This window comes from Nyctereutes procyonoides, unplaced genomic scaffold (genome assembly GCF_905146905.1).
Source record: "Nyctereutes procyonoides isolate TBG_1078 unplaced genomic scaffold, NYPRO_anot_genome, whole genome shotgun sequence".
Taxonomy (NCBI): Eukaryota; Metazoa; Chordata; class Mammalia; order Carnivora; family Canidae; genus Nyctereutes; species Nyctereutes procyonoides.
Genome location: NW_026575049.1, coordinates 67,640,994 through 67,713,082, shown reverse-complemented (window position 1 = coordinate 67,713,082; position 72,089 = coordinate 67,640,994). Strand labels below are relative to the sequence as shown.

The 72,089-nt window shown below is 37.1% G+C and overlaps 1 protein-coding gene and 1 long non-coding RNA gene across 4 annotated transcripts; one reads left to right on the top strand and one right to left on the bottom strand.

Annotated features, from left to right (window-relative positions):
• Positions 1–31,774: 31,774 nt before the first annotated feature.
• LOC129511848 (uncharacterized) lies at positions 31,775–70,115 on the top strand. The gene is made up of 4 exons (XR_008664925.1): positions 31,775–31,832; positions 49,813–49,883; positions 62,862–63,062; positions 70,044–70,115. It is a non-coding gene; the product is annotated as an uncharacterized LOC129511848 (long non-coding RNA).
• On the bottom strand, positions 44,547–57,900 carry ETAA1 (ETAA1 activator of ATR kinase). 3 transcript variants are annotated; one of them, XR_008664924.1, is made up of 7 exons: positions 57,583–57,900; positions 56,174–56,302; positions 55,826–55,902; positions 52,663–52,775; positions 50,337–52,405; positions 48,095–48,328; positions 45,507–45,615 (listed from the first exon to the last, which is right to left on the bottom strand). XR_008664924.1 is itself a non-coding variant. In XM_055328944.1 (6 exons), the coding sequence occupies exons 1-6, from the start codon at positions 57,776–57,778 to the stop codon at positions 45,497–45,499; spliced, it is 2,703 nt and encodes a 900-aa protein (XP_055184919.1). In that variant the 5' UTR covers positions 57,779–57,900; the 3' UTR covers positions 44,547–45,496. The 3 variants fall into 3 exon arrangements, 2 of the variants coding, with proteins under 2 accessions (XP_055184919.1, XP_055184920.1); XM_055328944.1 differs by lacking the exon at positions 48,095–48,328 and having other exon boundaries at positions 44,547–45,615; XM_055328945.1 differs by lacking the exon at positions 48,095–48,328 and having other exon boundaries at positions 44,547–45,615; positions 56,174–57,183; positions 57,583–57,712.
• Positions 70,116–72,089: the final 1,974 nt, after the last annotated feature.

Sequence of the window (72,089 nt, the reverse complement as noted above, 5' to 3'; positions counted from 1 at the left end):
CTGCTTCTCCCTCTGCCTGGGTCTCTGCCTCCCTCTCTGTGTGTGTCTGTCATGAATAAATAAATAAAATCTTTAAAAAAACAAAACAAAACGCCAGCACCACCACCAAATGGCATTGCTCCCGCGGCTCTCGTGGCTCACTAAGCTCACCTGCGACGGCTCTTAGTGCAGAACCAGGTTGGCTCCTGTAGGTAGAAGGGTCAGATCTACTCAAGCTTTGTTGGTTGGTTTTGGGGAGTCTCTTCCCCCACCCCAGGTAAATAGATGTCATTTGGACTGCGGCTTTCCTTTCGGATTGTGGCCTGCCACGCACGTCTTTGGATGTGCCACAGAGAAGGCGTCAACCTACAGACTCTGGTCCGCTCAGATGCGATTCCCTTTTACGTGCATTTACCCCATTATCCACGTTATCGCTCCTGAAAATACGCAAAACTGCGTGAGGACGTTTTGCTCTCTTACAATCCCTTCAGATTGCTCGGATGCTTTTCTTTACGTGTTTCCGACTTACCTACCGGCAAGCCTCGCTTCATTCTGCTCTAGTCTAATTGATTTGACAGGCCTGGGAGCTTGGTGTTGCGTTCGCACTGCCTAGTCATGTCTTCGGATTGCCCTGTAGGGAGGGCGAAGCGCGTCGAGGCGTGGGTAGCCCACGGAGGGCTGGAGAGGGTCTGACGTAGGGCAGCCTAACAAAAATGACATTTTCTAGAACGTCGTCTATTTCAACGGCTCTCGAAGAAGAAAACTATACCCATTCCCCACCCCCCTTAGGTTTTACAGTGGGCTCTGGGGACTGCGATTCACCCTAACTGTCCCTGAAGTCTTTGCTAAAGAAATGACAGGGGCACCGCATCTTGCCAAGCTAAGCCCTCCGTCCGCAGCGGCAAACGCGGGGATGGCCCAGGTCGGTAAAGGCCTGCAAACATAACCGGGAACGTCCCAGATATTTTGCGAAGGGCCGGGTTGACCTGCGGGGCTGATAAATGCAACCGGGGAGAAAGGCTTTTCCTTTTTGGTTAACTTTGAAAATCTCCTCAGACAGCAAACTCTTGATAGGGGGCAAAGATTCCTACAAGGTTGGTACAGGTGGGTAATTAAAAAAAATAGGAGTGAATTTATCTGCATACATTATTTAAATACCTAAAGCATTTCTCCGCTTTAATGATAAATTACGATCAGGAAAATCTGTTGGCTGCCTTCAAGCTAACTAATGGATCACTAATCAGCAACAGTCCAATCATCCTAACTAAGGTGGAATAAATATCTTCAAGGAAGCTGCAGCTGATTTTTTCAGTCTAAACCTATAAAGATGCTTCCGTAGACGTGTCTGTATCCTTGAGCTACATATGCATGCATGAATATGTGCATACCTGTGTTCAAATTGCACATGTTAAAAACCTGTTCTTTGACACCTTCCTGTTCACCCACCACCGCTCTATTGTGGGGGAAAGATTGCCCCTGCAACTAATTAATCCTTAAAGAGATTGGCTGCTACATCTCGTTGTTAGCGATACATTTTTAATTGTTCATTTTACTCAAGCACCATTTGAACACAAGTCAATTTGCAATTTCATTAGAGAACAGAAAAGGCCTGGGGTCTATTCCTGGTTTTAAAAAAATAAAATAAAATAAAAGGATGAAAAGCAGGCAAAATTTCATGATGTTAATCCTCTAATTAATCGAGCAAGAATTAATGTGTCCTGCTACTTGAGCATAAGTCGGCTTGCCAGGAAGTGTACTTTGTCATACCTACCCTCCGGAGAAACCTCTTTACAGGCTTTGTGGCCAAATACCCCGGCAACTAATGATGAGCTTTGAAGCAACATTCACAGACCATTTGCTTTGATGACATTTGGAGGCTTTTCTCCCCTCGTTCCCATTCTGTTGTAAGGAGAGTACACATGCCATACAGCCTTTGAAAACTAATCAATACAGTAAGATTTGTCAGGTCGCAGCTGACTAGTATTACGTCTTTAAACTCTTTTCTTAGCTGACTTGTCCTACACATTTTTAAGTCAAACCTTATGAAGGGGGTTGGGTGGATTATCCTCAACCCTACTCACAGGCACGCTGGTGTGACACGGCTCTTTCTTCCATATTTTAACATCAAAAGCCCATAATCTGTGTAAGTTAACCTTCCATAAAACTAAAATTATATGGTCATCATACATAATCTGATGATTGATTACAGCTGTCAGAAAGGTCACAAATTGTAAATGTTTACTGCAGTTGCACCAGGAAAATTATTACATACTTTTAAAAAATCCATCTAGAGAAAAATAGACAGCTTACATTCATAGGTTGCAGCACGGAGGCGTATATGTTTTCTTTGTGACTTTTAGCTCTCTTAAAATCAATGTTAAAACCCTTAGGTCTGATTTTTCATTTCAATGTCTTTGTGTAATGTGCCTCAACCATACCTCATCTAATTTAATAAGATGCAAGCTAAGGAAGTACTTAAGTTACTTATCAAGGGTTTCAGATGACACATTATTATTGTATTCAAAAGTCAATATTTGCTAATCATGTTAGTACAGGAACTGTTCCAGGCCTACAATTCTTAAATTGCAGAGATATTTAAGATTAATTAAACCTATCTCCCATGGTCCTCTCTCTTCACCTCCGTGGAAGGAGTAAATCAATGACATCCTCTGCAAGCCCAGAGGGCCGCAGCTTCCAGTCTGAGAGCCGCGAACATCCCTAAGCCTCCCGGGTTGAGCTTGGCCATTTCTCCACAGTTTAAGGAACCTTGGCATGTCCTGAGGGCAAAGTTCACCGATTTGCTTGACGTCGTGAGAGGGGTGTGGCCGTTCCTGAACCCTAGAACACGGTCTCCGAAGTATTTTCCAGCCAACGAGAATGCTGAAATATCAGCCTGTTGTCTGACTTCTTGTTTCTTTTCATATGAAAGCTCGTGGATAAACTTGCAGCAAAGTGGAAGGGGCCCTCGCGCCTTTCCAAGCCGGGCACAAGGAGAACGAGGGCCTGGGTCCATGCCCCGAAGGGGTTATGCTCCAAGGACACGGTTCCAGCGAACCCCTGGCCTCGTGCTTATACCCGGGAGCAGAGACAGCTGGCTGTTAAAGGCCAAGGCTCCCTAACTTTTAGACGGTAAACTCCTCACACAAGAGCCATTTCTAACCTAATGTCACGTACGGAGCCTAGGACCTGGCTGAGACTAAGTGATAAATAAAACATTGAAGTCTTATGAACATGTATGGAGCAGGAGAGAACTGGAAAACGTAGCACTTCAGTGATGACTTAGGGTAGCTGCTAGGTCAGGTCCCTCGAGGGCAGACGAGGGCATTAACCCGACGTGCCACCCCCATATATTTACAGGTAGTTAGTGAAAACAGTGATGCTGCGCAAACTGAGTATCTGGAACGTGAATCAATAGAGACCAGCTAATTAGGTTATAAATGCATTGATCTTATTTTTAATACGTCCTCAAATAGAGTCTGTGAGTAAGCATTCTGAAATGGGGCTCTTAAAAGGAGAGAAGCGACAATCAGATTATTCTCTGCCACTCTCCAATCAATCCAGAAGAGGTAGGTAAAATACTCTGATGCATATTCTATATAATCAGAATGACACATCCTATTAATATTCCAATTACTGTTGGACTATTAGCAGTGCCTGAGTCTGGTGTCTTAGAGCCTCATACCAGTAATCCGGGAACTTCATGTCTTTTGTATTCATTCAATTTAAAATGAGACAATTTTCCCTTTAAAGCACTTTTATTAAACATTATTTTATGCATGGATTTAACATCCTAATTGATTTAGGTGGACTCTCAGAATGAGTTGCTAACTCCTTTTGTTCTTTTCTCCACTGAAAGAGGCCAGCAGCCGTGATCTTATTTATAAATTTAAATGCCAAATTTTAGCATAGTGAGTTACTATTAAAATAATAGTTATTCGTGTTCATAAAAAAATCTCTATTCATACTGTAAAAACCAGGAATCCAATAATTTAATAAGCTAGTCTAGATTAAGAATGGGCCAAAATTGTCAGTCTCATCTTACAACACATAAAAATCATGAAATCATAGACATGAAAGTTACTTTGTAAAAAGCACTGAGATGTTTCCCATCTTCTAAATATTGTCCCAACCTAAAATTTGTTTTTCCGAAACTCATCTAGGAATATAGTCAGTACCATAGATAAAATATAGTTTCATAAGCTAATTACCAAACTACTAGTTGAAAAAGTCAAACTTGCCATCATTTTGTCAACATTTTAGGATGTTTGCTTTACCTTAAAATTGATTGTGATTAAATAAGCTTGTGTGATGATATAGTGTAGATCCACCTCTGCTTTCTTATATTATGCGGCTGCTGCTGGCCATAAATATCACGTGGCACTCACTGTCGGTGCCTTGGCACAGCCTGAGAGGAGTGGAGATAGAAAAAGCTGGATGGATTTGAGAGATATTTTGGGGTAAAGCCTAAAAGATTAATAGTCGAACTAGGGAGATAAGTAAAATGGAGGAATCAAGGAGGATATTAGACTTAGGGCTTGAGAAATTGAGTAGCTAGCTATTTCCAAAGATGGAAAATGCTAGGGAGATGGGCTTGAATTTTGAGGCTGTATTTCTCTTTGGACATGGTAAGTTCCAGATACACAGATGGAGATGTCAAGGGTGCAGTTGGATATTTAAATCTGAAGCTCAGAAGTAAGGTCTTAACTAAACAAGTCAACTTAAGCATTGTCAGCACATAGATGGCATTTAAAGCTATGAGAATGGATAGGCTAGGGGCACTGGTTGGCTCAGTTGGTTAGGTATCCGACTCTTGATTTCAGGTCAGGTCATGATCCGAGGGTCGTGGGATTGAGTGCCCAGCGTCAGGCTCCATGCTCAAGCAGAGAGTCCGCTGGAGATTGTTTCCCTCTCCCTGCCCCTCCCGTCACTCGTGTGCACTCGCACTGCCAGTCTCTCTCTAAAATAAATAAATAAATCTTAAGGAAAAAAAGAAAAAGAAAAAGAAAGTGGATGGGCTTACTCAATGCCTGAATACATAGGGAAAAGAGGGACTGAACCCAGAAGAATCAACATTAAAAAGATAGGCCGTGAGTAGCCTCTGTGTAGGGGTCGAGACCACATTCCAGAAGATTTGATCGAATAATCCAGCATGAGATGTGAAAGTCACTCCTTTCCTCATACCCTAATAAAAAACTGTGCCGAATTAAGATATTTGCTTGTGAAGGATCACTTCATTGTTCTTGTTTTTTTTTAATCAAAATTTCAATATAGAAAGCTAAGTAACTGATTTGATAATGAGTATAATAAGAGGATTGAAAGAAAAAAAAGAGGCCGAGGGACATGCTAGCCATATTCCTGAATCAGACCCTTTGCAGCTACTGTTCTTTGTGCTCCTAGGACACGTCCCCTTTAGAAATTTATATGCCTCACTCCCCGCACCTCTGGGTGTTTATGCAAATGTCATCCATTCAGTGAGGACTCCATTGATTTATTTAAAATAGCAACACCAATCCCATTCCTATCACTATCTATCTTCCTTCTGTTTTCTTTTTTTTTTTTTAATTTATTTATGATAGTCACACAGAATGAGAGAGAGAGGCAGAGACACAGGCAGAGGGAGAAGCAGGCTCCATGCACCGGGAGCCCGATGTGGGATTTGATCCTGGGTCTCCAGGATCGCGCCCTGGGCCAAAGGCAGGCGCCAAACCGCTGCGCCACCCAGGGATCCCTGTTTTTCTGCATAGAATTTATCACCATATGGTAGAGATTTACTTGTTTATTTGCTTATTTTCTGTCTCTTCTCAATAGACTATAAGCCCTAGGAAGTCAAGAATTTTGTTTCCCTGCTGTGAACACAACACCCGCTTGCCCCAATACTTGACACATAGTAGGTTCTCACTATTTATTTATGTATTTGTTTATTTATTTATTTATTTATTTATTTATTTATCATTTTTATTTTTTTAATGAATGCATGAAAGAACAAACCAGCAAAAGAGAATAAAGGGACTGGCCAAAGAAGTAGGAGGAAAACCTGGAGGTATCTTAGAAACTAAAAGAAAAAAAAAAGTTTGGAAATGGAATATGTCAGTTATGTTAAATGCTGCGGAAGGGTAAAGGAAGATGGTACAGCAATACATACGTGACACTTGGCGTCATGAGAGTAACGGATGTTGAGCAGTTTCAGTACAGTGGTGAGGGCAGGAGTCAGAACGATTAGGGTGGAGGAGATAATAGGAGATAAGGAAGCAGAAATGGAATATTAGGTTACCGATTTGAGAAGTTTTGCTGTGAAGAAAAGTATTGGGATAAGGCAGTTTAACGAAGAAGCATATGAGATGAAGGAAGGATGCGTTATTAATTTTTGCTCTGGAATTTTAGTGGTGTATGGATCATCTCCTGCCACAATATTGCTGCTTAACAAACAACCATAAAGCCTTAGTGGCATTCGACAACACACATTTTTTTTTTTTTACTTTGCTGGACTACTTAATTAGCGAAGTGGCCTTGCTTTATGTCTGGATTTTGGCTGGTTGTTGGCTGACGTAGGCTGGCTTCAGCTGGGATTACTCAAGTATGTTCCCCGTGTCTCTCATTCTTAGAAAGCAGATGACCCTCCTATTGGTTACCAGCCTAGTCTAGGTATGTCCTCAAAGTGACAGCTGAGGCACAACACATACATGGACATAGGCAAGTCCACTTGAGCCCTGGGCTCCGAACTGGCACACTGTCACTTTGTCTTCATTCTGTTGACCACAGCAAGTCAAGAGGCCAGCTAGATTCAAAGGGGAGGTATTCCAATTACTATTGCTATGAAACAAACCACCCCAAAACTTAGCAACATAAAATAACTATTTTATTATCCTTAATAATTTCATTGGGTCAGGAATTCAGACAGGGCACAGTGGGGTTGGCTTCTGCTCCATGATACCTGGAGCCCCAGTTGGTAAGATACAAAGACTAGGGGCTGGAATCGTCTGGAGGCAACTTTGCTTGTGTTTGATAGTGATGTTGCTTGTCAACTAGGACTGCAGCTGGAGCTGTTGGCTGGAACACTGGCGTGTGGCTTCTCCATGTGGGCTGGGCTTTCTCACAGCTTAGTAGACTAATTGATTCTCACATGGCAGCTTAGGACTCTGAAGGCTGATGTCCCAGTGTACAAGGCATAAAGCATGTCTTCTTTTATTACCTAGTCTCAGAAGTCATGCAGTGTCGCTCACTTCTGACACATTCCATTGGCTACAAATGAATTCTCAGGCCTTCTCCAGGTTCAAGTAGAGGGGAATTATAACTCTACCACTTTATGGGGAAGTGGTAAATTTAGGAGATGGGTACAGGCACATTTATGAGTGTGGGAGGAGGAAGAAGAAAGATGCAGTAGTTTACTTCCTAATATTAGTTGTACTTTGTTTGGTTTGGCTTGGCCCTGTTTACTCATTCTATCTAAGAGCAGCCAACACAGATTAGAAGATTCTTCACCCTACAAGAAAAGAAAATGTATTTTTAATGTAAAACTGGAAACTTCAGGATAAAAAATTTGTCCAAATTGAGTCCACGCATTTGATTTTGAGGTTTAAGTCCCTGAACATTCTTAGGCATAGCTGCTGAGAAAGCTTCTTTACATGTAAAAGCCACAACACAGAGAGTATAAATCCAAGTGTCACCAAGCATGTATTATATGGGTTGGTTCTCAACGTTTGGCTCGGTGATGCCCAGGGCCTTCTCCTGAGATATTTCTAGGGTGGCTTTGGTGTCCAGAAACTTCAGTATAGCAATACCTTACAGATCATGCTGATTGCCAATTAGTTTGCAAAAGCCTATATTTCAAGTCTTCGAGTTATTTGATTATTCAAATTAATTTCAGCCACAGACATTTATTTATACAGGATTTCTCTTATTATTTCATTTGTTATATTTAGTTATAACATGCCATTATTTCAACAAATCCCCTCTTGAATATGCTAAACCTAAGCACCTAGCAAATACATTAAACTTTTAAAAGTAGATTTTGCTTTCCCTGGTGGGTTTTCCGGGCTAAAGCATTGAAAATAAGCTGGCATCTGTTGTAAATGTATGCTACATATTTATGGTCTCTAAAACCAAATACAACTTTATACCATACAGTAAATACAGTACAATGACTTATATATCCAGTCATCCCTTCCCCCCCTTCATCTGTAGGGGGATACATTCCAAGACACCACAGTGGATGCTTGAAACCATAGATTATACCAAACCCCATATATACTATGATTTTCCCTATACATACATACTTATGATAACATTTAACTTATGAATTAGGCACAGTAAGAGATTAACAATAACTAATAAAACAGAACATTTATAATAACACACGACAATAAAAGTTATGTGACTGTGGTGTGTCTCTCTCTCAAAATATTGTACTATGCTCACCTTTCTTTTTGTGATGATGTGAGATAACATACATCTAAAAACAATTTGCTGATTTTTGAAAAAGAAAAGAGTTTCAATTCTTTTGTGTTACATATTGGACGTAAATGAAAAAACAGATGCTAAATTATTGACAAAATACACTATTCGAATAAAGGTGGGATTTTTTTCATGAATAGCGAGAGGAGTGTTTGAGTAAATATCATCAAATATTATTAATATTTATGAAGCATTTTGTAGTTCAAAAAAAGTTTTTGGATGATTCTCTGTATAGTCTTCTGTTGTGTGTAAGGCAGGCATTATTGCTTTATATTCATTCTACAGATGTGGAAACAGGACCATGATATTTAAATGACTTTCACAAAGTCAGAAAATGGCAGAGCTATCATTTGAACCCTGCTTCTATTGCATCTCACTAAACAGATTATGTGTGTATATAAAGATATGCCTAAATTTATACATGTTTATGTCCATGTATCAGTAACATAGATCAATTTCATGTAATTCATAATCACACATCTAATGGTGTGTGTCTATAGAAATGAATATGCCAGGAGTTATTTAGATTTTAAGCAAAATCACTCACATTTTTATAGATAAAAATCTATACTTATTCCTACATTTTTCCATCTACCCATCAAGTTTTCATTTAATATCTAAAAATGTGTTTGCATCTGATACACATTTTGATGAAGAGATATTAAAAAAATTATAGCTGATAAAGATGCCTTTAGATTTTTGAAAGTCAAGCAATCATAGAACCTCAGTGTTCAAACCTGGCATTTTACCCACTTTGTTTTCAGAGCTAAACAGATTCAACAGTTAAAATTTCAAGAAAATTTATGAGGAGGAGCCACAACAGAGAAAATAGTGTTTATATATTAACCACCTTTGACCTGAACAAAGTCAATTTGCTAAAAGTCTAACATAGAAGACTCATCTGTAGACTCAAGGACAAAGAACTTAAGAAAAAACCCAACTGGGCAGGCATTTACCAGATGGCATGTGGGCATAGGTGGAAAGGAGCTGATTGATGTGGGTGAAGCAGAGTGGGTCTTCCCGATTAGCTACTTTCTAATATGGACCCAAGAGAAGGACAGGGCAAGGAGGAAAGAAAGTCAACAATACCAAACCATAAGAGCTGAGGCCTAAACTCACAAAAGGCAAAAATACTTTTTTTTTTTCTCCAAGAGAATCTTTTTTTTTTAAGATTTTATTTATTTATTCATAGAGACACACACACACACAGAGAGAGAGAGAGAGAGAGAGAGAGAGGCAGAGAGAGAAGCGGGCTCCATGCAGGGAGCCCAATGTGGGACTCAATCCCGGGTCTCCAGGATCATGCCCCAGGCTGCAGGCGGTGCTAAACCGCTGTGCCACTGGGGCTGCCTCCAAAAGAATCTTGATATCTGAGGAGTAAAATCCAAAAAGGACTTAGAGCAATTCATTAATGTCTTGAACCCATGGTTAACCTTTGGTTAACCAAAGGTTAATGTACCTTTGTCCTACCACACCCCTAGGATTCTAAGAAGCTACTCATTGTAAGACAAAAGAAGAATTTAGTAGCAGTCTTTTTGGAGAAAAACACTATATTAAACACACATGATGAATCTAGGACACAGTCCGGTTGCAGAAATGTGAAAATGGGTGTGTGTTGAGGGGATGGTACATTTTAAAACCAAGGAAATAAACGTTTGACGTGAACCACTTAGGTTAAGAGAAAGATGTAGTTAGTGAATAGTACTCAGACAATAACAAGGTTTAGCAGAGCGCAGACTCTCGGTGAGGAACAATTAAACAAACAGTTAAATAATCTCACATACAAGAGCTTAAACAAGCAAACAATCACAGACTGTCTTGATCACTGCTCAGTGCACAGAGCATGAGTCAGAAGAAATTATTTCAGCACCATTGAAGGAAGAAGCCGTGTTGTGCTCAATTCTGGTTGATTTATTGCAAATAAGGGTATCAGAGAAAATGAAGAGTTTATGGCAGAAGGCAGATAAAGTTATTCAGTGACTCAAGGAAATTAATTATAGAGGAAAAGCTCAAAACTAGGTGCATCTGAGATGACCTCATTGAGGGAAGCAAGGATGACAGGTGTTGTAAGGGTGGATACCCTGAAGGGATCGACATTTATAACAACTAGATAGGGAAGTACAAAATGCCCAAGAGAGACAAGCATGAGCAAAATTTAGTTGATACGTCTCATCCACTCGTTGATATTAGTTAATATTGGAAAAAAGGAGTTCTGAGGAGTTATCAAGATGAATACAAACTGTCCAAATAGGGACCTGATTAAGACTTCTGAGGGAGAAAAATAAATTCTTAGGAAGGTATATCTTTTATGAATTTACTTTATCTAGGATTTTGCTGACCCTGAATGAACACTTAAAGAGGAAAAAAAAATGTACCCCTATCTTGTCTGGAACTGGTGTGTGAATTTAAGCTCTAAGTTTTAATATCAGGCAAAGCTTTTTCTTTCTTTATTCTTGTGATTAAAATATTAGGTGAAACTAAAGCTAAGTAGTGTGTTATAACTGCTGTTCAGATGCCACATTCCAGTGACCACACGCCACACTTTACGACGCTCAGAAGCCTTTGCGATGAGACCTGTGTGAGAGCCTCAGGTGTCTGCTCCGTCTCTCTCACTTAACTTGCTTGTGTCTGATCACAAGGATCTGAGCTTTTAGCAGAGGAGAACAGGAGGAAAAAAGTGCTCAAACTTTATAAAGACAGAATGCAGATTTCTAGCTAAAGTAAATATGTTCCTATGACATAAAATGTTGATCAGGATGTCTCCTCAGAATATTCCTGCACTAGCCTTGGCATTCAAGAGGCATATTTGGATTCTATTAAAAAGAACCCTCAAGAAAGCCCAGAACTTACGTAGGAAAAAAAACCTAGCAAAACATGAATGCCCTTAAGCCTCACCATACTGTAATTGCCAGTAAGGTCATATTAAGAGTAATGGCCGATATCCTTGCAGTTAGAAAGGCTTTTCTTAGAACAATATTACATTCAGAAACCTTAATGAGAGGAACACATATTCTATTTCCTAAAAATCGTAAACTTCTGTATAATCAAAGGCAGTATTAACAGTCAAGAGAAAAAAAAAGCCAAAATATAGGTTTAAGCCTATGTAAAAAGTTATCTTGACATAAAAGGCTACTATCTTAATATACAGAAACTCTCGGAAACCAAAAAGAAGATTGAAAATTGCAAGAGAAATGGACAAGTAATAGATATAAAGCAGATGTTCAACTACTAATCAAAGCAATGTAAAATGAAATTACAAAATAATATGTTTTGCCTCTAGTAACATGAGTTGTTAGTAATCTGAGCTGAGCAGGGTGTGGGGGGAATGACAAACTCTCTTGGATGAGAAATGAGATTTTAAATTGAGACACTTTTTAGAGGGCGACTTAAGAAGATAAATAAAAAATGTAAGTGTATACATTTTGCCTCAGCAATTCCCCTCCAATGAAACAATTAGACAAGTCCACAAAATTTGTGTGTACCTATGCGGAAATTCTGTAATAAGAAAATAATACAGAGAGATCGAAGATGACCTTAATGTTTATCAGTCAAGCTGGGTTAAATAAAGAATGGTAGAGTTATGAAATGGAATACGGCAAAGTCATCAAAAGGATAAAAAAGATGACTGTGTCTATCTTTCCTGAATGCAAGCATGGTGGGACATTAGGGAATTGAGTAACATAACTTTCTACATTAATGTATGGAAAGATCACATATCTATAAAAGTTTGTTACAGATCGAATCATGCCCCCCACAAAGGAGATCCAGGCAATGTGGCCATGGAGGCAGGGATTATAATGATGCCGCCAAAAGCCAAGGAATGCCAGTGGCCTCTAGAAGCTAGACCAGGCAAGGAACGGTTCTTCCCTAGAGACTCCAGAGGATCAGAGGCCTGCAGACATCTTCATGACAGTCCAGTGAACCTGCTTTCAGACCTCTGGCCTTCAGCACTGTGACAGAACAAATCTCTGTTGTTTTCAGCAAATTTCTGGTAATTTGTTGCAGCAGGCACTGGAAACTAATATAGATTTGGTACTGAGAAGGAGATGCGACTGGAACACGTGCACAAAAATGTGGAAGTGGCTTTGGAATTGAGTGGTAGGTAGTGACTGGAAGAATTTTGAAGTGCATGATAGAAAAAACCTAGATTAAACAAGCCATTGGTGGAGAAAGGAATATTCAAGATGCTCCTGGTGAGGGCTAAGAAGGAAGTGAGGAGCAGGATAGAGAAAGCCAGTGTTGTCTTATGCATATGGTGCCATATGCAAGATGTTGGTAGAAATGTGGATGTTGAAGCTGCTGCTGGTGAGGGATCAGGAGGGGATGAAGACCATGATTTTGAAAACAGGAGGAAAGGGGATCCTTGTTATGTAGCGGGACAAAAATCTAGCTGAGTTGTAGTCTATGAAGTTATATGGAAAGCAGAAGTTGTAAGTGATGACCTGTGGATATTTACTTGGGGAGACTTCTAAGCAAAACGTTCAACGTTCAGGCTGGCTTCTTTTTGCTGTTTATGATAAAACGGGAAAATGAAGAGATAAATTAAGGGAAGAACTGTTAAGAGGGAACCAGGACTTGACAATTTTGGAAATTCTCAGTCTATCCAGACTGCAAAAGTGTTAGGAGGGTCACTGCTGGGAATATGTGTTCTGGCAAGGAGGCCACGGCTGTAGCTAGCTGGACAAGATTTGCAGAAGAGGTTAGGCATGTGTGACTTATGAATACCTTCAGCTGTCTCAGCAGAAGTGAAAGCTAGAGACGGGGAAAGATCCAGGAAAGATCTTTGAAAGACCACCGTGTCTAACGGCGTGACTCTCATGATACGTACAGGAGGCTGACAGAGTTCTTGAAAATGTCATGCCAACACTGCCAGTTGTTATGCAGACTTTGCCCAAAGTGGACCAAAAGGCACAGAGAAAATATGAAATGAAGTAAGGCTGTTGGACTCCTGCAAATTCTACAGGCAGGAAACAGGATGATAAACCCACTCATCTTCAGGCACATATTACTACCCTTCCAATAAAGGGGAGAGTGACTGAGGGCAAAACACTGAGCTCAGAGGGTGAAGCCCTAGAAACAGGTACGGTTTTACATGCATGTACTCTTACATAAATAGCATCTGATCTCATTTTATTTCTCTTTTGTATTCGGCACTATGATTTTATTTTATTTTATTTTATTTTTTTATTTATTTATTTTAATAAATTAATTTTTATTGGTGTTCAATTTGCCAACATACAGAATAACACCCAGTGCTCATCCCGTCAAGTGTCCCCTCAGTGCCCGTCACCCATTCACCCCCACCCCCCGCCCTCCTCCCCTTCCACCACCCCTAGTTCGTTTCCCAGAGTTAGGAGTCTTTATGTTCTGTCTCTCTTTCTGGTATTTCCCACACATTTCTTCTCCCTTCCCTTATATTCCCCTTCACTATTATTCATATTCCCCAAATGAATGAGAACATACACTGTTTGTCCTTCTTCGATTGACTTACTTCACTCAGCATAATACCCTCCAGTTCCATCCACGTTGAAGCAAATGGTGGGTATTTGTCATTTCTAATGGCTGAGTAATATTCCATTGTATACATAGACCACATCTTCTTTGTCCATTCATCTTTCGATGGGCACCGAGGCTCCTTCCACAGTTTGGCTATTGTGGACATGGCTGCTAGAAACATCGGGGTGCAGGTGTCCCGGAGTTTCATTGCATCTGAATCTTTGGGGTAAATCCCTAACAGTGCAATTGCTGGGTCGTAGGGCAGGTCTATTTTTAACTCTTTGAGGAACCTCCACACAGTTTTCCAGAGTGGCTGCACCAGTTCACATTCCCACCAACAGTGTAAGAGGGTTCCCTTTTCTCCGCATCCTCTCCAACATTTGTTGTTTCCTGCCTTGTTAATTTTCCCCATTCTCACTGGTGTGAGGTGGGATCTCATTGTGGTTTTGATTTGTATTTCCCTGATGGCAAGTGATGCAGAGCATTTTCTCATGTGCGTGTTGGCCATGTCTATGTCTTCCTCTGTGAGATTTCTGTTCATGTCTTTGGCCCATTTCATGATTGGATTGTTTGTTTCTTTGGTGTTGAGTTTAATAAGTTCTTTGTAGATCTTGGAAACTAGCCCTTTATCTGATATGTTATTTGCAAATATCTTCTCCCATTCTGTAGGTTGTCTTTGAGTTTTGTTGACTGTATCCTTTGCTGTGCAAAAGCTTCTTATCTTGATGAAGTCCCAATAGTTCATTTTTGCTTTTGTTTCTTTTGCTTTCGTGGATGTATCTTGCAAGAAGTTACTGTGTCCAAGTTCAAAAAGGGTGTTGCCTGTGTTCTCCTCTAGGATTTTGATGGAATCTTGTCTCACATTTAGATCTTTCATCCATTTTGAGTTTATCTTTGTGTATGGTGCAAGAGAGTGGTCTAGTTTCATTCTTCTGCATGTGGATGTCCAATTTTCCCAGCACCATTTATTGAAGAGACTGTCTTTCTTCCAGTGGATAATCTTTCCTGCTTTGTCGAATATTAGTTGACCATAAAGTTCAGGGTCCACTTCTGGGTTCACTATTCTGTTTCATTGATCTATGTGTCTGTTTTTGTGCCAGTACCACACTGTCTTGATGACCACAGCTTTGTAGTACAACCTGAAATCTGGCATTGTGATGCCCCCAGCTATGGTTTTCTTTTTTAAAATTCCCCTGGCTATTTGGGGTCTTTTCTGATTCCACACAAATCTTAAAATAATTTGTTCTAACTCTCTGAAGAAAGTCCATGGTATTTTGATAGGAATTGCATTAAACGTGTAAATTGTCCTGGGTAACATTGACATTTTCACAATATTAATTCTGCCAATCCATGAGCATGGAATATTTTTCCATCTCTTTGTGTCTTCCTCAGTTTCTTTCAGAAGTGTTCTATAGTTTTTAGGGTATAGATCTTTTACCTCTTTGGTTAGGTTTATTCCTAGGTATCTTATGCTTTTGGGTGCAATTGTAAATGGGATTGACTCCTTAATTTCTCTTTCTTCAGTCTCATTGTTAGTGTATAGAAATGCCATTGATTTCTGGGCATTGATTTTGTATCCTGCCACGCTACCAAATTGCTGTATGAGTTCTAACAATCTTGGGGTGGAGGCTTTTGGGTTTTCTATGTAGAGTATCATGTCATCGGCGAAGAGGGAGAGTTTGACTTCTTCTTTGCCAATTTGAATGCCTTTAATGTATTTTTGTTGCCTGATTGCTGAGGCTAGGACTTCCAGTACTATGTTGAATAGCAGTGGTGAGAGTGGACATCCCTGTCTTGTTCCTGATCTTAGGGGAAAGGCTCCCAGTGCTTCCCCATTGAGAATGATATTTGCTGTGGGCTTTTTGTAGATGGCTTTTAAGATGTCAAGGAAAGTTCCCTCTATCCCTACGCTCTGAAGAGTTTTGATCAGGAATGGATGCTGTATTTTGTCAAATGCTTTCTCTGCATCTAATGAGAGGATCATATGGTTCTTGGTTTTTCTCTTGCTGATATGATGAATCACATTGATTGTTTTACGAGTGTTGAACCAGCCTTGTGTCCCGAGGATAAATCCTACTTGGTCATGGTGAATAATTTTCTTAATGTGTTGTTGGATTCTATTGGCTAGTATCTTGTTGAGAATTTTTGCATCCATGTTCATCAGGGATATTGGTCTGTAATTCTCCTTTTTGGTGGGGTCTTTGTCTGGTTTTGGAATTAAGGTGATGCTGGATGCTGGCCTCATAGAATGAATTTGGGAGTACTCCATCTCTTTCTATCTTTCCAAACAGCTTTAGTAGAATAGGTATGATTTCTTCTTTAAACGTTTGATAGAATTCCCCTGGGAAGCCATCTGGGCCTGGACTCCTGTGTCTTGAGAGGGTTTTGATGACTGCTTCAATTTCCTCCCTGGTTATTGGCCTGTTCAGGTTTTCTATTTTTTCCTGTTCCAGTTTTGGTAGTTTGTGGCTTTCCAGGAATGCGTCCATTTCTTCTAGATTGCCTAATTTATTGGTGTAGAGCTGTTCATAATATGTTTTTAAAATCGTTTGTATTTCCTTGGTGTTGGTAGTGATCTCTCCTTTCTCATTCATGATTTTATTAATTTGAGTCTTCTCTCTCTTCTTTTTAATAAGGCTGGCTAATGGTTTATCTATCTTATTAATTCTTTCAAAGAACCAACTCCTGGTTCTGTTGATCTGTTCCACAGTTCTTCTGGTCTCGATTTCATTGAGTTCTGCTCGAATTTTAATTAACTCTCTTCTTCTGCTGGGCGTCGGGTCCATTTATAGTAACTCTGAATGTAAACGGGCTCAATGACCCCATCAAAAGGCACAGGGTTTCAGACTGGATAAAAAAGCAGGACCCATCTATTTGCTGTCTACAAGAGACTCATTTTAGACAGAAGGACACCTACAGCCTGAAAATAAAAGGTTGGAGAACCATTTACCATTCAAATGGTTCTCAAAAGAAAGCAGGGGTAGCCATCCTTATATTAGATAAACTAAAATTTATCCCGAAGACTGTAGTGAGAGATGAAGAGGGACACTATATCATACTTAGTATATGTGCTGCCGAAGCGAGCACTATCATACTTAAAGGATCTATCCAACAAGAGGACTTAACAATCCTCAATATATATGCCCCGAATGTGGGAGCTGCCAAATACTTAAACCAATTATTAACCAAAGTGAAGAAATACTTAGATAATAATACACTTATACTTGGTGACTTCAATCTAGCTCTTTCTACCCTTGATAGGTCTTCTAAGCACAACATCTCCAAAGAAACGTGAGCTTTAAATGATACACTGGACCAGATGGATTTCACAGATATCTACAGAACTTTACATCCAAACTCAACTGAATACACATTCTTCTCAAGTGCACATGGAACTTTCTCCAGAATAGACCACATACTGGGTCACAAATCGGGTCTGAACCGATACCAAAAGATTGGGATCGTCCCCTGCATATTCTCAGACCATAACGCCTTGAAATTAGAACTAAATCACAACAAGAAGTTTGGAAGGTCATCAAACACGTGGAGGTTAAGGACCATCCTGCTAAAAGATAAAAGGGTCAACCAGGAAATTAAGGAAGAATTAAAAAGATTCATGGAAACTAATGAGAATGAAGATACAACCGTTCAAAATCTTTGGGATGCAGCAAAAGCAGTCCTGAGGGGGAAATACATCGCAATACAAGCATCCATTCAAAAACTGGAAAGAACTCAAATACAAAAGCTAACCTTACACATAAAGGAGCTAGAGAAAAAACAGCACTATGATTTTAAAATTGAACCCCCTTGCAATGTACACATCTAGCAGGTTGCTCTCATCTCCCAGTCCTTCCAGTTGGTATTCTTGTATACGTCTCTTGTGACAGTCGGATTAGTTCTCTATGGCAGCACAAGGTGGGATTGTAATTCCTGACCCCCTGGAGGTCAGGTGGGCCACGTGCCTAGTTCTAGCCAATGAGTTGTATAAAGAGCGACGTGTGTCATTTCTGGGCTAGAGGATTTATTATCACCTGTTCAGGACTCCTGAAGACATGCCTTTCTCCCTCTGGCTCAGGCTTAAGCACTGTTCAAAAAAGGCTGCTTTGACAGCATGCGTACCAGAGGGCCTGGATGAGGGAAGAGGCCTCTGCCAATGTGTGATGGACACATAGTATGAACAAGAAATGAGCTTATGTTTATTCAGACCGCAGAGATTTGGGGATTCATTGTCTCACAACACAACTGAGCTTATCCTGACAGATCTTCTAAGGTACTATATGAGAATCTATCTGGGGTACACAGCCAGGAGCAGAACTGGCTAACTTAGCTAAGTACTAACAGCTCTCCAAGATGGTCACCTTGTTCTACACTCCTCCCTACATGCCCCATCCCTGTGAACATTTCACATTTTCTGGCTTTTAATTTTTGTGAGACTAATTGGTATAAATGGCTATCTCATTGTTTGTTTCTTTATTTGCACTTCTCTCATAAAAGATATAAGCAACTGCTATGCTCTTTAGCCTTTGGGATTTTGTTATCTCTACATTTTTGTTGTTGTTGTTCACATCGCTAGTCCATTTTTCTATCACAGTTGCACAGTTGTGTTTCCCTTGTTGATTTTTCAGGACTTCCTTTTATTGTTTAAATAATAACCAAGGAATATGAGAATGATCAAGGTCAGTTAGAAATTAAAAATATCTTCTCCCATCCTGCTATTTATCTACTTACTCTTTCCATCATGACCTTAACTGCATAAAAATTCTTAATTTGGACGTAATCAAATGCATTAATTTTTTTGCACTTTGGAAATTTTGCTTAGGAAATCCTTCCTAATCCTTTCCTAACTGTAACTGTTAAGTTACAAGCATATTTTTTTTTATATACACTATTCTGAAGGCTGGAATGCTAAAATGTTGAAATGTTAAATGTTTGACTGATATAATTTCTTTTTTTTTTTTGACTGATATAATTTCTGAGAGTCTTGGTTTTGTTTTCAATGTTTGTTAAGTGCTCACTATGTTCCAAGTATGGTGCAAAGTGTTTCTTTTATTTAATTCTTGTACCATTGCTTTGAGAAAGTTACCATTAGAAAATCTATTTTACAGATAAGCAAACTGTACCTCAGAGTGGCTGTGTAAATTTCCCAAGGTCATACAGTGACTAAAAAGTGAAAGAACTTGGATTCCAACCAGGTGGTCTGACTCCAGAATGTTCTTATTCATGGGCATAGGATAGTATGAGTTCAAGATTCAACTGATTGACTTCTCTTTATTGAGCATCTACTATGTGTGTGTTGCACACCAAGCAAGCCCTACCCTTGGGAAAAGTTGTCATTTCTTAGATGTATCTGTGTGTGTGTGTGTGTGTGTGTGTGTGTATAGTTTTGAATATTGTTTTAAATATTTTCAAAATACATACTTTAAAAAAAGTAAATAGATTTCCTTTTTAATTACGCCATAACATTTTTTAAAAAACACTTATGCCAGATGTTATGCTAGATGCTGGAATGTAGCAATGAACAAGAAAGGGAGGTCTCTGTACTCCAGGAATTTAGAGGAAGAGACTGACAGTGAATCCCTAAATGACCTCAGCCAAGCAAAGAGATGGGGAAAGAATATCCCAGGCAGTAGGAATAGCATGGGCATTAGGCAGGAAAGGTATGCATTTATTCCTGCAGTAAATCCCTGTAGATCACAGGGTTGTCTCTTTGAAGAGGAAATAGAGAAAGCGTTGAGTTCTCATAGGATTTAACAAAATCCCACAAGTTCTTACTCAACATACTCCATTTTAGTGATTAGTTTCGTGAGGTCAATCTCCTAGAATAGAGGACTATAAAATATTCCTTTGTTATAACACTATAGTTTGTCATCATGGGATTATTTTAATTAAAGTACTTGAATAAGCCTTAATTGTTAAGTATTTAATTAAAGTATTTGATTCATATCAAATTAGAGAAATCAGATTTCCCTAATATTCTTCAAACACACACACAAACACACATTCACACACTCACACTGATAGATCTCACACCCATACACAGGCAGTAACACACCCTTACACACATGCTCCCAAGCATTCCTTCATGCACATTCACATATTCTCATGCATATTCATGTGCAGTAGAGCACCCTCATACTCAATCATAAAGATACAAACTTGTCTCATCTCACATAAACCCACACATTCAAAGGGAGGGTATGCAACTCATCTATTCAATATCTTAACAAATACTTATTGATTATTTGTCAAGTGCCAAGCCCTAGAGATACAACAACAACAACAACAAAAACAGTATTCATCTCTGCTTTTGTGGGGCTGACCTTCTAGTGGAAAGTACAGAGACTCAACAAGACAACAAAAAATGCAGATTAGGAGCCCAGGTTGCAATGAACACTATGGAGAAAATAAGCCAGGTGATGAGACAATAGTTACCAGAAGTAGCAACCATATATAGGGTAGATGGAGAAGCCTTCTCTGGGAGACAAAATTTGAACTGAGGCCTGAATGACAGTAATGAGCCAATCATTTGGAAGAAGGGAGAAAGAAATAGTGCAGGTTGAGAGAAGAACAGGTGCCCTGAGAAAGATTTAGTGTAGGCAAGGAACCAGAATGTGGTTGTATGGCTGAACTTTAAAGAGCCAAGAGGTAGTGGAATAAGAGCTAGGAAGGGACATGGGAGTTAAATCAAGCAGCTCTTATAAACTATTGTGCTGTATGGAGATTTATTCTAAGAACAAACAAATAATGGATAGTGTGTAAGTACCCCTACTTGAAAAGATTTGTAGTTTTATAGGTTCCTTCTTTCTGGCCACAATTTGAGTAATGGACTAGACAGGACAAAGGTAGAAGCTAAGGACCCATGGAGAGGTGGATATAGTCGGCCAGAGAAGAATGATGATGGTGATATGGGCATGAGTGGTCACAGTGGACCTGAGGGGAAGGTCATGGATTTAGGATCTATATTGGGAGTAGGAAAGCCAGGACTTTGTCAAAGCTTTGGTGAGGTGATGAGATAGGGTGGGGTTAAGGAAGCTTTTTGGGCCTTCTGCTTGAGCATCTGAGAATATTGTGGTTACCGGCCTTTATTTAATCATTGTCTGTGTCATAGTAATGGTTTCTGTGATCCAGGGCTTCCTGTGTGCCAGGTATGTGCTTATTAGGTATTATCTTATTTATTCTTTACAACATCTGTATAGAGTAGGTCCTGTTATTAACTCTGTCCTAGAAATGAGGAAACTAAGACTCACTGAATTTCACTTCCTCCGTTCCAAGGACTTGTAATTGTTGGAACCAGAATTTAAATGCAAGAGCTCTGAATCCAGAGTCACCTGGGAGAGACATTGAGTAACCATTACTTCAGGAACCTATTACTCTACATCTGAATTGCCAAGATCTTTATAACTAGTTTCTCTTTTGTCCTCAAGTTGACTCAAATGGTGATCAGTTCACTGCAATGCATATCTTTGCCCTCAAGATGGAAAACTATTGAACTGCTGACCATTCATTTTTCTATTTATGCTGGGAAAAAAGGTAGTGCAGGTGAATTAGAATTATAAATGGAGAAACGCCTGGGTGGCTTAGTGGCTGAGCTTCTGCCTTCCGCTCAGGTCATTATCCTGGGGTCTTGGGATCAAGTCACTGTCCTCCTCTCCCCCCATCAGGCTCCCCGCGGGGGGCCTGCTTCTCCCTCTGCCTGTGTCTCTGCCTCTCTCTCTGTGTGTCTCTTATGAATAAATAAAATCTTTAAAAAAAAAAGATAAATGGAAATGAAGTTTGAGGATGATATTTGGATTTTGTCTCCAATTTCTATAAATAAGAGATTTAGTCATATAAAATTGTATCTATATCAAATGAATAATTTCAGAGATAAGGGCTTTGGGTATAATTTTTCCCCCATTACTAATTAAGGTTGGGAGCACACTGTGGGCATGAATCAGAACTTATTATTAAATTTATTTCTCCTGTTTAATTGGATTATTCCTTTTCTGATACTTCTAGGGCTCTCTCCTCATCCATTCAGCAGTGTACATATCCTTGACTCCTGATCCTCCTCTCTTCACACTTACTCCCAATGTCAACTGTTTCTGTGACTTCAGTTCTTACCACCTGGCCAGTCCTGACCTTCTATGCCCTTGACCTCTCTCAGAGTTCTGTGTAGCATTTCTTGTCCATTGGCTCTGGGCAGAAGGGAGAGAGAAGGAAGAGTACACTCTAGAGAGCAAAGTGGCGAGAGATGATGAAGAAGATGATGACGATGATGATTACTAGATGTAAGGGGACACAAGCCAGGTTCAAGGTCCTACTGAAGACATTTAGACCTTATCTGCACAATCCATACAGGACCTATGAGCTTGGAGACAAATCTACACTCAGAGTTTGAACACTGACCTGTTACTTTTTATAGATAGATAGCATCCACTCTTCAGTGCTCAAGTGAATATATGTCATTGAACACAAACTACATAAAGCCCCTAATCCCTGTATCCAACACCTAAATAAAGTCCCATCCCTTATATATGAGGACGAAAAGCATAATCTAACTAGAGACAGTCCTGGGAGGCCAGAGAAGCCACAGAGGTTGTTTAGCTAGATGGTATAGAGGGCAAAACAGGAGAAGAAATCTTAACCCAATAGCACTGTTCAGAAGATTCCTAAACAAAATAGGTTTAGGTGCTAATCTAGCCTAGAGGAAAGAATGTATTTTCGATGTCTGACCCGCCCAACTCCCACCCCTATATCATGATGTCTCAGCAAGTAAAACAAGCAGCAGAAACATGAGGTGAGATACAGATGGAGTAAAAACGGGGAGAAAGAAGAGGTGAAAGACACTGATCAATTAATCCTCCCATTTTTCAAATCAGAGAAAACCTTAGCATTCAGTGATGATGAATCAATGCTGCTGACAGATACATCATGTTAGGATCTCAACAATCTAATTCTTACATCAACAGAAAAGGCAGGTAATTACCACATTATCAAAAGGCTTTAAAAAACACAGGAGGGAATGCCACACAAGTACTAGAGCTGCATTATCTGACTCATCCTGTTAAGACTCAGCACCATATTCTGAACTGAATCAGCACTCCTAGAGAGGGTAGCAAACTAGGTTAAAATCCTGCAGGGCAGTTCTTCTAATCTTTTGATGAGAAAAACAAAAAAATATGAAGGGTCATGTCAGTTGTGGAAAGACAGGTCTTAGGACATGTCCAGTTGTGAGATAAGGGTAGATGAAGAAAGCATTGCATTGTTCCTCATAATGAAATGGGAAGAATTTTTAATTTTCAGGGACATGAGAGAGGGACAGCACATCTCTGGGCAGTCCAGAGATGAAAGAAGGAGGAAGATAACGTTCAAGGAAAAGTCACAAAATGACGAATTCTCAATAGCACAGATAGCCAAAGGACGTTCAAGAACCTCAGTGTCTAATATTAACCTCATCTGTTGTTCTGTAATTTAGTATAACTACCCACCAGGTCAATGATAAAAGTCTATTGCACATGACTATCTTGGTAACTGCTTTGTTTGAATCGTGTCTTAGAGAATTTAAAAGGGGGTTCTGATCTCTGTTGAGTCAAACTAAAGAAAGAGAGCTTCCACAAGAGGTCAGGGATCAATGATGTAAAAATTCAGCAGAAGGCAAAAACTAGATGTGACTATAAGAAATAAGTTGCAGAGGATCCTCAAAGAGACACACTGAATGTCCCACCACAGGCAGATGGAGACTCAAATTACTTGAATTTAACTTTAAAATTCATAAGGCGAGGAGTGCCTGGGTGACTCAGTTAAGCATCTGACTTTTGATTTCAGCTCAGGTCCTGGTCTCAGGATTGTGAGCCTGAGCTCTGGGTTGGGCTCAGCACTGGGCATGGAGTGCTTGGGATTCTCTCCCTCGCTCTCCCCTCCACCCTTTCCTCTCTTAAACAACAACAACAACAACGGGGCAGCCCGGGTGGCTCAGAGGTTTGGCATCACCTTCAGCCCAGGATGTGATCCTGGAGACCCGGGATTGAGTCCCATTGGGTTCCCTGCGTGGAGCCTGCTTCTCCCTCTCCCTGTGTCTCTGCCTCTCTCTCTGTGTCTTTCATGAATGAACAAATAAAAAAAAAAAAATCAAAAAAACAAAAAACAACAACTTGTTGTTGCAAGGCTAGAAGACAAGGCTTACCTCTGAGTTATATGGCATGAATCAAAAAATTGTTTAATCTCTTCCCATTACTTAAAACAGCCTGAAAGGGAAATGAATTAAATACCCAACAATAGATGATTAAGAAAAAAACAATAATGCATCTGCTAGATAGAAAATTAGTCAATAAAATAATATTTACAAAGGATTTAAAATAAAATGATAAAAGTTTTGGTATGTTAAGATGAAAATGAATGATATCAATTGTATATGGGGTATGACTGGAACTCTGCATTACCTGAATTCATTCTAGGAGCACAGAGGAGACTTGATTCTAAGAAATTTATTAATGTACTTCCACCACTTAATACATCAAAGAAGGAAAATGCATTCATTTCCATAGACACTAAAAATACAGCATCGATGCTTCATTCTTATAATTCATTAACATAATAATAGACTGATACTTCCTTAACATGATTTTCTACCTAAGGCCAAAGCCAGGATCTTGTTTAATGTTGGATAACTAGATACATCCCTATTAAAGTCTAGGAACAATTTAGTATTGTTCAAGCTGTACTAACTAGTCAATGCAATGGGCTAGAAAACTAGCAAATATATATAACCTAGGTATATGTCCGTAAAGAACTGATTAAGTCAATGATAGAACAGGCACACAGTAGAAAACCAGGAGACATCTGCAAATAGGAGACTAATATATTGTTAAAATAAAAACATAAAGGTATAGAGCATGTAAAACACTGTACAGAGGCAGGCTTCCACCTGTATAGGGGAAAAAAGCAAGTTTGTATATACACAGACTGTTTAGAAAAGAAGATTTGAAACAGATAATAAGGAGAGGGGTAGGAATCTAGAGGTCTGGGATGGGAAGGAAATTTTTCACATAAATACATTTTTACTTTTTGGATTTTTGATTTGTAAGTGTTTCTTTCCTCATTGAAAGAAACTAAGAATTACAAGAAAAAAAAACTTCATAGATCAAAAAATAACAGGAAACTAAACATCCAATAATAGGAAGCTACTTAAACTATGGCAAATGTGCTTTATGGGATTTAAGGCAGCCATTAAAAATTATATGTATAAAATTAAAATTGAGAAGATATACTATATTGCTCATTGAATATTTGTGGAGTGAAATGATGAATCCCAAATGTGAGGAGAAATAGCATAAAAATTGTGGATACTGAATAATCATTATGTATATACAGGAAGAGAGGGAGAGAGAAATGTGAGAAGAAAGAAAAATATAATAACGATACCTTCTGCTTGGTGGTATTATAGTGTACAATGAAAAAAAAAACCAGTTCCTTCTATTTTTCTGATTTTCAGAAATTTATATAATAAATGTGCCTTGTTTTAAAATGAAAAAGATTGCTTTGATTTTAAATTTAAATTTTAATTTGTTTTAATTTAGGAAGCAAGATGCTCTATATTCTTTTCAGACAAAATGTGAATAGCCAGCAACTTACTCCCCTAAGGTGGTTTAAGCAGACCCTGCGGTGTGGGCACACCTTAAACTCTACTGTTGATTTTGAGTTTTACTTTGCAGAATAGTGAGCTAAGAGTGAAACACTGATACAATTGAATTTGATCTGATTTATTCTAAAAGCAGAGACTTGCCTGAGGCAAAATTCTTTAGGAAAACATTCCAACAGCTCAAAGAAGGTTGTAAGCCTGTACTTAAATCGGGTAAATTTTCATTCATAAAATTATTTCCTGCTCCTATTAGAGCATTGTAAAAAAAAAAAAAAGGTAGAAGCTGTTGCCCTTGGACTTTAAATTTAGTATGTATATACTTTGTAGGAAATAAGTGACCATGTGAAAAATGTCTACAGTGTTCAGTTGATGTTTGTTAATGGTGATAAGTTTTAGTGAATTTATTTGAAGTCAGTTGGAATCATTATTGGAAATCAAGACTTAGTGAAGTCAGGGATTTTATCATCTAACACCTATTTAGATATTTTAGAGACCAAGCTATCCGTCTATGATGTAGAAATTTGTTGTTCGTTTGAGTGCTTACTAAAGAGTGGTGGTCATCTTTTTTTTTTTTTTATTCAAGAGAGTGAACTAATTTTTCTTTTGCTAATTTTCAAAATACAAAATATTTCCTCCCCTGCATTTGAATTATTATGTTTTTAAAATATGTTTCCAACATTTTAAGAGGAGTGTGAAAATTTAAAGCTCAATGGCTTCTTATTCCTTCTCACATTAATTGTTTAGTAAATCTTTCAATAACCTCAGGAATCTGTGCTTCCCCCAACACACCCATATTTCTTGGGCGACATACCTGTGTCTCTGGCTACAATACCACGGCATACCACTTCAGTCCCACTTCATTTCTTGGCTCGTTATGTTCTTCCCAATGCCTTGTCTTCTGTTCTTGGCCTGGATTGTCCTGATTCAGGCATCTCATGAGGTGGCAAACTGTCAGCTGCTGCTGCTGTCATCTCAAGACTTGACTGGCATTGAAGACTTCTTATGAGCTCCTCACGTGGTGGTTGTCTGTTAGCCAAGGCCTCCATTTCTCCCTGTGTAAGCTTCTCCATAAGCTGTCACTTATGATTGTCACTTATGATTATGTCGCTGCTGGCCTCCTCTAGAATTATGAATGAGGGAGAAGGAGAGCAAGATAAAAGCCACAGGATGTGAATACCAGGAGTGGGGACTATTGGGAGTCACCTTTACAAGATTGGGGATGAGTCTATTTGAGGACAGTGGTACTAAACACGGCATGCTGATTAAAATGGCCCGAGGAGCTATTAAAAAAATACAGATGCCTAGGTGATATCCCCAGATGGACACTGGTATTCATTTAGATGCTTTTCAGGTGATTCCAATGAGCAGCCAGTAGCTTAGGATATTTCCTGCCGCAGTTGTAAAATTAAGAGGAACTTATTTTGAATTGTGGGGTAATTTTTTGTTGTTGTTCATTATCCTGCAATTCCACCAAACAAAACATTCGCGTTTTTTTTTTTTTTTTTTAACATTTGCTATTTTCGGTACAGTTCTCTTAATTAAAAATATTGGGAGAAGATCACGTGACTATAACTCCATTACTGAATCCAGTCTTTTTCACATATATAGTTTTTATTTCACACTCTGTCCATAATAGAAATATACATAACTGCTTTTCCAATTAAATCACTAAATATAATTTAAAAAATTGACCAAGAGTCATGACAACCAACTGAAATGGTTAGAATTGCAGGTTATAAGATTATTTCCAACAGATAAAATTCATCGTCTGAAGATAGTTTTCAATGAGATCTGTCAGGGAAGGAAGTGTCTTATTTCACTTGAAGTCCTTAAATCTTTTCCCTTCTTTTACCCTGTCCATGAGGTTTTAAATTCTCTAGCAGTTCTACTTCCAAAGGTTCCCCATAATCCCTCCAAACCGCCACCCTGCCATCCTAACCCCCAACCGCAATCCACAATCCTGAAAAGGATGGAGCCAAAAAGGCCTTTCTGATACAAAAGAGTTTTTCAAAGACATGGCTTCTGTGACTTGAGACATTACAAGGAAGAAATTCTTTACTGCCTGGTTAGAAAAACCAACTGTTTTCAATTGCTTATTTAATGGTATTAGCCTTGTTCTTTTGCCACTCTAATTCCCATCCTCCAACTTGAAGAAATAAGTTGTGAGCTCATTTACCTCCTAAGAATAAGATGCTTCTTCTGTGGTAGCGGACGCCCTTTTGAAAAGGTTAAGTAATTCAAATCAGAGGCTAAAGTTTAGGACGATGATTCTCAAATGTGGTGCACATCCTTTACATTTTTTTTGTAAAGTACTTACCTGGAACCTACACCAGACCTAGTCAGCATCTTACAGTATAAAATTTGCCCTGATGAACACTGAAGGAGGCAAAGACGGAATTAGACTTTGCTCAACATCATGGCACTTTGGGGTACGTCTGAAACCCTTCTCCCAGCATAAATAGATTAGAGTAACAAATAAAAAGGTACATGGCTGTTGAAAGTAAAACAAGGAAAGGTAAAATTGCAGCATTTGAAGACAAAATATAAGTATGGTTATTATTGCTGTTCCTGATTAATAGATGAAATAATGCAGAATTATAGACAGCTGATAATAGTGCTTAATAATAGACCAACACAGAATGGACCCAGAACCTTTTGCCCTATCATCATGTAAAAAAAAGAAATCGAATCCCCATCCTAAAAACTTAAAAGCCAAATTTTACCCTATCAGTGAAAATGAACAGGACTTAAAATGCACTGTGTATCCTAACCTTACTCCTGGCTTTGTGTCAAACTGTGTTGCAATTTCCTCTCATATTAGGCCAGATTCTTTTGATTACAAGTTATAGAGAGCTTAATTTAAAAAAAAATACTTTATATGCTTCCCCTAAAATAATATTTTAACAATTTTATTCTTCTTCCCACTGAATTTATAAAATAGAACACTCTGCAATAAATTGTTTACATAATTACCCAAACGTCGTTATTCAAGATACAATGGAGTCAAAATAGCACTATAGCTTGCAAACAGACCCAGAAAGCAAGAGTTTTAATTGTTCATTCAACTGTTGAATCAAAATCTGAGTTTGGCAAAAGAGTTCTAGGAATAGTGATGCAAAATATAGAAAAGTACATACTTTAAATCTGCACCCTGCAGAGAGGTTTTTCCCCAAATAGCTGAAATACAACTTTGCTACCATTAAACATAGCTATCACGTTACCTAATTTCATTTATAATGTACTTTAGGTCTAAACATTTGACTGGGTAAGAAAAATGAGAGGAAACAAGTATGACTCAAATAATTAGAAGTCAGAGATATAACTGAGAGTTTCTGAAGCGGGCAAAACCAAACAATGCAAATGGAGTTGTTTGAAAACTGTATTTCCCAAAATATGCTTTAATAATCCAATAAATTGAAATAAACCAAGGGAGATAAATAACCTCTATAGTGTTGAATATAATATCTCAAATGAGCTGGCATCAAAGATGAAGTTGATGTTATAAAGTAAACATTTCCCCATTTTCTTCCTGGCCATCACCCAAAGCAGCATAGAGAAAGAGATAAAGTAACATAAGCTACCCCCAACCTTTTTTTTCTGCAAAACAAATACTAAACAATAAACTAAAAACTAAGTGTAGAATGCCCCATAAGAATGCAGGGATGCATGTAAAAAGAACAAAGGGGAAGAATATTGTAGCTTCAAATTTAAGAAGAAATCAGCAAAACCCACTTCTTAACAATAAGGGGCACTCTCTGAAACGCAAAATCCAATGCCTTGTTTGCAGCAATGGAAATAGTATCCCTGTGCTGGAGGCAGGAAGTACTCTGGATCCGGCTTACTTCTGGGAATCAAAAGGATGGCAACAAATGAGGAATCATGTAAATTGGCTGTATTTGTGGGAAGTATTTGCACAAAGTTGAGTGCAGAGATTTGGCATCGTGAAAAACCTCCTTAGTGCCTATCCTCATTGACTTGGCAAAGTTAAGGAGACAAAATTTAAGATATACAAAATTCTGGGTCCTCAAGATGATTCTAGCTAAGCGGGAAGATAGCCATCAACTTTCCCATATTCCAGACTCCTGAAAATAACTGATCCTGGAGAAATGTATTTGCTTTAAAAATGAGTAATGAAAAAAAAAAAAAAAGGAAGTATCACCAGTGTCACACAAATATACTGCAAGAAAAAGAAGAAAACAAACAAGAGGAAACAAGAGCATCTTCCAAAGAATATTAGGCAGAAAAAAATGATCTATTGTGGCAACAGAAATTTAAAAATCTCAATCAAGCAATACTTCCTATGAAGAAAGCATGAAAAAGATATTTTAAAGCTCAGAGATCATAAGATATAGGAGGAAATAAATTGTAGTGCAACTATAAAGTGAAAGAAAAAAAATAACAAAACCATCCCCCAAAATAAAGGCAAAATACAAAGAAGCGCAATAGAGAAAAGATTGCAGAAAATAATACAATTAAGGCAGATATAAGAAAAGTAAGTAAAAAATATAAAATACAAAAAAAGAGGTAAAATGGAAGAGGCAAACTGACTCAAGGTTTGCATAACATCCAAAAAGAGAAAAAATGGAAAAGAACAAATAATTTACAATATAGTGTATTTCATGGAAATAAAATATTTGGATTAATGTAGTGAAATAAAGCCTTGTCAAAGAAATATATATTCAAAATAAAACAATAAAACATTTCCTAGCAAGCCGATAGGATTTCAGTGAAAAAGAAATGAGTACTGGGTGACCAGGCAATAATCCCAATTACTTTTAAGGTATGGGGTATGGGTGGGGGATCAAGCTGGGCTCAGACCTTTCTGTAGAAAAATCCAAAGCTAGAAATTCCAAAGGAATTATATAACTTCCTCAAGAAAAGAGGGAGCAGTGGGTAACGCTGAGAATTTTACACCTAGCCAAACTATGATTAAAAAATAAAGCATTACACAAGAACTCAGAAAATACTAAAGCTATATGAGCTAAGAAAATATTCCCATGGGCCCAGCTTAAGTAATCTACTAGAATAAGAAAAACTATGGAAAAAACTATTGATATTGAGCATTTATTCTATTAACAGTGAAGACTGAAAAAAAAAAAGAGGATCAGAGTAACAAGAGTAGAAATGTCACAAACCCTAGCAGTGTACAAATAATGCAACTAACAAAAGGTGGAAAGAGCAAGGGCAAGGAAGGTGAGAATTTCCAATTTCCTCATCTTTAATGGCTGTAGATCAAAGCACATCACTAAATGCTCACAAATCACTAACACAGATATAATTACATACATAGATATTAATAATGTGAAGATAATATAATCAAGAAAAAGCAAATGATGGAGGGGAAGGAATGGAAAAGAAAAAAGGAAATATAGCAACTATCATTGCTTATCCTAAAAATGTAGGCATGTTTAAAGAATGGAGAAATAGGGGATTAAGAAATTAATCCTATGTGATGCCAGGTTCTTATAAAAAGTATTCATTAGAACAAAAATTTAATAAACCTAATTATCAGAAAAAAATGAAAAATATATGTATGGGAGGGGGAAAAGGCTACAGTTGAAAGGCTTGTTTTTTTTTTCAAACAAGTATAAAAACAAAAAGCAAAACATAAAATAATATGACAGCTGAATCAAATATATTTACATCATAATAAATAAAAATAAATTACCGCAACCATTAAGAGAATGTGAAATCTATACAAACCTATGCAAAAGACATACCTGAAACAAAGTGATTCAGAAAGAAAAACAGAAGCATGGGCAAAATTTTACCAAGCCAATACAAGTAAACAAAAAGTGACGATCACAATTTCTTTTTTGGGGGGGTAGCGGGGAGCGTCCTGATTTTGAAGGGGGGGTGGTCACAAAACTTTTTAATACCAGACAAGATTGAATTTGAACTCCAAATCACTATATGAGACAAAAAAAAGTTTATAAAACAAAGAGGTTAAAATTAAAAATTAGAATATACTAGTTATGAATCTATAGTATATACCAAATAACTTGGATATACTAGTGAAAGGACAGAAACTATTGAAAAAGAGTTCTGCTTTTCTTTAGGATACAGGAAGTCACAAGAGAAAGCTCCTCTCATCCTAAAAATGAGATACAGCTGGAAACGTAAAAACAACACTTTTCGTGAACCTATCCGAGAGCTGAGTTACGTGGCAAAGGATTGAACTAAATGTTTAAAAAGTCCCAAGTTCCTCTAAGGACTGCTGGAACACACAAACGGCTTCAAACACACGGCAGTGAACAAGAAGACGACCTGGTTTCCATAAGAACAGGTAAGAAAACATCTTGCTAACTGTGCTCTATTTGTGTCATCGGTTCTTTGTTGGGTTATTTTTTTTTTTCTTCTCTACCTGCCTTCTTTTGGATTAATTGGATATGTTAGTAATGTTCACCTACCTTCACTATTGGCTTCTTACTTTTACCTTTTTTACTTTTAGTTGTTCCTCTGGGTTTTGCAATATAGATCCTTAATATCACATTTTACCTATGTGGCTTTTACCACTTACGTTGTAAGAAATTTATAATGGGATGCTTAACATTTCTTCCCCTTCATATGCTATATCAATTGTTGAATTATATTTTAATTCCACCTATTTCGTAATCCTTACAACACCTTGTTACTATTTTGCTTGAGACATTCAGTTATCTTTTTGTGAATTTTTCTGAAATTACCTAAGAAGAAAGAAAATCTAAATGGCCAATTACCATAAAATAAATATGGTTGTCAAGTAGCTATTCCTCCATAGTACCAGACTGAGGGTTTTCAGAAATTAATTCTAAAAGAAAAACATAAACATATATTACTTAAATTATTCTAGAGTGTAGTAAAAAAAAAAAAAGCAATTTTCCAAATGCTTTTTATAAGGTGGCCAGGTCATCGATATCAATGTGTAAAATAGATTTCACATACACAAAAGAAAACTAGCAGTCAACTAACTAAACTGAAAAAAATCCTAAACAAAATATTAGCAAGCAGAATCCATTAGCACATTCCAAGAATTATATAAGAATATAGCTGAGTAGAATCGGATTGTTTTAGTACTACAAAGATGATTTAAGATTAGGACACCTAATAATTTAATATAAAATTAAAAACAAAAACAAGAGAGAAAGTTCACAGGGTCACTTCATTAATTAGGTGACACATTTACTGGCTATAAGAAATATTTCAAATAATAGTGGCTTAAACAAAATGAAAGTTTACTGCTCTATTGGAAGTAGGAAATAGAAAGCTTACTTCTCTGGAATAGACTGAACATAAGCAGTTTAGAAATGATATAGTGGCACCCTAGTGTTGAGGTGCTTATGGTCTCTATTAAACTTAGAGGGGTAGTAGACATTAGGCTATATCAAATAGCATCTGCCATAGATACTATTAATTATCCCCATTAATGATAATAATAAGACTTTTTTATTAAAAAGCAGCAACCTTTGATTTTAAAAAAATAGGTAAATGATAGGATAAAAATAATAAAAACTATTAGCAAAATATGTGTCTCATTCTAAAAGCCTGAAATATAGCTAGAAAAAAAATTCTACAAGCATCCTTATTAAAATCAGGACTATTCAACAATTTTCTTACAGATATTAGCCATTACAAATAAAAGCACATGAATGAGAGAAATAAAATTCATTAAGGACAAAAAGAACTTTGATGGGATGAGCATTGGGTGTTATACTATATGTTGGCAAATCAAACTCCAATAAAAAAAAAAACACAAGAAAAAAAGGATGAAAAGAACTTATCAGTTGTTTCGGTTATCTATTGATGCATAGACCCTACACCTAAGAATTATGGACTTAAAATAATAGCATTTACTATCGCTCATGATTATGTGGGTTAATTAGGCAGTTCTTTACTCTCTACAGTAATTCAAACTTTATATTTTAAATCATCTAATTAGTATGCAATCTAAGATTCTAATGTTAGATAATGTTCAACAATTTGGAGAAACATTTTCAATACTGAGTAAATCTTAATCTGTAGATCTTTGAAAGGTTTTGCTCACATGTTCCCTTTGACGTGGTTCTCTAAGGAAGAAAAGTAAGACCAAAAAGAAAAAAAGGTAGGACAATATTTAGTTTGTCCTCATTTAACTAAATGATGGATATGTTTCAAATCCAAGATTTCTGTGGTTAAGTTTTTAGACGACTTTTTCAACCGGTTTCACAAAGTAGTATTATGACTCATACATATAGAGTTCCAGACACAGTGCAGAAGCAGGAGGCTGATTGAAAGCCCAGCATCAGAGAAATGAAAATGATATAGATGTATAACCAAGGTGGACGTGGCGGGAGAAATGGAGAGCTTGTACATGTGAACTTTCATCGGGAAGTTTCTGGGCACGTTAAAGTATTTTCTGGCTGTCACATGACACCATTTGATTCGTCTGTTTGTTGTTATTTTAAAGCTTACTTCAACAATTTTAGAACGTTTTCCAGGCACATAGAACTATTTCTATGTTTTATCCCATAACGTACTTAAAGTATTTGGTTCTCTTTGATGTTGACTATATCCAACTTGGAAGCTAAACTATGAGTTATGTGAGATTTCAATAATACTTTCCTAAGGTAATCCACACTTTTCATCAGCAGTCTTCTGTCTTCTCTTAAATATTAGAGACTACATCCAACATTTTAAAAAGAGGCAACTGTGTTTGTGACATCATATAGGTGCCTGGTATTATTTCTTCCTATCTCAGAAAACAAAGGAAAGTAAGTCTAGAGTAATGAATGATAAGACAGTTTTTTGAGGGGGAAGGGCCAACTCAAGAAAATAAAAATGTTACTTTTTTGTCTGCCCCACATTTCTTCCTTTTGGAAACTTCCTGTCTTGCATGTCAGGTGTTTCTGGTAGGATTGTCAATTAAGGGGCCACTTCTGTGCCCCAAAGTTTGCATGTATCCAAGCAAGGATAATTAGAGCTCTTGTTTGGTGACTGAGATGGAAACTGGGAGATGGGGGGTGGCCTATCTCCTTGTATAAGTTGAGGAAAAGCATGTAAAAGGAATGTTAAGATTCATTTTTCTCACTATGGGGAGAGCTTGGCAAAGGATAAAGTCAACAGAGAGGGACCCACAGGGACACAGAGAGGGATACAGAGGTAAATGTAGAGTGATAGAGTAACCCCAAGACAACTTTCATGGATTATAACAAAAATAACTTAAATAATGGGGTGCACTATTTAATTTCATCAAACTATTTTCAACTGTTTTGGAAACAAACCTATTTGCAGGATCCAGCTTTAAACCTAAAATATTAAATACCACACATCAACAGTCTTTATACCTTGTTTTGTCTACCACACTTACTAAAATTATACTTATGCACCTCCTGTTAGCATTACCATTCTTTTCCTTTTTTTTTTTTTAATGGAGTGGGGAGGGGAAGAAGGCGAGGGAGAGAGAATCTTAAGCAAGCTCCATGCCCAGTGTGGAGCCCATCTCGAGGCTCAGTCTCACAACCCTGAGATCATGACCTGAGCTGAAATCAGGAGTCCAGTGCTTAACTGACTAAGCCACCCAGGCACTCCTAGCATAACCATTCTTATGAAATGGTGTCTGTGTAGTTATTTGAATTATATTTTGCCCATATTTTACAAAATTTAGTGGAAAACTGAAATGAATATGCTAATATTAATGGGTTTAGATAATTTTAGTTGGGAAACAAACTTCTTTTTAAATTGGCTTAAATTTCCAGGACTTCAATTTCATATATATATAATACCTATACAATGAAGCTTATAGGTTATGCTATCTCAAATAATGGCAATAAATTGTGTGATTATTTCTAATATTTCTAACACAAAGAATAGATCTATAATCAGCTTTGTGTGTGTCTTTATGTGTGTGTTTGTGAATACACATCTACCCAAAAGTTAAATTAGGAAGGGATTAGTTTGACAAAAAGGATCTTCATTTAAGAATCCCACAATTCCTATAAGTGATAGTCATCTATTATGTACTATAAATTTATGTAATACTAATTTATATATAATCTTTCCAGGAACCATCTATTATATGAAGTTATATAATTGAAACCTCCTGATTAAAATTTTACTATTAAATTGAAGGATTATGATTCTTAAAATATATTAACAATAATAGTACACAAACATAAAATCTCCTGAAATAAACCTATTCTCTTTAGAAATATAGAACCTTGAGAGGATCTTAGGTATCTCATTTAATCCCTTCATTTTCATATTGAGTACCCAGATGTCTAGAGAAATTTAGTTGACAATTAATGACAAAACCAGTAGTAGAACGTTGCATTTCTAGCTAGTTCAGAAGTTAAAATATAAATTTCTATATCTAAATGTTTTGTGTTATTTTGGGCCTTGTGAAATATGACAATCCATGTATTATTTTTACATAGAGTGGGAACTTATGAAAAAAATCTGTATACTACTTCTTTTCTATTTTAAGTATCTAAAATTGACAGTTCTTCCTCCAATATACAAAAAGCTCCTAACAGTCCCTCTCCCTTCACCCTATAGGTAAAAACTAAAAACTCTGAACAGAATGAAAAGTTCAGCAACATAAGTGCTCTAAAGAATTGACAAAAGCAGACATATTTTAGAGGAAAACTAAAAGTTGGGAGAAATAGTGCAATGTGGCTAAAATACTGAGAGAAAATCTGCTTTTTGTCCAGAGGAACTAAAAGAAGGAGCCATGATAAGCAGAGTTGTGTGTATAAGAGAGAAAACAGAAAGAGAAGAGTCAAATAAGGCAAATCCAAAAATTGGGGGAGAAGCAGTCTGCCCAAATTGCTGGTTAACCCTAGAACCACACATGTGCTGAGCTGATTGAAGGGAGTGTGAATTGAGATCTGAGTTGCTATTCACCATAGGCAAGGCAGAAGGTTCTGTTTAAACTTAACCAAACTAACCACTTGCTAAAGCAAAAACATGGAGGTTCATCAGAGGAATATAACCAAATTCAGAGTCTCTACAACATAATCGTGTATACTGCACTATATAATGAGCGGTATACAACCCAAAACCATTTGATACATGAAGATCCAAGAAATGTGATCCATTCTCTAGGGAAGAGATAATCAGCAGAGACCAATTGTAAGATGATCACTATGTTAGAATAATCAAAGATTTTAAAGCATTTACTAAAACTATGCTCAATAATACTAATGAAACTATGCCTGTAATGAAAAAAAATATGAAAATTAGCAGAGGAACTACAAAAAAAGAACCAAATTGAAACGGTAGAACTAAAAAATGCAATATCTGAAATTTTAGAAATTCATATGATGGGTTACATAAAGATGACAGTGGAAGAACTCAGTTAAAGAGAGAGGAGAAAAAAAGGTAGAAATAAAGTATAAAGACCCTTGGGTACTTGTAGTAGAGTATCAAAAGGGTAGTTAGAATTCCAGAAGGAGAAAAAGAGAATGAGGCAGAAGAAAATCTGAAGAAATAATAACCAAAAACTTTCCAAGTTTAGTGAAAGTCAAAAATTTATAATCCAGGCATTTCAGTGATCTGAAACAAGTGTAAAGAAAACCAAGCCTAGAGACAACTTAGTCAAACTGCTTAAGACCAAAGCCAAAATACCCCACAGTTTTTGACCATGCAAAGTTCATTCTTAATGTTACGGATTTAAAAGAAATAACTAATTCTGAAAAAAATATTTGAAAACTTTGTCTTGAGTTCCCTCCCCCGCAAGTTTCTATTACATAGTTATGTACAACCTTAGAAAAGTTTAGGAAATTTCAGGGCATCTGGGTGGCTCAATGGTTGAGCATCTGCCTTTGGCTCAGGGCGTGATCCCAGGGTCCTGGGATCGAGTCCTACATCAGGCTTCCTGCAGGAAGCCTGCTTCTCCCCCTGCCTGTGTCTCTGCCTCTCTGTGTGTCTGTCATGAATAAATAAAACCTTAAAAAAAAAGTTTAGGAAATTTTGTAAAATAAGTTGTGTCAATAGAATTATTACAGAAAACTGAGGAAAAGTTTAAGTAATGGGCTTACTTAAAAGTAACAATTTACTAAAATATACAAAAGTAAAAAAGAAACTCATAAAAGTTATTTTTATTTTAGTGTTTTGGAACATAGAATTTATAGTCCAGTCTTTTGAATATAGCCAAATTGCTTACATTTATTGTATATTTTAATCAAATATATTTAAAAATAGACCCTTTAAGCAGTGAAAGTTCGAGAACCTTATAAGGTGTATAAACAATTTTCTATATTTCCTTACTCTAAACAGAAAATAGGGTCAGCCCTACAGCATCATCTAGTGCAAAATTAAGTAGGATGAGGTTGGGAAGATCTGTGTTCTAGTACTGGTTCTAGCCATGAATATAGCCTTAACAGAGTCTCTTAACCTCACTTGTGTTTCAATTTCCTCTTAAATACCATGTTGATTTCACATTTTTTGTGATAAACATAAGAGTACTGAGTAAGAGAGTGAACTTTGTGCCAGACTGGTTTGAATTCTGGCTCCCCCACTTATTAGCTATGTGGTCTTGAACAACATAGCCACTTTATGTTTCCTTATGTTTATGTATTCCCTTATCTACACATGAAGCAATATCCCCTTCATAGGAGTGTTGAATTAAATGAAATAATGCATATTAAGCTCTGATGTCGGCGCCCAATAAGTATTAGCAATTAGTTGTTTTTTAAAATGACCCTGAAATGTGAGGTACAAATGAAAGCACTAGTTAAGTGAATAATAAATACAATTCCTTTTTGCATATTAGAATTCTAGGGCAGGAACATACTGAGGGCATGACTAAGAAAACAGAGAAGCTCTGTAATGGAAACAGAAACAATAATGAATCAGATATTGTTTCATGTATAGGTGACAATTGACAAAAACAAATCTTGAGACATTAAAAAAATCAATTAATATCTTATGTTTATTTTTGATTCAAGGATACGTAGAAGTATTCAAATCGCTAGTTGAGTACCTCTACCTGGTAATTTTTTTCTCTACATTTTTTTTTTCAAACATTTTGTTATAAACGAAAGTAAGCTATATTTCTTCAACTCTGCCCCTCAAAGATGTCTTTTATTTTGAACCACTACTAACACTTTCAACATCACAAAAAGTGCATTGGTAGAAGGTGTAATTTATTAAGTAAAGGGTATCGATGAGTTACTTGAACAAGTTTATTAGTGAAGGACATACCCATATGTGCTGAAAACGTAGAGAGAGCCCGGAACTGTGGTTCTAAGTACACAATTGCCAAGTCCTGGAAATGCTATTTCAATAGCTTTGGCAATAATTATAGCTTAGAAATGTGGGTTATTAATTTCCAAGAGTTTAAAGCACTGTTGTCCCTATGGCTTACATTTTCCTTCTGGTGTACCAGGATGTAAAGATAATGATGTGCTTGTTTCATATCTTAAAGCTATAAAATGCACATTTCAAATATATATTTTTTCTCTATATGTAATATACTTTACTCAAATATTTCACCTATTTTACTAGCTGCCTCATTTCTTTTTCTTGGCAATTATTTTAAATACTGCTTTAAAAAATCGAACAGTTACAATTCTAGGCAGTCAGGCAAGTAATTAGTTGGTGTTTTTAAGACTAAATTTTATTTTAAAATATTCTTAAATGTGGTCATGTGAAAATACCCCTTATTTTATTTTATTTTTAATAAATTGATTTTTATTGGTGTTCAATTTACCAACATACAGAATAACACCCAGTGCTCATCCCGACAAGTGTCCCCCTCAGTGCCCGTCACCCATTCACCCCCACCCCCCGCCCTCCTCCCCTTCCACCACCCCCAGTTCATTTCCCAGAGTTAGAAGTCTTTATGTTCTGTCTCCCTTTCTGATATTTCCCACACATTTCCTCTCCCTTCCCTTATATTCCCTTTCACTATTGTTCATATTCCCCAAATGAATGAGAACATACACTGTTTGTCCTTCTCCGATTGACTTACTTCACTCAGCATAATACCCTCCAGTTCCATCCATGTCGAAGCAAATGGTGGGTATTTGTCGTTTCTAATGGCTGAGTAATATTCCATTGTATACATAAACCACATCTTCTTTATCCATTCATCTTTCGATAATACCCCTTATTTTAAAGCTCATTTTCATTGTTCCTCCCTTAGCCTTTTCTATTTCTCACATGTCTTTTGGGAGATGCACAGCTGAAACTGCACTAAGCCATAAAGAAATCTGAGGTTACTAAATAGTGTCAAGGAGTTTTCTCCATCTGTTTCATTCTGCCTTACAGAGTACTCACAGACTAGGAGTTATAAATGGAACAGGAGATCTTCAGCACTTAAACGACGTTGTCTGTATTTGCATTTAGAATATACTACTAAATCCTTCATACGAAAGAAGGGAATGTTTTCTATTAAACGTTTAAAATTTTCTTTCATTTAGTGTAAGTCCAATTGTATTAAAAACAGAAGGAAACAAAACCAAGAAGCCCTATAAAACACCATAAACCAGCAAAAGAATGGATAAATTTTAAAATAATGGTGGGGTGCCTGGGTGGCTGTTGGTTAAAGCACCTGACTCTTGGTCTTGGCTTAGGTCTCAGTATCAGGGTGGTGAGTTCAAGCCCTGTGTTGGGTTCCACGAGAATAATAGTTACTAACCAATATCTAGAGAAGAACATAATTATTATTGCAGAAAGATCGTGAGATATGGAGTCAGCCAGAACTGATCTTAAAACTGGCTATAGCTCAGGATAAAAAACTGGACTCCCAAATCCTTAGCTCTGATCTGGGAATGATGTCAACTGGGCAGTTGGGACAATGATTGGTCATGCGTCAGAATCTACATCTGTTATTTGGGTAGTGATTGGTGGACTGAGTTAGCTATAAAGTTTGTACTTTATGCAAGTACTCTCAGTTAATATACCGTGTTAACAGGAATTTGAACTATATTGTTGGGGGACTGGTGTTACGTAACTGAAACCCATGCATGTCAAAATGTGCTAAGACTTTTTTTTTTTTTTTTGCCTACTAGACTTTATGCTATTGTCATATATTTAACTTTTGTGTTCTAAACTGCACGTTATTTTTGTATGAGCAATTATCTGGCAAAACATTTAAATAATTAAAAAAAATCTTACATATCACCCCATATGTTAATCATTTCTAGTGTTCATCATTCCCTCATGTAAACCCACATTTTCATCTAATATCATTTTCTGTCAGCTTGAATAAAAGACATCCTCTAGAGACACCTGGGTGGCTCAGTGGTTGAACATCTGCCTTCGGCTCAGGGCATGATCCTGGGTCTGGGGATCAAGTCCCACGTCCGGCTCCCTGTGAGGATCAAGTCCCACGTCCGGCTCCCTCTGTCTGTACCTCTGCTTCTCTCTCTGTATCTCTAATGAATAAATAAAATCTTAAAAAAAAGACATCCTTTAATAATTTCTTCTCATGACAGTAATTCTTTCAAATCGTATATATCTATATATCTATAGAAATCTTTATCTCATTTTTGCCTTTGAAGGACATTTTGCTGGGTATAGAATTCTAGGTAGGCAGGTTTTTCCTTTCAGTGCTTTAAAGATATTTCTCCACTGTCTTCTCAGATTTCCTGATGAAAATTCTTGTTATATTCATTTTTGTTCGTTTTTATCTTTATTGCTTTTGTTTTATACAGGTTATGATGTGGCTTTGTAGTTTAATATTCCTTGTGCTTCAAGTTCATTGGATTTCTTGGATTTGCAGATTAATACTTTCCATAAAATCTGAAAATTGTTAGGTCGTTATTTTATTCAAACATCTTGTATATTCCCCTCCCACTTCCTCCTTCAGACTCTAATTAACAATACACTACGCTACTTGAAGTTGTTCTACAACTCACAGTTCATTAACTTTTTTTTCATTTTGAGTAATTCCTATTGATATGTCAAGCTTATTACTAATCTTCTGCAATAATTTGCCATTAATCCTACGTAGTGTTTTCATCTCAGATATTGTAGCTTTCATCTCTAAAAGTCTGAATTTAGTCTTAATATCCTCCATGTTTCTACTTAACTTTTTGAACACATGTAATACCTGTGGCTGTTTTAACATCCTCATCTGTTAATTTTAACATCTACATCAGATCCAGGTTTGCTTCAATTGATTCTCATTATGGGTTGTGCTTTTGCTTCTTTGCATGCCTAGTGATCTTTAATTAGACAGTCATTGTTTATTTTAGCTCATAACTGCTGGGCATTTTTTTTCTTTAAATATTTTTATATTTTGCCCTAGGACGCAGTTATGTGGGAATGGTTTGGTCCTTTGTGACCTTGCGTTTATGATTTGTTGGGGGTGGGCCCAGGGCAGTATGACCTAAGGCAAATTGTTCCCTACCACTCAGACAAGTTACTACCCAGTGACCTTGGTTGGTGAGAACTGGCATTGTTACTAGACCCTTGTGAGCACCACTCAATGTTTGTTCCCTCATCCTTTCCAATGTCTCTTTCTCTAGCCTCCATAAGTGCTAATCAGTACTGACTTTAATTCTCAAGGGGGATCATCTGCAGATCTCTGATTCAGTCTTCTCACAGGTAATCTGTGCTGTGAACTCTGGCTAACTGTCTCCCTAGACTCTTCAGCTTCATTTTCTCACTCACAGTCTCTACTAGATTATTCCTCAATTCTGCTGCCTTGCATCATGGTCTGGAAACTCCCTCAAGGCAGGAAGCCGGGAAAATCATAGGGCTCCATCTGTTTTTCTCATTCTCGGGTTGTCTTGAAATCTACTTTTCCATGTAGTTTGTTCTTTGATTCTTTAAGCAAGAAGAGTATACGCAGTCCTTATGATTCCATCTTAGCTCAAAACAGAAGTTAGAGCTTTTAAGAAACTACCACTTCAAAAAAAAAAAAAAAAAAAAAGAAAAGAAAGAAAAGAAACTACCACTTCTTGAGTTTTTGTGTATATCAGTCTTGGGGTATATCAGTTAGAGAAACTACCACTTCTTGAGTTTTGTGTGTATATCAGAGAATATAATTATCTGAAAACACTATTAAAATACTTTTCCTTTTCCCAATTACAATCTGTGTGAGCTTGGACTTAACAATAACATATTGTAACAAATTAAATGCAGAATACCAGTCTTCCATATAGTGTGGATCTAACCAGAAACATTAATTTTATTACTTGGATCAGAGTTTTACTAGCAGCTTGAGGTATGCCATTTCATCTTAGCCTAGGCAATTAAGCTTTCCCTAATAGATTTAAAACCAGAACACCCAGAAGTTACTAAAATAGCGAAGTAAAATGAGGACATTTTAAATGGCTATACATTTTATGTATTTCTCTACTCTAGTGGTTGAATGAAAAAGGTGATCTCTCTGTGGTTTCACCTAATCAGTACATACCCACCCGCTTATGTACACATAAAGTAGGAGTCATCAGTATACAGCAACTGCGACTAGAAAATAATTCTCCTGGGCTGTACAGTCAAGCTATAGAATTCTAGCGAGTCTTCTGGCACACTTGCCCAAAATGTTACAGTTCTTTCCTGTACATACAATTCCCATAGACAAATAGTTCTTATGAATAGTTTCCAAGAATGACAGTATGGCCAACAATTAAGATCATGGTATTTGAAAATATACTGCTTGGGTTCAAACCCTAGCTCCAACTACTTTCTAACTGTGTGACCTTGAGAACATCACTTAATATGCTTACTTCAGCTTCTTTTTTTTGTAAAAAGGTGGTAAGAAGTGTTATTTACATAGTTGTTTTGAGAAGAAAATTAGTTACGGGAATTTCTTAAAATCATGCATGTAAAGAAAACATTTAGCAACTTATATAAGTTTAGCAATTACAGTTTCTTTTCAATCCTGTTGGCTATTAGCCAATGAGCTTTAAAAGCACACATATCTGAAATCGATCCCTAGATGTATTCATCTATAAAATCTAAAGAAGGTACAACAAGTTTATTGTTTTGTTTTTGAGTCCCATGAGTGATTCTGATCATCACTGGGAAGAACTGAAGATCATGGTTAGATTTTAGATAAATTATCACTTACACTAATCAGTTATGCCACATTTAAATTGATCCTCAAAACATCTTCTAATCCTGAATAGCTCAGGGAATCAGAATCAAATTGCTTTGAGTTGGGGGAGCCAGAACTCTGCCATCAGAATTTATCCAAATTCATAAAATACTTAAGTAACCACTGGATATCAGTATTGAGTAGATAGAGATGAGTAAGGTGCCTCTGTTCTCAGGAATGTAAAAGTTAGTGATAATAGAGTATGATATAAACACTGAACCCAAGGTATGGTCCATGCCTGCATACGACTGACTGACTGTGTGTGTGTAATAAGCAAAGTCTCTGCAGTAGACTTTCCTGTAATCATGGCATTATTAATGTCAAGTTCTCCCATGACCAGCCTGAGATGCATAAACAGCAGCCAAGCTTGAGCTGGAAAAGAGCTGCCAGGACTACCAACTGTGCCTTCTTCTGTGTGGACACATTTCCTAGAGACTGGGAAGAGCCAACCTAGAGAAACTATCTACATAGCCATCTGTGTTCACTGAAGGGCCACAAATCCTGACTGTTTCTAATAAAAGCTAAAGGAAAAAGGTGTTACAGTGTTACTCCACTAAATACACGAAAACACAATTTTCAGAGTGATATAGCTCTATATAGTCATATCTTAAAATACATTTAATTATTTTGGTATTATCATTGCTCTAAGACACCTGAATAGGGGTGAATGCACTAATAGGTGTTTCACATCTATAACTTTCATCAGGTCTCCTAAAGTGATTTAGGATAAACAGAGCAACCTTACTGTCTACTGTCCTTATGACCTCTACTTAGATTTTCTGGCTTAGTTATTTCTAAATAAAAAAGAAAAAAATAGAGCAATAGAGATAAATTAGTAAAGTCAGAAAATTAATTAAGGAAAAATTAAATAGTTACAGGAAAACTAAAAAGAGAATGACTCTCATTTTTATATCCTGGAATGATGAATTCTTTAATACAAGAAACAATGAAAAAAAAAAAAGAAACAATGAGCATTATTTATTATTAGACAGTCCTTAACGTACTTTGAGTTACTATTTTTAGTTTTATACTATGAAATAATTAATGCTTCTATAAACAAGCTATTTTATATACTAATTAATACTCTAAAGAAAATGGTATAATTGTCTAGGTGTTCATTAGAATGAAAGCAATCATTCTAATCCCAGCACAGCTTTAACTTGCCTTGTGACTTTAGAATAACAGTATTCATTTCTTACCCATACAATAAAGAAGTTGGAACAGATGACACCTTAAAAAGGTTCTGACAGTTCTCAATGTTAATAATATTATATTACTTATATAGCCGGTCTACTTCCCTTTTTCTAAACTTCTTAAATCAGCATTTTCCCTAAAAACAGTGGAGAATTTCCAAAATGCACGTTTTAGAAAACTATAATTAAAATCTACTTCAGATTAGGAATTGAAAATAGTAATTTCCTTATAAATAAAACAAAGTCCTTGATTTCCCACCAAACATGTTCCTAAGAATAGGGAAGTATTTTTAGAATTCAGAAATGTATAAACTTAGAAACAGTTATTGAAAGTAAAACTATAAAAAAATAGTCTTATTTACTTAGTGAGTTGAAGCTTTGTGTTAAGAAGTTACTACAATAAAAAAATTAGAAGATTACCTATTTTTGGATGACCCACAATACTTAAAAATATAGCTACTTTGCTCTGTATAATTCTGCAACGTAATTGCTAACTTTCCTGAATTTCCAAAACTTATATGCAATTACTTTCACATACCTCTCCAAGGCAAGGTTTCATTGACCATTGCAAACATTGATTTATTAAATAAAATAGAAGTCCATTACAAATAAAAAGAAGTCCATGCTTTATTAAGTCAGCATTAAATTTCTCATAGAGAAACAAAAAATATATATATTTCCTATCATAGATAGCTATTAACTGTCTTTGTGAAGTCTTCCAACTAATATTTCATAGAAGAAATCAAGTTAAGTGGGAGCTGCTTTTACTGATGATGCCTGTGCTTTGGCCATCCTTCGAACCAGGGCTTCTTGTCTTTTTCTTTGAATTTCTTCAGGAGAATACTTTTTATTTTTCTCTTCTTCCTCTAAAAATTAAACAAAATATAGATATTATTCTTTTTAGACTACAGAAGTCATCTTGAATATGAGTTTTTACTTTGTTACCCAGATTTGCTACATTGGTATTAACTATTAAATCACATAAACTACTAAATATGAGGTCTCTTGTACAGATACAGTGCCCTAGGCCAAAAGAAAAATCAAGCACTGATCAATCTGTCCCTATTTTATACACCTTTTCATAATGTGATAAAATTCATTTGATTAAAACTGTACATTTTAACTTCCTAACACATAATTCTTGTGAATAAGGACATCTAACTTATATAATCAACAAATGAGTAGCTTTTAAAAACTGGGATTTAAAATGTTATATAAAGTTTAACAGAAAAGCAGTCAAAAGATTATGAATTAGATACCAATACCTCAACGAGTTTATTTTTACTATAAGATAAACTATACTAATATTCAACTAACATTTTTTCCTTTAAAGAGCTCCAAGATTTTCATTTTAGCCATTCAGGAAAAATGTTTTAGAGTGAAATCCATCATGTCAATAACCATATAATTCACTTCAGATATTTTTATTTGGAAGATACATTTCATATAAATATTAGAAACATTTCAAAAAGCAGAATATCTGAATAAAATCTTCAATTTGAATGTCTTTTTAGCTTATAGAAATGTGAAGCATTCTGACATATTCTATGCAGCATATTTTAGTGTATACTTCAGGTAAATATACTATACACAATGTGTTTTAAATGAACGAAACTAATGGAGTTTGATTTTAATAACACATCCAATTCTATCCCTGCCAGAATACTGAGTTCTAATAAAATGAATTTAATTCCACAGTTTAGTCACTTTGAGCTAAAATATTAGATTATCTATACAATGCTAATAAGAATCAAACTTTAAAATTAGCAAACGTGTTTTCTCACTTAAAGGATGTTTTAAAGTTAAGACCATCACTCTAACTCATATTCACATGACCTTGTATTGGTAAAAATGTTGCTGTAAAATCAGCCTCTCAAAGAATAAGAATCTGTAGTATTGTTGGCAGAGAAATATTTACACTAAAATCTAGACAAAGGTTCAGACTTTGTTATTTATCTCTTGTTAAAATAAGGGAGATTATTTGTCCAAAATAAATTATCTGCCTCCCCTTCCTTTCTTGGTATAATTGGAAATGGGAGAGGGTGTTCAGGGTAAAAGATAAATATTTCAGATAAACTCCCCAGATTACTCTGATGCCTTATTTATTTCCTAAACTAATTATCTCACAGATTTGTAGCTATTTTTCCTTACAGAAAGATGCTACAAGATACTTTATAATTAGCTTGACTAATTGTCTAATATTTTAGTCTTGAGGCTGAGACATATAAACTCAGAATATACACATACACAGTTGCATTCAAATGGACCATAAGTCTGGAAGGAAAACAAGTTAATAATCCATGATAGAAGATAAGAACATAGCTCCCTAAAACTAATTGGCTTGGTGATATTCTTGGAAAATAATTTAAAATGATGTAAATAAAGTCACACCATGAAAATCTGATTTAGAGAATCATCCATTTTTCCCAGCAGCCTTTTCTTTAACTCAATCTTCAATAAAAAATACAAGGCGAAGTCTCAAACTATTGCAAATGTACAAAGAAAACAGTGGCTCTTCTTAATCTTTATCCTAAAGCGGAAGTCAGAAAAAATTTTTTTTTGTAAAGGGCCAGAAAGTAAATATATTAACCTTTGAAAGTCATATGGTTTCTTGTTGCAACTGTTCAGCTGTTACAGTAGCATGAAAACAGACAGCCACAGACAATACAAATGACGTGACGGTTTTCAAATAAACCTTTATGACAATGAAATCTGAATTCCATGTAATTTTCAAAAGTCATGAAATAATACTCTTTTCCTAATTTTTTCAAATATTTAAAATGTGAAAACCACCTTAGCATGCTGGCTCTATAAAAACAGGCTATGGGCTGGATCTGGATAGGCCATGGTTTGCCAAACCCTGCCTTAAAGCAATGAGTTAATTAGTTAATTGGGCTTTTAGGTCAGAGATATTCTCAGGAGAGCAGCTTGTCACATCTACATAACAAAGTAAAAAAGTAGAAACCATAGAAAATATCAAGAAAGTTAATGTTAAATAGGAGATTACCTATGTACTATCAGTAAACTTAAAAAAATTGGTAAGATAAACTCAAAGACAGATTATCCACCCATAAAAAATGCAGACAGGATGGTAGATAGTAGTTTTGGGAAAACTCAAATATTCCAGAGTATTATAGTCCTTAACAGTATTATAGTCTTTAACATAGTTATATGAAAATAAATTCATGTTAAGAGTAGGTCCAATTATTTATACTTATTTAAATATAAATTTAAGTATTTAAAATTATTATGGGTTGACTACAATTTTTAGAGTTTGAAAATATCTAGGCTATAATGTAGAGAAATATTCATTTTCAATGTTGATAAGAATATAAATTGATATACCTTTTGGGAAGATTTGATGGCATCCATCAAATTCAAACCATTCTCTTACATTAATTTTTCAATAATTAACAGATAAAATCACACGAGCATGGAGAAATTTACGTAGAAGTATATTCACGGGAGGATTGTTTATAATGCAAAAAATGCAACCAGACTGGACTTTCCATCAAGAGAGAATCGCAGTATGTCAGTATAACGACATACTATGTAGTCATTAAAAGGACTGAAACAAAACTGTAACAGGAAAAGATAGCTGTATTAAATGAAGGCAAGACCAAGGTGCCAAATAGTAGGTACATAGTACATGATTCCATCTTATTACATAAATGTGTATGCACCCAGGTGTAAAGACGCACAAACAAGCACACGTTTTTATTTGCACAGAAAATTCTACAAGATGTATTCCAAACTGTGAACTGTGATATCCCTGAGGTATGGCTGCGAGAAAATATAGAGTAGAAAATGTATTTTATTTTTTACTTAAAATTAATCTTGTTTTCTTTCTTTTTAAACAACCAGCGTATTACTATTACAAGTTAAAAAAAAAACTACATAAAGGGTGGGATCATTTAATAGGAAGGTTGTAGCAGTAATGCCAAAAAAAGCATCACCTAGGATCTAAACAGAAAACAATGATCTAATGTTAAAAGAAGCTAAAAACTCCCTCACCTTTTTAGCATTGATCTACATAATAGATAAGAATCCTAATGTTAGCCCCAAGTGAGGAAGACTGATGAAGAAAATCAATAATCACAAGCTAGCACAGTAAATGCTTAACAGAATTTAACACTGGGTATTGGAAAAACCCAGAGAATGTGAACCTAAATTATCTACGTGGACAGAAACATACTGTGTTTTAAGGACTAATGGAAAATGGGCGATCAGATCTGGGGTATGCATGTCGGGGCACTATCCTCGTAGCGAAGGAAGGAAAAGGCATCTGTAAAAACATGAGGCTGTGAGAAAGAGCTGGACATTAAGATGTACAAGTAGTTATGCCAGACACAGTCCCTTTTAAAAACATCACAGTTACCAGTGAATAACAGATTCTTCATATCAATATGATATTTATTAAAATACTACTAAACATCCTCTAAGTGGCAGATGCTGTGGTAGGCCTAGGTATTTACACACAGGACAGACAATAATCAGTACTTACTTGCAAATTGTGATGAAAGAAATGAAGGAAATAAAAGAGATGATGGAAAATAGCAAATAAAAGACCTATTTATATTTATAGACTGCAGGGAAGGGTCTCTGTGAGGAGGTCATACTCAAACTGAGACCTGAGGATAAAAAAGCAAAAGATGGAATGGGGGGGGGCAGGGCGGAGAATAACATGGTCAGAACTACTGAACTAGGAAACTATTCTGTTTAAGGAACTGAAAGACAGCTGGTGTAGTTGAAGGTTACCAGGTGACAGAAAAAAGAAGAAAGGCAGGATAGGAAGTGATAATCCAGGGCCTTGTAGATGAGGGTAAATTGGAATTTTATTTGAAAAATGATGGGCCAACAATGAAGGTTGTGGTTGAGCACAGGAATGCCATCTTTGCCTATTTGTTTTTAAAAGATTATTCTACTGTTTGGAGACTAAAATTGAAAAAGGACAGATAAAAGAACTACAATCTTGTCAAAAAATGTTGGCTGGCGTAAGGCTGGTTAGCAGTTAAGAGTGAGAAAAAAGGACAATTTTGAGATGTATTTTTTTTTTTTTTGAGGCTGAAACAATGGAACTTGATAAAATTGTGGGAAAGGAATCAGAAGAACCAAAGATGACAGGTTGTACTGAGTAAGTAAATTACAATTCTAACTATCACAACTAACAGAGTTTTATATCACATATTATGTGGCAAATGTGTTTAATTAGAATGCTCTGAATTTTCAAATATTCACCTCAATGTCCTGTTAAACACAGGAATAAGATTATTCAAGTTTTAAAACAGTATTCAGTAAACACAGTCTTAGAGCAATGTATCTAAAAGTACAATTTTCTAGGAAATAATTCAGAAAATATTCAACAAATATTTATTACCTACTATATGCTAGTTGCTGTATTAAAAGCTGGGAAAGAATCTGATGCGGTCTTTTGAAAACATAATTCACCCACCCTTTGTATTTTAAGAATTCTGGTAAACATCACAGTTTTTTGCATTTTAGATATTACACAAATTCAATAGAACAAATAACTGGTTTAGCTACTTTCCCAGGGGATAACTTCCAAGGAAAACTATTTTATACATACCTTTTGAAGGCTGTTTCAAAGATTCAGAATGCTTCACCACAGACTGCTGTTGATTAGTCTTCCCACAAAACGGGTTGATAGGAGTCTTATTTTTCTCTAAACTCTGTGTAATTTTGGTATCAGAAATATTTCCTGGCATACAATTTTGATTAAACTGGGAAAGAATGTGAGAATTTTTCATCTTTATAAATGTATACTTAGGAAATCTCACTGGTCTGTTAAGGTCACTCTGAGCTCCATCTGTTGTGCTCCTATGGGATAGATGCTGAGTACTTAATTTTTTTTTGTAAGTAGTAGTTTCTGTATTCCGAGGATTTGAATTCACATTCAAACTTGAACTTCCGGTAAGAAGCGATTCGGTACTGTTCACTTGTATTGGAACATCACTGTTGTTCCGGGGATAATGTAGATTATTGATCTGACAATTTGAGTTCTGAGAGTATATTGTCAAATTAGTCGTGGCACCTAAAAAGCTTGGAGAATTTCCACAAATTTCTTTTTCCATCTTCACTGGTTTATTCAATCGTGATCTATTTGTGAAAGAGGTGTGCCCTGAAATGCTGCTCGGATTCAAATGCTTTGATTGCACCAACTGACTTTCTTGTTTATATGAAGTAAACATGTTTTTGGCTCCGTGTCTGGAACTATAATTGATCTCAAGTTTACTTTCTGATAACTTGCTGTCTTTTCTAATATCTTGTTGCTGAGTTAGTCTTTCAATATCATCACATGCTTGGTATAATAAATCATCATCTACATCATCTGCTTCCCAGGTATTCTCTAGTTGATGACATGCTTTAACAATTTCATTGGCAAATGACGGATCATTCCAGTCATCAAAGAAAGAACCTAACTTTGATGCATTAGTCTGATTTGGATTATAAACACTGGTTTCATTGCCCAAAGCTGGAGAGCCAAAAGGATCTATATTAGCAGGTGCTTTACAAGACTGATTGTAAACGGACTTACTTTTTCGTTCATTAGAATATCCTGTGTTCAAAGTGGACTTTTCAGAAATATTTACATTAGAAGTAAATTTAGTGTGTGTATCTTCTTTTACTTTTGTCAGATTAGATGCAACTGCACAGTCTTGAATTTTGTCTTGAACAACAGTTTTATTGAAAGATTTCTCAATTTTATTGAACGATTTCTCAAATTTCATTTTATTTCCAGTGGATGATAATTTGTTTGGTTTATCATTTAGATTTAGTGAAAACCTGTCTTTTCCAGAATCTATGGATTCTTCATTATGTGTCTTTGAAGGGAGATCTTGTAAAATTTTTGAATCCCCTAACCTGGCATCTAGACTTGTATTCATTCTTGACTTATTTTTATCATTTTTGGTGTTAAAATTATAAATTCCCTTTTGTTCAGGATTTTCAGCTGTTTTAGGAGCAGGGAAAAGTTCACACATTTTGCCATCCTGTGTAACAAAAGGTTCATTACTTAGTAAGTTTTCCCAATCATCCTCAAAATCACTGGTAGTAAATGCATCAAGGTGTGTATTAAAAGCTTCTGGCTTCTCAGTATAAGAAGTCACACATGATTTTGTCATTCCAGGAGCGTCTTCTTGACAAAAAAGTGATCCTGGGGTTTTATCTGTCAGTTTTTCAGGGACCAGAGTTTCATTAATAATGATTTTCTCCTCTTTCAAAGCACTTTTCTTTCCAAAGGTAGTATTATTCGTGTTCAAAAAAGCATTGGACAGATCTTGGCTGAACTGTCCACTACATTTCTGAGTAGAGCCATCAAAAATGTCATTAAAAGCTGCTTCAGCATTTTGATCAAATGGCTTTTGACTGCTATTGTGATCATTTACCACAGACATTTGGGTGTTTTCTTTTCCTGGTTTCTTTATTATGGCATTATCTATTTCAGGAACTATATCATGTAATAACTGCATCTGTACATTATCTATATAATTGCTTAAAGTCTCTGCTTCTGAAATTGTCTGGATAAAATCATGATTTCTCTTGTTTTGCTCTTGCATCACATCTAGTTCTTCCATATTTTTATCAAATTGTTTAGCCAATTTCATAAGTTCTTCCTCTCGATTTTGTGTTTTTAACCTATTGATAAAACATTTTAGAAATTTTAACTATGAAAACTTCTAAGAGTCACTATAAATATTCATTTATTATTAACCTTTTTTAAATACACTAAAACAAAATTTTAACATTTACAATTATTCTAAGTCTAAAATTTTTCATGTCAAAACTAAAAAAAATTTATAACCATTTTGATAATATATACAAAACCAAAACAAAATATTATTAAAAATATTTACTTCACTGAATGTCAGAAAAGCTGAAAAGTTTGAACTTACTTTGTGCAGCTGATTTTTGCTCTTGATTTTCCTTTTGCTACACTTGGGGTACAAGGAATAGCAGTCTCACCAATCCACACGCCTAGCATGGAGTTTGTTGATGGTTTTTCATCCTTTGGCAGAAGGGAAAAAAACAAAACAAAACATGTACATACCCCAAAAAAAAGAAAGAAAGAGAGACAGAAAGAAAATAAGAAAAAAGAAAACTAAGTACATTGAATTATTTTCCTAAAGCAATAAAATCTGGTAAGGTGACAGTTACTAAACAAATTTCAGAACAATGAGAAGTTGAAGGATGGCAGTAACATGCTGTTAAGAAGTGATCCATTTATGTTTCAGGAAATGAAAACATTCAGAACCAATGATTCCTTATTTTCAAAATTAAGTTGTAAGAATTTAATTAACAAATGCATATTCAACAGTAAAAGCAGTTTTTTTTTTTTTTCAAGAGAAAACCGACTGACTTATTAAGGATAGAAATACATATGGAATTCTTTCCTCATCATCTGGTTCTTCAAATCTTCCCTACCCCCTTATAATCTTTATCTAAAGTTGGAGAATCCATGTTGACCTGAGTTGAGAACACAGAATTAAGCTCAGGACTGATTTAGTTAAGTGCGATGTTAAAACTGATGCTAAGAATAAGGCAGGCATAAAGGACAAAAATAAGGAGAGAAAGCAGAAAAAGAACTTTAACCACTATAAAGGATAGGAAAGGGCCATTTTAATCCTCAATGTTTTTGCTACTGCCTTCAGTCATGCAAAAAAATTAGAAAATGAGTTTACTCATTAGTTATAAACCAAATCAACAAATCAAATGGGTTAACCATTTTCTACTCTATTTTTGTACTTAGAATGAACATAGTACATAGAATGAACATAAATGTCACATAAGCTGAAAATAACTGTATTACTAGATTATAGAATACTTGAAAGCATGGACTGATCTTATGATCAGCATCTAGCAAAATGCTAGGCATGACAAAGATATCAGTTTATATTTATTTGCTAGATTTAGGTGAAAATGTCCCTATAATTTGATACTTTAACTTCCTCAATCAATACGCAGTTTTCTTAGACCTCAGTTAAACCTAGATTTTTAGCTCCACGAAATACTGCAGTAAATCAATCATTTTACTTTCAGACTCAATATATATTTTCACTTTTGTTTCAACAACCTTGAATTTAGAGAAAATACTCAATGACTTAATAATGCACCTTTTGTCCATTTATTAAGTATTTTTAAATGTATTCAATTTTTAGAGAACAGTATGACAACTTTTTATGTCCGACTTATATACACAAGAGCCCTTTGTATGATTTTATACTATTTGTTATATTTTTAAAATATCTCTAATAATAATTGCATAATTCATTGATTTCTAACTATAATCCAGGTGCTATATAAGGCATTTGAATACATTATTTAATCCTAAAGAGTATTTGGTGTAAAGTTGTATAAAAATGATGAAAAACTACACATCCTCAAACTATTATGAAAAGCATCCCTCAAGAAAGTGAAACGACTGTCCAGTGAAAATAGAAGTGCATTAAAAAAAAAAAAAAAAGCCGTCTCTGTAAATACCAAGGTGACTTAAATAACTATTTGAAGGGGTTAACTCACCTAAAAATAAAAAACATGAATATGTCATTCTGAGAACATGACAATCTTTTAAAAAGACTACCAAAGATTTATATGCTTTAAAAGACTAGTTATTTAAAAATACTACCAAAGATTTGTATGCTTTAAAAGTGCCTAGTTGAAAAGAGTAACATTTAAAAGCAACTAATTTCACTGTATTTTTTTCTTATACACAAGTTATCACTTGCATATTGTTGCCATTTCTTTATGTGAGCTATTATTTCCAGCCCACTTGGTAAAGGGTCCAGTAATTTACTCAACTATCTTTTTATCACTATTTAAGCTGGCCAGTCCAAACACATTTTATTATGCTTCTTTCATGTGAAACCCACAATTAATGAAGATCTATTGTTAACTTATGAAGTAAATAGTATTATGGCATAAAAGCTATTTAACTAATGAACTGTATGTAAAATGAGTTTCTATGACATGCCAAACATGGAATGTAGAGCTAGTAGCAACAGAGTTGTTTTGGCTGTGCTAATTGTAATTTTGGATATTTTATAGCCACTAAGAAAGACTTTATTTCCTGTCTCCTCCACCTGGATGATGGTAATTCCTTATAACCACAGTTTGGGACAATGCCATCTATTGTTTATGGTGAACATTATGTAGTCACTCTCCAAGGGTATGTCAAGGAAAAAAATCCCGTATTTCCTACAGAGAGGACAATGAGCAAAAATAAGATGTTTTCTGAATTTAAATATTGTTAAATAAGAAAAAAGAGAGGACAGTAAAGAGGTTCAGAACAGAAGCTGCATTAAATTTATATTCCTATTTCATTCAAGCAGTACAGGAACTGAAATAAAGAAAAAGGAACTTTTGAGAATGTTCTATGACAGCAAATAATTTAACTATCATAATGAACTTTAAAATAACCTCCCATTTATAGTGCTCTATGTTTATCAAGAATTTTTATCTAATTTAATCCTCATAATAGTCCAATGGAGAGAGCAAGCCAAGTAATAATTCTAGTTTATGGCTGAATGAACTAAAGTTCTGAGAGCTTAAGCGACTTGCTTATGGTCACCCAGTACAGGAAGTAGACAGAACTAACTTCGATCCAGTGTTCTTTCCACTTTTATGAGCATTTCTCAAGTATTAAGAACAATTTCTATTGGGAAAGAGTGTGCTATAGACAGCAAATACCAATCACAAATAACTTTAAAAAGCTTAAATTTTAATGTCTGTTATTCTAGTAACTTTAAAAACGATGCCATATATTGTCAAACACAACATTAAGAACAAAATTAACACAAACTTCTAGTCGAAAATCATTACTCTAAAAAAAATTAACAAAAGACACATGCTTAGGAAAATATATATTGCCAATTATTCATCATGTCCCTTTTTTCAAGACGTACATTCCAGCAGTACAAAGGGCAGAGGTAACCTTTGCTGCTCTGTTTTCAGAAAAGAGAATCGTAAAAGACAAAACATTTCTCATCCAAGTGAACAACACGTGGGCCTAGTGGCATAGTTTTCGGTTTTAGAACAAGCTACGAAACTAGCGATATTTACCTGAGGAGCAATACGATTAACGATATGTGAGATTTCATCACTATCTGCGGTGTAAATCTGTTTTTTTCTTCCTTTACCTAAAGAACAAAGACATTTCTCTAAGTGGGAAACAAAAAAGATTAGTCTTTAAGAGTAGCAGTCACCTCCTAGAAAACAATTTTAATTGGCACGGGCTTGGAACCGCTGTGCACTGATGCCACAGGCCTATCAGAACCATCACCCGAGATTCTCAAGACACATCTGTGGTGTGAAAGTCCTGTTACTACCCTGCTGAAACCCTAGAGTCAAATCCTCACCCCCTTGCCAAGTATTTACCCAGATGAAAAATGTTAATTAGTAATACATTACCTAACTGTTTCGTCATTGGAGAATTCTGATCCCAAAAGATATCATTCTGTCCGTCTGGATCATTAGGGGAACTGAAGGTAGAGGACAGTAAATCCATTCTCGGCACTCTCTTTGGGGTCTCATATCTTTCTACATAAAATAAGATTAAAACGACAAAAACAAAAACAAAACAATCGTTGCGTTGTCAAGCGTTACTTTACTTCCTGATACCCCAACTTGGTCGGACATCCTTTAGACCATTTTTTTTTTTTTTATAGCGCAATTATAGAATCTCCTCCCAGACAGGAGTATATTAACTTAACGACCGAAATGTTTCACCCAAGAATCCTTGCGACGCTTCACAAATCTGACATGGTAAACAGCAGGTGTCTTGAGATGACCCAGTAAGTAGCCCTACCGACGTGCAGAGGCCAGGGCGTTCCGCTCATTACAACTGGAACCCGGCGGCTTGGGGAACCACCTGCCATCTATGGACGGCATCTCACACACATCAAAAGGCTCCCGGCGGAAAACTTCAGTAGAAGCCTGTTTAGCCCCCTTTCATCACCACCTCTATCCGACTTACACTAATCACTTCCAAAAAAAAAAAAAAAAAAAAAAAAAAGGCAAAACAGCAAAGCAGCTTTAATTATTTAATTTCCCGTTTCCTGCTGGGAAATTCGTAGCACCACTTTACAATTCCCACAAACGCTGGTGTCTGTTCATTCCAGAACTGCCTTGCGCGCGAGCCCATTGAACAGATGGGAACGTAGGTCGTGTTTTTGAGAACACGCTTTAAAGGAAGCGCTTTTGGGGGGGGGGGGTCACAGTTCCCGGGGCAGGATGTGTTAGAAAGATCCTACAAAAGACACAACAGGGGCGGGCAGGGGGGTGCTCAGCGGGTTGGCGCCTGCCTTCGGCCCAGGGCGTGACCCCGGGTCCCGGGATCGAGTCCCGCGTCGGGCTCCCTGCGTGGAGCCTGCTTCTCCCTCTGCCTGGGTCTGCCTCTCTCTGTCTCTCTCTGTGTGTCTCTAATGAATAAATAAATAGAATCTTTAAAAAAAAAAAAAAGAAAGAAAGAAAAAAGAAAGCCGGAACGCCAAAGATTGTCTGGGATGAAAGGGCTCAGCAGGGGCCCCGGGGTTCCTCGGGGTGACGTCACCACGGGCGTCCTCGCGATGACGTCAGACGCGGGGACTTCCGGTGAGTTCATCACCGCCGAGCTCCGCGTGCGCGGGTTCCGCGGGGGTGCGCCGTCCCCCGCCCTCGCCCCGCCGCGGGCCGCCACGTGCACGGCGCCGCACCGCGCGGCTCAAGCCTGGGGGTCGCGGCGGCGGGTCCCTCCGGGGGCTCCCCCCGCCCCCCGCCCCGGGTCTGCGCACTGCGAGCGGCGCCGGGAGCGCGGGGAGGCCGCGGGGCCGACGTCTCACCCTCGGGGTTACTTTTACTGCACGAAGCGGCCGCCGGAGGCTGCTCCCGTTGCCGCGCGGGCCGGGGACGCGGCTCTGCCGACCGCAGCCGCCTCTTCCCCGGCTCGGCCACCGAGCTGCCTTCCTCGGCCGCGGCCGCCTTGAGCGGCGTGTTCTTCAGGCCAGGGCTGTCCCCATGTTTCCTTCGCCGACTCATTGCCTGCCGCCCCCCCTCCAGCCGCCGCCTCTCCGGTTCACATTTTGCAACGGGAGGAGCGAGGCGGCGGAGCTACACACGGGACTCGGCGCCAACGGCCGCCGCCATTTTGGCCGACGGGGCGCTCGAAAGAGGCGGCCGCTGATTGGCTGCGTCCGGGCGAGGGGGCGGGGCGACGGGGGTGCCGGCGGCGTGCGCTTCCGCCTCCCGCCTCCGAGGCCGGGGGCGGGGCGAGGGGCGGGGCCTCGGCCGGGCTGCAGGTGGCTGGACGTGGTTGTCAGGGCGCGTGCGCGGGTCCGCTCTTGTCCCTGCGAGTGCGGCAGGTGGAACAGGAGTCGGTCCCCTGGCAGGCAGCTTTGTGCTGAACTTAGGGCTGCAGTCACGCGTTGCTCAGATGTACAGAATTGTGGCTTTTAGTATTTTAAAGAAAGAAAGATGTAGATTAGGAAGGAAACACTAAGCTATTTTTTTTTTTCGTAGATGATGTGTGCATAGAAAAAAAAATCCAAAAAGTATAGAAGCTATTAAATCTATAAATCAATGTAACGGATTTGCAGATGGGAGCTAAATATTCAAAGGCTGGTTGTGTTTGAACATACCCGGAACAAACACAGCACTTTTTTTTTTTTTTTTTTAGGATTTTATTAATGGCAAAAAAAAAAAAAGATTTTATTAATGGCCGGGCGGGGGGGAAAAAAGATTTTATTTATTTATTCGTGCAAGACACAGAGAGGCAGAGACCCAGGCAGAGGGAGAAGCAGGCTCCATGCGGGGAGCCTGATGCGGGACTGGATACTGTGACCCCGGGGTCATGACCTGAGACAAAAGCAGACACTTAACTGACTGGGCCACCCAGCTGCCCGCCTGCAGGTTTATTTTAAGATGTATATGGACATGCAAAGCACCAAAAATATCCAAGAAATGTTTGAAGATATCTTGAAGAGTAATAAAGTTGGATATGTACCACACATCAAGATCTATAAAGTCATGCTGATTAAGACACTGGGGAGACGGTAAAAGGATAGGCAATCACGAAAGAAACTAGATGGCTCAGAAACAGTGACGGCTCTGCATAAGTGGACGGTTGATTTAAGGCAAGGATGATACTCTTAAGCAGTGGGAAAAGGAGTTCTTGATAACAAATAGTGCTTGGTCGATTTGATATTCGCATGGAGGAAAAGAAAGAAACTTAACCTCTACGCTAAACCGTACCCCAAATCAAATCATGTGCAAGTTGACTGTATATTTAATTGTAAAAGATAAAATAACATTCTAAGAGATGATATAAATTGTCAACGACAGGAATGATTTTTAGATTGAACAGCAATGTCATTAACGTTGAAGAAAATAATTACCTATTTGACTACATTAGACTGATAACTGAAGAACTTAGGTCTATTGCAAAGACAGTGTTAGAGAATGAAAGGCAAGACACAGACTGGAAGAAGATATTTACCAGATGCCAAATGAGGGCTAATATGCAAAATATATGAAAGACGGATACAAATTCCAAGAAAATGATTGACCACCAGTAAGAAAAGTGGGTCAGATACCTTTTTAGGAGGCTCTCCAAAAGAAAATCTCAATGATCAACAAGCTTGTTTAAGGGTGCTCAACTTTATTTGTAATGAGGAAAATGAAAATTAAAACCATAATGCAATATTCACCCATCAGAATGGCTAAAATTAGGAGTGACAATAGAGGTATCAAGGAGGGGAACCAGAGATGATATCACAGCCCCAGCCAATACCTTGATTGTCGCCTGTGGGGATCCAGCGCCTGAGGGCACAACCAGTGGGAATGGTCACATACTGCTGGTGAGAATAACTTGGTACAACAATTTTGGAAAACAGTTTTTGGTCTAGCAATCCCACTCCAAGGACTACAACCAATGGAAATGCATGGACTTGTGCATCGAGCTACGTCTTATAAAAAACGTTTTTAGCAGTAAAATTCAAAATTACCCCAAACTGGAAGCAAACCAAACACCCTTTCAAGAGTACAAGGGGGTAAATATATTGAGCTATATTTGCTCAACAAAATGCTACATAGCAATATAGAAGAAAAAAAAGTTACAAAATCCCTTGCAACAATGTGGAAAATCTCATAAAGTTGAGGAAAAGAGGCCAGACTCCCAGTCTCTTCCATCCCAAGAATACTATATAATTCCATTTACACGAATGTAAACAGGCAAGGTGTTGTATAGAGTCGTTAAGTTTAAGCGTTAAAATCATAAAAAAATCATCGAGGAGTCGATTACCATGAAAGGATAATGGTTACCCTGGGAAGGGGAGAAGGGACAATGATTACAAGGGAATAGGGGGCAGTAATCTCGTGTGTAGGCTTTGTTCTCTTGTTCTAGTGATTTTGTGATGATTCATTGAGCCGAATATGTTGTTTTGTGTGCTTTTGTGTGTAGACATCAATAAAAATATTTTTAAGACTTTTGTAAGGCAAAAATCTTTGTTTCCATTGAGGAACTGAAATGTATTTCTTCTTTGTAATTTCCTTTGATTGGCTGACAGAAATCCTACAGCTAAATGTGAAGTTCAGTTCTGACAATTATATAAACGAATGTGACTAAATGTTTCCATTCTTTTTCCTCAGTCATTGACTTTCTACTGATCTTTACCTTGCCATGGTTGTTTTCAATCTCCATATTTTAAACCATTATTTAGTTGTATATGTTTATAAGTGGATATGACTGCTTGGAAGGTTACATCTCTTAAAATTCACCCTAACTACTTGAAACTCCCATTGTTTAATTAAGAGGAATACTTATTTCTCTTGGTGATCTCTCTTACATACCTATCAACTGGCTAAGAATCCCAGAAAGAAAAAAAAAATTATGTTCACTACAACACTTTATTAAATAGATGGCATGATAGCTATCTAAAAGACTTATTACCCTAAAAAAAAAAAATTCAACTCCCACTTAGAAAATAGTTAAAGGAGTTTGAAGAATTTAATAATGCCTGTAGGAGTAATAACCACGTGGTAATCCTTTAAAACATATTAATACTGCAAGTAAAATAACAATGAATAATTTCCCATAACTGTCCAAATTCTATAGTGCCCAAGTAACCCTTGTAAAAAGGAGCAACTGGAGCCCAAATAACAGCCAAGTGTTGTTAGGTTAGCATGCCCAGGATGGCTGTAATTGTAATGGTTATGTGGTAGGAAGCTATATCATAAGTTTTAGCTTGGAAGTTACTTAATTCGCACAATCTGTTACAGTTCTAAATGTAGTTCAAATTAACTGTACTTCCTAAAAGTGGCTCTTGGAATCAGTACAATATAATTAACTCCTTGATAAAATGTTTTAAAAAAAACAAAACATAGGTCTCCTAGACGTTTGAATGCAATATGATTCAAAATGCCAAAACTTAGCATTTCTAGGCATTTGAGTATGATGTACCTATAAGGTTTAATACAATTAGACACTTTCTGATTAAACCGAAGTTAAACTCTTACTTGTTTACTTGCAGGAATTATCCACAAGCTTGACAGTGATTATTGAACAAAAGTTAATCAAGAGTGTTGATAAGGAGGTTTTATGTGGGTTGATTGTCCTATCACTTACATCACAATGATACAGCCTGCTGGGTGGATGGCTAATTGTGAGAAGTCTTTGTTTCAAGAAAAAACCAAAAAAACCAAAAAACACAATGAAAACCTTAACTCTGCTGTTCTGTAGCACATTATGTATACAGAGCCCCACCACAGCTCCAAACTATCAATTGGCCATTACATATCCAAATATATCAATTGTCAATAGATACGAAGAGCAGAATCTGAACAGACAACAAAATGAGTATTTTCTTTATCGTCTTTTGCTATGTTCCTAGGATACCCCAAAATGAGCCTGGGTAAGTGTTGGGCCCATTTTGCCTCAGTCCTGACCTACTAGCAACTGTCATTAAAATCACCTACAGTGTCCATCCCTCTTCTGTGGAAACTGCATCAAGAGCCTCTGCCTAGCTGACTTTAGTCACCCATATGCCAGGTGGTCCCAGTCAAGTAAAACTGATTTTTTTTTTTTAAGATTTTACGGATTTTTTCATGAGAGATACAGAGAGAGGGAGAGACACAGGCCGAGGGAGAAGCAGGCTCCCCGCGGGGAGCCCGATGGGACCCTGGGATCCTGACCTGAGCCAAAGGCAGCCACTCAACCACTGAGCCCTCAAGTAAAACTGGACTAGAGTGGGCACTTGACTTTGGGAACCAACCCAGAGGCTGGCTGTCCACCTCTGACTATCACAAAAGAGACCCTGAAACAATCATATTTCATAGTCCTTGGAGATGTGATGTAAGAATTTGCTAGAGGGCCTTGTTCAAAACCATGGTGGTGGTGGGGGGGGACATAAACTTTGAGAAAGCTTGCAGGTTGTGGAACAGAAAAAACCTGCAATGTTATTTGACACGACAGCTGGAATGAGTATGTAGGTTCCAGATACCTGGAAGCTGAACGACCATTCAGCGCCAGCACCCCAAGGCCGGGTTCTGTGGTAATGCGGTCCTTTTCTTTTTCAACTGGAGCCCTGAAAGTAAATGTCCTTTCCTTGAGCTGGCGAATGTCAGTTAGTCTGCACTCCTTACATCCACAAAAGCTGAGCAAAAACAAAGCTTAGGATCAACAGTCATAGTCTAATTGTTCCTCACATTTTATTAGAAGGCATGAATTGGGAACAGAGAAATGCCAGCTGCTAAATGCCTTTACTTTAAATGCTGTTTGCAAAGCATGATACCAAAGCCGTTCTCAAGGACAAGATGGTTGCTGCAGAAGTTAGCAAATTCAGGCTTACTTATAAAAGATTTAGGCAGTTTTTTTTTTTATAACTTAAAGAGATATTACTTTGAAAAGTTCAAAATAGACTATACCAGAAACCCACTTAAAGATAGAGTTGGGAGCTAAAATATCTTAGCGATTCATCTGAATCTGAGACAAATTATAGTGGACGGACACTGGCTGTCATCTGAAATCACTTTATTTTTATTTATTTATTTTTCATTTCTTGGCTCATGGTTTTTATAAAGACCTAAAAGTTTAGAATACATAGACTGTGTTTGTTTGCTTTTCCAGGCCCATACTCCAGGATGATGTTTCCGCCTCTGTTTTATGGCCTTCCACAATCCCCTTACCTTCTCAACTCGCCAATAAGCTTTCCTTGCTGGCCTCCAGCCTTGGATCAATCAGCAACTTGCTTGCTCAGCCCCTACAAATGAGCTATTGAGTAGCTTGGAGAGGTTTCCGACTGGGCCATCCTGAAGCTATAGTCACCAGGTGAGTTTTCAGTGGCGCAGGACAAAGTACCACTGATCCGCAGAACTCATGTCTCCATTCTCTAAAACAGAGATTCTAAATTTCTCTACCACCGTCTATAGGAGAACAGACGACATAAGAAAAATGAAGGGTTTAATTACTAAGACTAGGCTTATTTAAATTTGACCAAAAATGTTATAAGGCCATAAACAAAATCTGAAATGTTTTAGCAATTATCTGCAGGACCATACATACTTCCTGAAGTCTTCACCACAATCAAGGTCATGAATATATCCATCACCCCTAAAGTTTTCTTGGACCCCTTTGCATTCCCTTTGTTTGTAATATGTAAGAGTATATAATTTTCTTTTGATCAATGGCCATATTTAACAATTCGCCAGCCTAATTCCTAAAATTTTAACAATCAGCTCTTACGAGCTAGGATCAGCTGGCGGCAGCATGGGTAATAGTTAAATGTAGTAAAATAATTTGCAATAGGTGAATTTTGAGTATTTATTAATATGCTTGTTTTGGATATAATTTGGTTAATGTTTACATAAATTAATTTTTAGTAATTTTCTTACCTCTCATTCTCCTTTCTCCGGTTTAAGTAACTTCAGTTCCTCCAAGCCTTTCCTCCCCATACCTATTTGTTAAAGTCTTCATCAGTTTTCGCCTCTCAATTCAGTGACTGAGCTGAGAACTGGACCAGAGAGTGCTGCTCCCTATGTTACAGGCTTAAAAATGAAACCAAGCTGTAAATGTTAAAGGGAAAAGAGAGCCTGGGGCAATTTCCTAGGGCTGAGAAATTAGAAGGTTGCCGGGAAAGGTAGCGCCAAGTCGGAAGGGACCCTTTCTAACTGAGTGACCCTTGGGAGATCTCTCTGTCGATGTGGGTAGGAGGAAGGAAGCCGAGCACCGTCACTCGATTCAGGAGTGGGACCTGTTTTTTGCCCACTGAGCTTTCTGCAGGCCCCACTTAACAGGACCGCTAATTGAATTCAATGCCACCGATTATTTCAATAGCAGCCCCCGTTGGGCCTATATCTACCCAGGAATAATGGTTGTGGGTGTCAAAGAGGTAATTTGAACAGACATTTTCCTGAACTGCTTTAAGTGAAACCTTGTGGGGGGAAAACCTGAGCAGCCCCAAAATGTCTTATTCAGGGTTACAACTCTCTTTTCCCTGACCATAATGGAATCTAGTTGTCGTCTGTGCGTTTTTGCTTTTACGAATAGCAGAAAGATGGTCTGATTTTAAAGATTGCCCTTGACTTTTTTTTTTTTTTCCCTGAGCAGCAGGATCCAGGATCATTCACTCTGTCACCATAATTTTAACTTAAAACACCCCTAAACTGTACTTGAGACTATTACAAATCTGTTTATGTTGCAGTAAATAAAATAACAAAATCTTCTTAAAATTTTTATAACTGTTAATAGTGTTTAGGTTAGTTCAGCCAAATGCATGCTTGGGGATGCTTGAAGTGTTCTAGAGGCAAATGATTCTTTTGGTGAATGGTTCGTTTGTACAGGTTACCCTGGCCAGAGCTGAAAATGGCTTTTGATTGTTTAGGGAGTGAGGTTACGGCATTTAAAACATTAAAGTTTTAGATGACGTTTTGGATCAATTTGGATGTAAAAGGATATAAAGTCATTAGTTAAATTATAAAATTTATATTTCAGAGTAAGTCTGCTCATATCAATCCAGTTCGAGGCATAAGAAAATTTTCCTTTCACCACGGCTTTTCCTGTCTTTCAGACTACTGGAAAAAATGATTGGTGTATTTCATACGAATGTAAAAGACTCTTTTGGCTTTGGTCTAGTATCAATAATCTGGGTAGCAGGGTTGGGGGAAATTGGGCCCTGGGGGTTATCATCTCATTGGCATGAAACATATGGAAAACACAGGTACATTTATTCTGCTGTTGAACTGTTTTCTTAAGCCTGTTACTATGGCTTCTAAGTGCATCAACAGGCAGCCCCTTTTACATGCTGCTCTTCGCATTTCCAAATGCTCCCTGTCCTTTTAGTCCTTGCTATTCGAACTGTAGTACGTGGAAGAGCAACGTGGGTTTCCCTTGGGAGCTTATTAGAAATGCAAGAGACTTGAGCTTATCCCACACTGCTGACTTAGAATCTGCATGGTTACAAGATGCCCAAGTCATTCATGACCACAGGGAAGTTTGAGAGGTGCTCATCTGCATGGACTTTCCCTGATGATTTTGACCACAGTGATTAATGTCTCTTTTTAAAAAAAATTTTTTAATTTATTTATGATAGTCACAGAGAGAGAGAGAGAGAGAGAGAGAGAGAGAGAGAGAGAGGCAGAGACACAGGCAGAGGGAGAAGCAGGCTCCATGCACCGGGAGCCCGACGTGGGACTCAATCCCGGGTCTCCAGGATCGCGCCCGGGCCAAAGGCAGGCGCCAAACCGCTGCGTCACCCAGGGATCCCCTAATGCCTCTTTTCTCCGAATTCCAACCTTACCTTTTGTCCATTCTTTAAATTAGCACTTTGTTATATAATCCTATGTTTCTCACTAATTGTCGGACATATGCTAATTGTATGGACAATATTATTTCCTTGACAGTATCATGAGCTCTTAGATCAGGGCCACAATTCTCTAAAAGGCCACATGGTAAACATTTTAGGCTTTGCAGACCACATACTCTCAGTTGCATATACTTGTTTACTCTTTAAAAATTAAAACACATTAGGTAGTGAGGGAAACTGAGTGGGGAAAAATTAGAGAGGGTAACAAACCATGAGAGACTCCTAACTCTACAAAACAAAGGGTTGCAGAAGGGGAAGAGGATGGGAGGATGGAGTCACTGGGTGATGGACACCAAGGAAGGCATTTGATGGGATGGGCACGGGGTGTTATACTGTATTTTGGCAAGTGAATTTAAATAAAATATTAAAGAATAATAATAAAATTAATTTGTGTTCTTAGGCAAACAAACACATTAGGTAGAAAGTCATACAAAAAATGGGCCCTAACGTGGCTGGGTGGCTCAGGTTGTGACTCTGAGGTCCTGGGATCGAGCTCCACATCGGGCTCCCTGCATGGAGCCTGCTTCTCCCTTTGCCTATGTCTCTGCTCTCTTTCTGTGTCTCTCATGAATAAATAAAATCTTAAAAAAAAAAAAACCCAAAACAAAAAATGGGCCCTAGTCTACATTTGGTTTGTGAGCGGTAATTTGCCCACCTTTACCCTAGATGGCAAGACCAGAGTTGTACATTGGTCTTTTGGCGCAATGATGTTAGGAGGTTTGTAATCGATGCTTATTATTCAGTGGATTGTTAAAAGTCATTTCATAATTCCTTCTGCCTTATGTTCTAAAACATTTTGAGGCAAGGTTTAGAAAAGATTATGAAAAATTATACTATATTGATGAAAAGATATATTTACATACTTTAAAAAGAAGCTATTCATAAGAATGGAAGATTTCAAAGAAACTCACACATAGTTTTTCTTTTCTTATGGGTGCCAAGACAACAGTAAACCATGAATTTCCACCTGGCAAAAGAATATAAAAATCCTTAATTTTTCATTAAGATCATATTGGTAAAGAAATGTTGATATTCAATCCAGCCCAATATGAGTACATCAGTAGCAAAAAGAATGCAAGTAATATGCCACAATCATTGGCTTAGAATTTTTGTGGCAATATATTTTTTGTGACTTGACCATAGTATTATTCTTTAGTCTCTGAGTGCTTGTGAAACTGTAGTTTAATATTGTTATGAGCCATCTGTGGTGTTTAAGGTATTTATACATCAGGATTAATTCCTCGATTTTTGATTGCGTTAATACTTAAAAACCCGAAACAGTGTTAGCAAAAGAGGAATGAAAAAACATTCTAGGAAAAGCAGCAATATAACATATCTATTACACATGCACATACACACATGCATGCGCACAGACGCACACATGCACACAAGCAAGCCTGCTGACCTTATTGCTCCAGGCAATGTTAGGGAGAGAAATGGGTTTTCTGTTTAGACTGCTATTTTGTGGGGTTTTTTTTCTTTTTCTTTTTTTTTTTTTTGACCCTTATAAGAAAACCAGTAATAAGCTTATTTTGAGACCAGAAAAAAAAAATGTAGTTTTCCTGATAGGAAAGACCAAAAAACAGTACTGTGATATATCCTATAGATTCTTTCTTTCATCAGTATCACAAGAACTAGACAGCATTTGGAAATCTGAATTTAATGAAAGGCTACACAGAACATATTTAAAGTTGTGAAACCATTTGCTGTTAACTTGATCAATACTTTTTCTTAAGACAGTGTTCATCTACAGAGAAAGAGATCATATAATATTCAAGATGTAAGAGCAGATTATTTGTTTATATCTTTTTAAGCTTGATATGGTCACGAGAATAGGGCTTTTAATTTTCATATGCTTTAAGAGAATCTATAAATACTCAATTAAAATACCAGTATTTTTGTTTGGCTCCACACCATATTATTTTTATGTTTCCACTGAGGCTTTCCAAATTTTGTTTTATTTCCACGTCTTTTTCCCTATTTGTAGTTATGTTTAATAATCAGAGAACACCACTAAACTGGTTGTTGTTGACCTGACATCCCAAAAACATTAGATAATCTTTTTTTTAAAATTTTAATTATTTATTTATGAGAGACACAGAGGGAGAGGCAGAGACACAAGCAGAGGGGGAAGCAGGCTCCCTGCGGGGAGCCCAATGCAGGACTTGACCCCAGCACCCCAGGATCACGATCTGAGCCAAAGACAGACGCTCAACCACTGAGCCACCCTGGTGTCCCAAAATGTTAGATAATCTTAATCATTTTGAGGCACTGCCCCTTTTGCAGGCATCCACTGGGTTTTCTGGGAGCGAAAGCTTGGACTTTTCCAGATTGGTATAGAGAAACTTACTTTGAAATGTGTCCAAGATGGTCAGGATGAGGTGTTCACAGGAAGTCAGGTCTAGGGAATCATTCATTCAAGAATGATGATGTGTAAGTAGTGGAAGTCAATGAAGGTAGCTTCCGATGTCAAAAGGCATCACCCTCCACTTTAAGTAGCGGAGTTATGTTTGAAAAATTTCACATGTCCCTTTTGCACACACACTTGGATGTATAGATTCCCTGGAGATGCGTCTGTGCAGACTTGACCCCACAAGGTGGAGAAGAACAGAGTAGATCCTGGTTTGGTACTGCCCTATTTTTGGCTAACTTCCTTCGTGGCAGAAACCCAGCTTGCTTATATGCAGAACACATTCTTCTACACGAAGAGGGACCATATAAGTGAACACTCTACACTAGAACACTTCTGATAGCGGAAAAGGATGCTATTAACAATTTCAGCCGAAAATAGCTATACAGCAGCGACATTTGGTTAATGGGATTAATGAGGAATGTTGAAGAGTGGATGGATACCATTCCAGGACTTTATTAATGGATTCTCTAAGTCCTTGGATCTCCAGACTTGAGGAGATTCTATAGCAAAGCATTGGTTTTGGAGGTACACGGGTGATTCCCATCCTAGTTTGTCACTTGCTGTCCGTGTGACCTTGGGCAAATTTCCTAATTGCTCTTTTAGTTTTCTGGTTGTAAGTGGGAAAAATAATCCTTACCACTCAAGATTGCTTTAAAGATTAAAGAGATGATATACGTATAGTATTTAGCATGATGTTTGGCACAGAACAATCAGTAAATAAGTGTTATATTTTATTATCCCTACTTGACTAGGATGTAGTTCTATGTATATGAATAATGATACTACCATAGCAAGGTAGTTGTACAACCACAGCAAGGTGGAAAAGAGCCTTTTTGACTGCTCCTGCATTCTTTGAGCTTCTAAGACAACTCCAGTCCGATGTCCCATGCACAGTCAGCAAGCTCCTACCATGGGCTCCCCTCAGGAACACTGACCTCTTGCAAGTATTTTAGCTGAACTATGAGGCCCAGGGCCCACTGCTTATGCAGCCACAATGACCCAAATGTTTAGGACATTTCCCTAATGCTCTGTAATATTTGACTTCTTGGAAGAATACATTAGCAAGGTGGAAGACGCATCCATCCTTACGGATGCATATATTCCGCAGTTCTCTTTTTTGGGTAACACGGGAGAGCTGGGGCTAGCAATCTGCTCATGAAAAACACACCTCAGGAATTTTGAAAGCCATTATTAAAAATTAATTTATGTAAGCATTAACTAAATCATATTAAAAACAAGCCTATTTTAAAAAATTTTTTTATTTTATTTATTATTTATTTTTTTTAAACAAGCCTATTAATAAAGATTCAAAATTCACCAGATGCAAATTATTTTGCTACATTTAACTATTACCCATGCTCTTGAGCTTAGTTGAGTCCATCATGTCTATTAGATAGAATGCTATATAGTGGTTTGCATCGTCCAGCCATTCTCACCTCCACATTGAGTGAAGCTACCCTGGCAGCTTGAAATCAGCCATGATGGGTATAGTCACATCATGGAAACAGATGAACACTACAAACCAAGGCTTCATTAACATGTGTTGATTGTCTAGACTTTAGAAAGTGATGGGGAAAATGCAGATTAAACCTTTCGGTATGCCTTGGCTGCCACCAGTACAGTGTGAATAGCACACAAAATTGAGGGAATATTCTCCCAATATTCAAAAACAATTCTCTGATTGAGCAAAGAAGTCAGTCAGGTCACTGACTAATGAGGTTCCTACATACGTCTCCATTATTCTACTTTCTAACTAACATAAAGGAATGTATCAACCAACATTTGCATCAGAACCACATTTTTGCTCATCGATTGTAGCTATAGTTGGCTGTGAATACAAGAATTTAACAGAAAAAACTACCAAAGGGTTCTGGGAGATTTAATTAACTAAGATGAATTCACAGAAAAGACTACTGTATAGTCTATTCTTATTATCTGCAAATTGTGTGATGTGAAATATCCTCCCAATCAGTAAAAGTTCATAACAAATGTGTGTGTGTACTGAACTGTATCAATATTAATTTTTTTTTTCCAGAGGGAGCTGGTTGTTAAATATTTACCAGGATACCATTGCTGGGACCTATGGAGCTACTCTTCTGCTATCAGAACTGCCCCTGAGGTCAGTATTTAAGTAGGGAACTTTAGGGCTTGGCCACTGTTGCACTGCTAGTCCCTGGAAAAGCCAAGTCGGTAGCGGTTAAAATCAGAGAAGTGAAGCTTGAAGATTGAAACTAGACGGTACAGTGAATGGTGACTTAAACTAGAAGCACACGCTGGAAAAAGGACACAGAATAAGTCAGCATGGGAAACAAGACAGCCAGGGAGAGTACGAGATGAAGGATGGGGTTAGTTCCTGAAATCACTTTTAAAAAAAAATTACTTATTCATGAGAGACACAGAGAGAGAGAGGCAGACACATAAGCCAAGGGAGAAGCAGGGTCCCTGTGGGAGCCCGATGTGGGACTCAGGGTCATGACCTGAGCCTATGGCGGACACTCAACTGCGGAGCCACCCGGGTGTCCCTGAATTCACTCATTTATTCATTTAAAGGATGCCTTTTATGTGAGGCCCCCAGAGCATCCAGTGTGCTGAGCAAACCCCTACAAGCACTGTGCTGTCTCTGACAGTTTAGGGGCCTTGGGGTTAGGAGTGTTGGTGAGGTCGAAAGCGAGGCTTGGTTTGGGGGAGCTTCCAACTCGAGGAAATTGGGGCAAAATGATAGCCACTTCAGGGAACAATATTTTTTTTTTTTTTTAGTACAGTAGGATGATTATTAGAGACATTTCAAATCTTATTTGTTCTGTTCTGCAATTTTATGTAAGATTTCTTGGAGGCTTCTTCTTAGTGATTAGACCCTTAGTCCTCACATGGTACCTATTCTTATTCCTGTTATGTGCAACCATGACATATCCTATTTTTGCGCATTTTTCTCTGGTTTTATTTTCATTTTTTTTATTTTTCTCTGGTTTTAAAGGCAATCCATGTTCACGGTAGAAAATTTGGAAGTCACCAGAAAATTAAAAAGAAATATTCAGTCAAATGCCATAATTCAGAGATAACAACTGTTCATATTAGAATATTTCCTTAAGGATTTATGTGTGTATATATACCTATATTTTTTATATATGTGTAATATATATACTCATATATATGCATAGTGTATATATTAGTATGTTTAGATTCTTTTATTTGATACTACATTATGTCATAGCATTTTTATTTGTCCTTAAAGTATTTTTTTTTTAAGATTTTATTTATCCATTAGGCAGAGAGAGAGCACAAGCAGGAGAGGGAGAATCAGGGAGCTTGACAGGAGGCTCAATATCAGGACCCTGGGATCATGACCTGAGCAGGATGCAGACACTTAACCTGCTGAGCCACCCAGGCGCCTTGCTCTTAAAGTTTTTTACTTATCTTATACTACTGTCCGTATAGAAAGAATGCCAATCCTTGTTATATTTTCTGAGAAAATTTATAAATGTGTCATTTGCCTTTTAAATTTGTCTTGTGTGTTCTTGCTTTAAAATTTATTCTAAAACTTTAGTCAAATGTATTGATGTGTTTATTGTTGACAGGTTTTCCTCCCTTTTATTCTTTTATCTTTCCACAACTCAATGACAAAAACAGCCACAAAATAGCCTTGCAGATATATATATATATATATATATATATATATATATGCATACACACACGTATGTGTATATTTATGTATACATACACGTACATGTACAAAAATATCTGTATTAAATCTCAAATCTGTCTGAAATTCAATTTTGTGTATAAAGGAAATATCTGACTTAATTTTTTTTTCTGAAAGCCTAGTGAATTTTTTCAGAATGTTCATTAGCAGAACATATTTTTAGTTAAAACGTATTTTTTTGTTAAAATGCTTTAGTGAAAACATTTGACTTTTAGAGAGACCTAAAAGACAGTGGCCTAAACCAGAGGTTCTCAGAGTTTTTTTAAAACAAGAATCCCCTGGAAGGCTTGTTAAAACACAGATCACTGGGCATTTTCTCCACACTTTTGAGACAGTAGGTATGGGGTAGTGTCCAAGAATTTGGCTTTCTAGCAAGTTCCC

Coding starts and splice junctions, on each gene's coding strand:
- ETAA1 (XM_055328944.1), bottom strand. CDS start 57,778: ATGAGTCGGCGAAGGAAACATGGGGACAGCCCTGGCCTGAAGAACACG. Junction 52,406..52,662: donor GCAAAAATCAGCTGCACAAA/GTAAGTTCAAAC, acceptor TTTTATCAATAG/GTTAAAAACACAAAATCGAG. Junction 45,616..50,336: donor TTTGAAACAGCCTTCAAAAG/GTATGTATAAAA, acceptor TTTAATTTTTAG/AGGAAGAAGAGAAAAATAAA.